Genomic DNA, 71,895 nt, shown 5'->3' with positions numbered 1-71,895 from the left:
CCACAGTGAAAACTCTGAGCGGTAAGCAGTAGTCCTGTACTACTACATACTACATATGAGTATGTCTTTCTCATGTAGCACGCACATAGTTTTTTTTTTTTTATGCAAAAGTAAAATGAAAACACATTAAATAGCTCGATTGCCAACGGCTAATTTCCAATGTTGCAGGTCAATGCAACAAATATTCCAAGGCTTTGTGTGCTGGTGTCTGCTAAATCATTTAGGGTTGTGTTGTGTTGTCATGCTTTCACACGCTCACATGAAAAAGAATTCATTCTCACCGTAACCCCTCTGCAGATGGAAACACTTTCATTAATGCAACCTATGATGTCAAAGCAGCCAGCTCATCAGTATGTTAAAACCAACATCGGTATGGTTCGAGAAGAACTTGCCTCAGCTGTCAGATGTCCTTATTAAGGTTGTCTAATAAGCCCCGGTTACAAGATGGTTCTGAGAAGTAAATGATATCCGTGCAGTGACCCACACATACAATAAGGCAGTGAGCCTTAGTGTGGATTTCATACTTAGGGCTGAGCATACTCTAAGCCTATTTTTGTTGTCCTGATCTCAGGCAACCCTGGACCTCATCCAGGATGGTTCAAGTAATATCCACGGGTAATTCTGCCTGGTCCTGTTGACTCCACAGGGACCTCCAGGCTGAGGGTCCAGGGTTCAAGAGTGACGGGTCAGTACCAGTTATGGATCCCCCCCCGCAAAAAAAAACGTCCCTAAGCTCAATTTATATCAAATTAAAGTGTGAGGGGAATGCGATACATTTTTTTTTTTTACGATGCCCTTCACTTGTCTTTGCAAGTCTTGCTCAACCAGAGGAGGAATGTGTTCTCCTTTTATAGACCCCCAACACCCCCCAACACAAAGATACAAAATACTCCACGCTTCCAAAGTCCTGTGTCAAACTGGATACTCGTTTATGACTGAGGCCGGTTCAACTCTTCAGTCACTGAAGCAGTCATGACAGAGCGCTCTGCACACAAAGGAGGCCACACGTTTGGGACAGCGTCCTGTGAATTTATGACCATCATGGCCTCTTTTTCTCCTTCTCCCATGGAGATAAGAGCTGTTTTTCCTCTGAAAATCTACAGGGGGTTGGGTGTAGTTAAAGGACACACTCAGCTGCTAGATTAACTCATCAACGCCGCATTGCAGGGTGTCAACAGAAATGTTTCACACACAAGACCGACAAGGAATGAATACCATTTGGAGGTCACAAGTGGCAACCCCTCAGTCATTCAGGCCTTTTAAATGTTAGTGTCTGCCTTTCAAGAGCAAGGATGTAACCTCTAAACCTTTGAGAGAAAAAGAGATGTGTGTCGGACATCCCGTCCTCACGTCAGTTACTACTGTAGATCTCGACTTGGAGCGATCCGGCTCATGAGATTTATACCAAATAATCGTTGGGGATAAATTGCTTGTTGTCCTTTTGCTCTGTGGATAAATGTTATATATTTAAACCTTGGACGTCATTCACACAACTGAGTATTTAATAATAATAAATCAATGAGACATTGTAGAGATGGTCAACATGTAAACCCGTGAGGATAAGCTATCACTGGAAAATCGGCTTCACGTTATTTTTTCCTGGAAGAAAAATGGATCACAATATTCACGTCGGAAAATACTCAACACTATGACAAGCTCAATAAACAATCCTGAAATACACTTACAGTTACGTACGTTTCTTGTTTCAGCACCAGAAACATGATTCAAATATCTTTAGGTAGCCGTGCCCTCCTCCTTAACTTCTTTGAAGAGCGTATTCTCAGGGAACCAAAAGAAAACTGACAACCGGAGCCACGGGATCATCTTCAAAAGGAAGACGCATGTCTGTGGCATGCTGTCTTTTAGCTGCTTGAGCAATGCCATTCCTTGTTGTTGGAGTCATCTGAACTTGTTGCGTTACGGCTTTCAAATTTAGATTACGGTGCCAGTTTTGAGAATCTCTGGTTAGAGCAGTTAAAGGTCTCGAAAAGGACGAACAGTCCCCCCCCCTTCTACAAGCACAGTGGATTGTGAGGCCTTTGCACTTGGCGGGCAGCAAAGCTCTGATAGCTGCTCTGGGAAAGTCACTGTTTTCCCTCTAAAGCCGCAGTGTGCTGGTGTGGCATGATTACCATGTTGTGCCTGTTGCTTTAGATTTGAGGAAGATCAAGCTACATGGCCTTCGTTAAGCTGCGACCCAGCGGGCGGCTGCTGCCCTCCAAAACGTGATAGACGATATAAGTAGCATCCAGAGGTGTTTTCATATCTGGGACATTTAAAGAAAGGCTGTTTTAGTAGAGTCCAAGTCATCCTAAGAAAGTATGAACAACTATGTCTATAAGTGTCCCTAACATCTGCTGGTGGCCGCTAACACCTGCTAACATCTAATGTTTAAGTTGGTAACTTTAATTGTGCGGAAGACCTTTAAACGTACAAGGGATATTCACCATCTTGTTCTTAAATTTAGATTTCAATCAGAGCCCCTCAGCTTGTTTGCAAAATCTGAAGAAACAGAAGCTACTACTGTAGATATTGATTCACTGTGTCTACAAGGTTCTCACTCCCACCAACAACAACAACACACCCAAATCTGAAATTCTGATATTTTTCTTATTCCTCCCTGTCGATGGAGGACGCCATGACAGTGTTTTCAGTGTTGGGTTCCATTTGCCGTTTGGCATCAGAAGGGCGTGGGAGGTTAAGGGTCGAATGGCAGCACTGGCCCTGTCAGCCCCCCTAGATCACCAGGTCCCAGGGGCTGGCGCCAGGTTAGCCACGCTAGCAGCCGGGGCAAAAAATAACCCTGCTGCAGTTGTTGGGCAGGGGAGAGTGACGGGGAGAGCATGTCACACCGGGATATCAGGTTTCAGCGGCTGTCATCAGAGAGCAGTCATTACTTCTGGGCTAATTATCTCAGGCCACGCGTAAACAAACAACCTGCCAGCGTGAAGACTACATTGTGTTCGCAGCTCCGGGCTTCGGTTTTGTCCCATTTGCTTGTTTGACGTTGGCAGAAGTCTTTGTGCCTCATAGCCCAGCTCAGTTCAGAGGTCTAGACTGTTACAGTAGTGAGTCGTGATGAGTTGAGAGGATTTCTTATTCTTTTTTTTTTCCACCTCTTCTTGATCAACACAGCGTTTTGTAATTTTGCAACAGACAGATTTGATTGCACTGTTGCAGGTAAAAAAAACAAAACAAAAGCCTCTGAAAGACAGGCTCAAAATGTACGGCGTCATGTGTTTTAACTTAAAGTACTGCAAGTTAGAATATCTGTTAAGACAATTTTGATATAAACTTTTTTTTAAAACTCCTTAGATAAAGAGAAAATATCTTTGTCTTAGATATAGTTTCATTTAATGTTTTTCCTTACATATTGTATGACATGTTGAAATTCTCCTGCTGTATTTTGATCTCTGAGATAAAGGACGTCTACAAAAATAAGACAGATTCTCATTATATTTAAACTGTCCTTGGTCGTGATTTTATTTCATAAGCTGGACCAGGATTCATGAGTGTAGCCTCTGAAAACTCAATCTCAAGCTCAGTCCAGCACTCGGACATTCCCAAGCCTTCATGGCACGTTTACGGTTCAGGCTCGTGTTTCCATCACACGCTTGCCATACCACACCTGTGTACTGCGCCCACAGCCGGAGGGTTGTCTTCATCTCTTCAGGCTCGAGCTGTGCCTGAAAGAGCAGTGTCATAAACACAAGGATTTAAGTCGAGGAATGAAAAGGTAAATAGTAAAGTTCTGCTCCATTCTCCCATTGGATAATTAATTAGAAGAGCGTCTGCTTCTGTCACCAGTCCCCTTAAATTCAACCAACACGCACAAAATTGTAAACTGTTATATTCCAAAGGGATAAATTATTAATCAATTAACTTAGAATGATTAAAAAAAAATGAAATCTCATCCAAAGGATTTTCCAGTAACATTACTACAAACATTACCTTGTGCAGCCAGTTCACTATGACCACTGCCCAACTTTTATCTCTGTCACTTTACATTGTGTGGTCACTGAAACAACTTGTCAAAGTTTTTCACATCATGGATTCAAACTTGGATTAACACGGTTCATGATTTGGCCTCATGCACAACTTATTATCAGTGCTGCACAGATTTGAGGTGTTATTCGATAGAGCAGTGGAGTAATGGAGATGCAAAATGACATTAAGCCACTGCTTGCATGCTGTCACTTACACTCCATCCTCCTGCGGGACGTCTAACTGTACATATTAATTGCCCACTTGTACGCAGGTTTGTTTGTCGGTTGTTCCGCGTGACCAAGAGTTTGCGCTCAAATATTTATGTATGCCCTCTAAACCAAATTAGTCCCTCCCTGAGACGTAGCTAAAGACCTCATTTGCATGCTCGGGCCTTTCTGAAGGGCGCGAGTCAACAGAAAACATTACTGCACTACTCTGTCAAGCGAATGACTGACATTTCTAATGGAACATGAGCGCTTGGCTGAATATGGATTTAGCCGTGCCATTAGCCCCGGGTACTTTGATGACCACGAGAAATGTGATAGGTAATTAATTTTTGAGAACAAGTTCGCTCATCCCCACCAATCCCTATTAAGGGGCTGTGTGATCCCCCATTTGCTAATTGAATTAGCTGCATCAGTCTGGATTCGAACTTGAGAAGTGTCACAAATCAGACTCTGTTTATCTACAATTATGTTGGAGCAAGAGGCTTAGTTTTACGATATAATTATACCTCGCAACACAGTGACCTCAGCCAACCTCATTTTGTAATGCAGACCATTTTGGCAGTGTACTTTATGTACACTGGGCACATTTCACCAAGCTTTTTCTCTTCTTCCCCCCCCCCGCCTGTATCTGCAGAAACCCTGTCTAATTGGAGCATGAAATCTGTGCACAACAAGAATATGGAGAGATGTTCGATCAAAATTCCTCATTTCTCCCAGATGGCATTGTCAGTATGGAGGCACTGAAAATCTGTGAAGTTGTAATTTTATCCAGCTTTCTCTTTCTTTTCGTTTCCTTCTGTCCGTCTACGAAAAAGAACTTAACATTCGACAACAATGACCAAACGAGGAACAAAAGGCAATAGGTCAAAAAAGTGGAAACGCAATCCAGTTTGTTGTGGCCCTGAATGTGACTCGATCGGCACTATCTCCCCCGCGGCACCGGCCTCCCCGTGCCCTCGCCGAAGACATTTGCAACTGGTGTCAAGGCCCTATAAATCATCCTGTATCAAAGAGGCCATGTAACGCTTTCTACATTTCAACATATGTGGAATCAGAACACGTCTGTCATCGACGTGGGCCACTCTCAGAGAAAAAGGCTTTTTGGAGGCCTTTCCCACTGTAATGTGGAACATATGTGCTATTGATTTGGGAGATTTTACCTGCCACAGTGGGATACTCCTGAAATGGGGTGAGGCTGACACTGTCATACCTCATCAATAGTAAAGGATTAGGCCTGTAAACTAAAATCAACAAGGTGGATAACTACCGAGAGGCTGGAATCAATTATTTACCCCAAATAAAACTATTATTTCCTGTTATAATGCACAGTGAGTTCTTTATTTATATGCTACCTTACCTCGCAGAGACGTCACCAAGTGTTTCACAGAGGAGCTAAAAAAAAAAAGAAAAGTGCACCATCAAGTTTCTTTTCTCCTATTTTAAATCAACATGTTGCCTTTAAATAGCCTCTAAACACACAGCGATCTGGTTCATTTGCATCAAACGAGACAAACTCCCGGCCGTGCCAGCTGTTGCCAGGATGAGCCTATTCATCTTAATATTATAAATGGCCCTCACTGTCATCCGAGGTTTTAAGTTCCCAAAGCAACTGATCCTGGTCTTGTACTGGCCATATATCTCCCTTTGAAAGCCAACTCTTCCATCTCCTGCTGCTTTATATTTAAGGTTGGCCCTCTATCTTGGGTTTAACCTGCTTTCTCAATGACTATAATAACTTAGAGAAAGCCAGGAGCCTCTGTTTCTTGAGTATTTTTAAGAATCTCCATTTGTGGTCTCAGAGGTTGGGGGAAAATTAGACTGTAAATCAAATGATAAATGTTTGGTGATTTGGTCCCTGTGCTGTGACCAAGAATTACCAGTTACACAGAAAAATATCTGACGGTGGAACAAGGTGAAAAGAGCTTTAGTGCCCTGATGCTTTGATAGAAACATTTTAAGTGGAATAGCGTGTTTGTTTTCCTGGAGATGAAAGATAAAGTATCCTTGACACGAACAATGAATTTACTTCAACCTGCAGTATTACTGTTGCATTACTGTTCACAGTATTGGCCCAAAGACAATATTCAGGTCAGACTCCGAGCAGCAATACAAGATGGTATTTAGCAACAAGGGTTAGTTACAGTGTTGAGTGTTGAAGGAGAGTGAGTGGGGGTGCAAGAGAGTGAAATTGTTTTTTCGTTTTATTTCTGTACAACGAACCGAGTTTGCAGGATTTACAAAGTTTTGCTGGTAATACTGGATGCTAGGAATATTCTTGTTTTGTGATTTACATCTCTGACCCTGGATGAAAGACAGTTTTTATATTTTTTAATTATTAAAAGAATAATACATTTATTTTAATTAATTGTTAAAATCCATGTGTTCATTCAGTAGACACTGTTCGGCATGATTGTCAGCGACCTGTGTTAAGAGCCATTAGATGATGAAATTGAAATTCAGTCCTCAACCTCAAAAACACATTTTATCAACTCAAAAACAAATCAGAGGATGAAGTTGGAACTCGAGGATGAAGGACCTCTTCATTATACCAGAGGGGGAGTCAGGGAAATAAACACATAGCATTAAAAAACACAAATCAATTAAAAGGCCAATGAAACTACAATATTAAAATCACATAACATGTTTGAAATATCTTAAAAGTCCAATGGTAGCGAGGACAAAAGAGTTCTTGAAAGTTTGTCCTGGATGTTGCGATAGACGGTTTCTATCCATTATAAATATAAGTGTAAATAAATAAATGTGTTTTCTATTAACTGACTCCATGTTAATGACATTATTACTAAGTTTGTTATGTGTGCGGCTGCAACAACAACAACAACAACATATTTCTGACCACACAAGTTTAACTAGTATGTTTGTAACAACAGGAGATACCTACTGGGAGGAGGGATCATCCTCGCCATTAACAAGTCCTCACCGCTCCATGGGGCCGGTGTGCACTGACGACATAAGCTCCACTATTCTGGGACGCCTTATCCTCCCGACCTCCCTCTCCGCCGCACAAATTGGGGCTGAATTAACATTCCTGTGTTGTGACACACGGAGGAACATGTAATCAGGTCATAAAACAGTCTGCGGGCCTCTGCTGGTGATACAGCAATTAACACTCTCAGATTAACTCTGGTGCCTGTTTGAATGTCGATTTAAAACAGGGATGACGTTCAGATCCACACGGTAACAACCCTGCACAGAATGAGGCTTTAGAAAGATGTGCATGTCGCTGTATGCTGCCAAAAACCTCAGCGTACACGTCCGCAGGTTGGGTTTTTGTCACTGCCACAATGATCCATGTTACAAAACGACGTCTGCCAGACCCTGAAGTCTGAGTTGGAGCAGTAACTCAGAGATAAATCCAACAAATGACCTCCTCCTCCGTTCGGTATGGTTCTGATCAAACGCAAGAAGGAAGCCGCCGCTCTCTTTGGTTTCCTGGTAAAGAAATCTCCGGCAGCCACAGCGGTCCGATATCAAGAAGTGGAAAAAGAGGTATTTTGAAACGATCAATGTCATCCTTACAGCTGCTGCGTTGTCTTGAATTACACGGATGCAGCGTTTCCAGAGAGCAGATTGGATGTCCTTCGCCATCGTTTTCGTCCAGATTTTTCCACAAATGCAGGCAAAAGATTTATTTACAATTTGTCTTCCTGATAGCCGATTTATTTCACGGCGAGTCTCACAGAGTTCAGGAGGCAGATTACGGGATGTGAAACACGAAAGCGGTGGTAGTTTGGAGGGGGTTCGTTTTCAAAATAGGTATTGATTTCACATATGGGCATTGGCGCAGGGCCTGGCATGGTTTATGGACAAGTGTTGGAGTTTTTCTTTCTGAAGGGATCACTTCAAAGTACTTGGCAAGAGAGGACGGTGAACTTTTAGCTGGAGGTGAGAGCTGCAGATCTTTGCTGCGGAGGTAGTAATAAAAACTTCAACACTGAGGTCATTTGAATCAAGGTAGGATTTTATATATGTCTTATTGATGGTCCACAGAAGCTTTCAATCGATTTACAGTAACATCCAAAAAAAAAAAAGAAACTGTGTTTGTTTTTGTTTGGCTTGTGTCTCTTAATTGAGGGAAAGCACAAAACCACCATATATATAAAACTGACTATACGACTGCACAGTGGCTGACGTTACACATCTGCGTCCCCTGTCAATCTTATTACATTATTATTTACAACCAAGTGCGTGATATGGTTGTGTGGCTGGAACCAGTCAAGTATCATCGCGGCTATTGCCCTATTTTGTGTCAGTTAAGTAAGTCGAGCCTGTGTCTTAGTGGCATGGTGCAAATTCCTGAGATTAATGTAAATGATAAGGAATCTGCAACTCTCCAGATTCTGAGATCCTCGGGATTAAAGGTTCAAGTTCCCGTCGACGCTGGAAAAGGATGACTCACTGTCCAGCCCGGACGGCTATCGGGTGTCTCGTCTCCTCCCAGTCAAGAAAGTCAGGAAGAGTAAAAGCCTCGCAGCCGAGGCTCGACGGGAAATGGCAGCTTTCCACTCGGACTCCGGGATCGAGTCTGTGAAGACATGAGTGGAAAGACGGTGAGAACAACAGAGACAACCTGGAACTCCATCGCAACTATAAACTCCCACTCGAACATGTCCTCATCTGGAGAAGTGATTAGACCCTTATTGGATTTATTAATTATTTGATTTTGTTTCATAACACGAACAGAAGAGATAAACACAAACCAACGAACAAATGCTGTGGAGTCTGTGACGCTTATGAGTGTGAACGTACAGAAACACATCCAGCGAGAGTTAAACGTAGTCGAGAGTAAGCGGCGACCTCCTTCTTCCTCAAGGTTACTGTCCATTTCATTACAGCACTCCTTCATTGATCCCCGTCCTTGGTGTGAGTCTCCCCTTCGGCCGTGTCTCCATTAACAAAGTTAACTCTCCTCTACTGTGACCTCGTCCCACTCCTGCTGACCCGGGCCGACAGCTGTGCTTACCTTAGCATAAAACGCCACAATAGGTCATCGTTATCAAATTAATCAAAGCTGTCAGAGCGCCGTGGCGAAGGGCTGCGGTCGAGTCTGCGCTGTACTTCAGAACCCACTTAGATCACGTAACACTTGAACGTGCAGCAAAGGAGGCATGTAGACGCACACACACACACACACACACACAAGCACACTTGCATATAAAGCAAATAAAATTATGTTTAAAAACTAAATAGGATCCAGAGAACAAACAAACAAGATGGTTCAAATGTTTCAACAAAGAACAGAACAAACAACCAGAATATTAAGGAATTAACTAATCACAATACAAACTGCTTTTTATTTTTTTAAACTGCACATCAAGCCTTTCTATCTGAAGGTGAACTGTTTTATTTATTTTGTATTTTATCCTCTTGTGAAGCTCTTTGTTACCTTGTTCAGCAAAGTGCTGCACAAATAAAGTTCATTATTATTATTGTGTTAGTTCAGGGGCTTGAGAACTGTATTGATCAGCACCGATAACTAATTTAATTCTCGATCAAGTGTTGTAGTTTCAGTGTAAATACTCGATGGTGAAGGTTTGTTCTAGTCCTACTACAACCCTCACAGCTGTGATGAAAATAAAAGGTTTTGTTTTTTGCCATTTACATTTGTGGTTATTTGAAAATAACCCAGTGGAAAATACCCATTCTTTCAAATATATTTTTTTTTAATGAGCCATTTTTCTCCCACTCACCCAAACATTGTTTTGTTTCCTGTTGCAAGACAATGCTGCAAACTCTATTGTATTTTATCTTTGGTATTTTTCCAATGCACATAAACTCCTCAGGTTATTGACATTGAATATTCAGGAAATACAGGAAAATTCTTAGCAAATTTGTCTTTAAAAACACTAAAATATTTGAGATACCGATTATTCTACAACGTCCACTTTGGAAATCACACACCAAGAAAGTATTGAGCTGTCATTCTTAGGTTGTGGTTTAAAATGTTCACATTGGTTTGAAATATTCCAGCACTCGTGGTTATTGTGTTCCACTTCAGCCGGAGCACAGTCACACTCACAGGAACCCGACTGGAGGAATAATGTTAATCGGTCCAGTGATGGAGTCACGTTTCTCTCACTCTTCATGCAGATGTTCAGGCTGAGATAACGAGAAGAAAACTTCCACCTGCTGTTTAACAACTGAAGCTGAAACATCGCAACACAAACACAAACACACACACACAAACACCCTGCGAGTGTGTGTGTGTTTGTGTGTGTGTGTGTGTGTGTGTGTTTGTGTGAGTAACACCAAATTGCCAGATTGATTAACTTGTCAGACTCTTCACTGTGACAATAAACTCTGTACCTCAGGGAGCTTATTGAGAGATGACATGTCTGAGACCCTCTAGGCGCGTGCACACACACACACACACACACACACACACACACAGCCCTCATATACCCTCCCATTTTAAAACATCTTTCCAGTTGTGTCCCTGCCTGTCCTGAAGGCTACAACCACCCATTTCTTTTCAACCCACCCTCTCTCTCTCTCCCTCTCACACACACACACACACAGACACACCCTGTAATCCCTGGGGGTCCTCTGGCCTCTGCTCTCCACACCGGGCTCCGTTTTATAAACTGATCCACTTCATAATTGAAAAGGAAACTTCAGGGCGTGTTTGGCCAGTTAATCCATTTAAGATCATTATGTGCATTGTCAATCGGCTTGACCCAGCTGCAGAGAGGAGGACGAGACAATGAGGGGGGGCTCCATGTGAAAGCTCTCCCCCCTCCCCAGCGCGGGTCAGAGGGGTTAATGAATGATTATTTCTCACTTTGTAACACAACAGGATGCTGATTTAAAGGGCAAACCTCCCGCTCCCCCCTCCGCCCCCCTAGCGCTTTTACTCCGAGCATCCTCATTGGTGCACGACGGTGCAAGAGGTGCGAACGATACCGCTATATGGAGATTTGAGTTCCAGCCCTCACCTGGGAATGAAAACAGTCACACGGAAACGTTTTAAACAAAGAGTATCGTAAAAAATAACAAGTGTGTTTTGATTTGATAACCTCGTGGCTGTTGTCCACTGGTCAACAAAACCCACTTACATCTGGCTTTCATCTGCAGAGGGAACTGAGACACTCACATTCACTCCCGGGTCAAACGACTCTGCTGCAGACACAGGTTTTAATCAGCTGCAACCTGCTGCGACGGGAAGGTGAATTCTCTAATTTGGCAAGACACCGACGAGAGGGAACACCTCGGTGTGCGACGCCATATGCGTGTGTGTTGCCGAATAAGAAGAGACAACAAACTTTAGGGCGAAAAGATCTGCAGCGGACAATCCTGCCAACTTGTTCACATGTGAAAAACAATCTCTGGGGAAAGTCTTGATTTAGATTTTCAAGGATTTTATGTCTGAAAACAGCTGAAATCATTTATATCATTGCCACATGTTCATAATTAAAGGAATTGACAAAGCTGTTTGTAACCAGCGTGTTTAAAACCGATGAAGAGAGAATAAATACTCGTCTCTGTTCACACTTAACTTTTATTATGTCAAATAATTATTTGCAAGTGAGCCATAACAACTTACAATAGATCAAAATAGACATCACAGAAGTGTAGCCGTTTGTGCCACTGGGCTCAATGACAGAAAAATAGAGACGTGGGAGAAATCCACTTCAGGCTATTGTGTTTTTTCGGAGCTCCTGTTTGAAGTTGGAGGGCACTTCCTGCCCAGAGTCCTGAATGAACCATTTGTTTATGTTCTCTCGGTCTGTAAATCACTTAGCGCATCAAAGAGCTGCGCTCTGCCCCCGTGCAACAATAGAGGGTCATGCCAATGTGCAAACATGACAAGGATACAGAGCAAGAAAATGTTTTTCCTTTCCTGAGGTGATGACAATTGCCCAAAGATTTATGCAACGCTGACATTAGTGAGGGAGAGTCTGGAAATCATAAAAAGATTAATTGCAGCTCGTTTTGAGTAGAAAAAAGGGATAAGTCTGTGATTCATATTCATTTTGTAGGATATATATATATATATATATATATATATATATACATTACTAAATATATATATATATGTATTTGTTTAAAATATGTACATTTCTCATATTGGTCTGAATGAAGATATTTTAAATCTCTCAGTTCTTCCTCTACTGAGTCTTCTCCTGTAATAACTACACATCTCTTCTTTATTTAACACGACTGCTGGTGTTAAGATTCTATGTCCCTAAAAAAACGGATTGATTCACATTTCACTTCTGGCTCAATAAAATATGATATCCCTTTTCTATTGTTGCCATGGCTGCGGCAGGATGGAGCACACACGTTATTTGGCCTTGTAGTAACTGAGAAGGAAGCGAGTGTCTCAGAGTCTCCCTCTGTAAACAAACAGCGCTGAGTCACACTGTCGGCAAAACGGCCAACTCATTTTCACCTACTCCTCGTCACGCGAACCCAACACGCCGCTGACGTCAAGGAGGGGTTTACTCGTCTCCTGCGAATTAGCTTTCACAGAGGCCTGGTCCCCGGTGTCTTGCAGGTCTAAAAGCCATGCGAACAGGAAACCGCAAGAGCAGACTACCAACTACCACCCGCCCCCCGTTTACTCCAAAAGCCCTGGAAGACTGTAGCGTGGTGAGACTCAAGGCCAACAATGTGCCCACGGCCCATGTTCACATCCTCTCTGGAAGCGTTGCCGTTCCCCCTGTCCCTTGCAATATCGGAGACGGAAAAGGTCTCAGTTATACGAGGGCCGCCGGACCATTGTGTGGCTGTGACTCATGTGAAGGTGGAGGAACAGTTAAACAGTTTCGGCTGCAGCCAGGGCCAAGTTATTCCCGCCTGGTTCGGCTGAATGACCAGTAGCTGAATGATACTTGGCTTTAATGTGGGATGGATGCAAGTCAAGTTAAGACCTTGAAAAACAAAACATTTGGACACATGCAAAAACTTCTACCAGACGAGACCAAGTCAACAGGCAGCGTCGTGATCATGGCAGGTTTTTAAATTCACTCAATCACACTCGATGGAGGGAAACAGATATTTGTTTTCAAAGCACTAATCGATAGACAGTTTTTTTTTACCGTTGTGACTTTGTCTTTGATTCCTCACAGAATAACTCATTCATCCATTAAATGTGTTTTCATAAAGGAACCGTCGGCCCAGGGCAGATCCTCCTTTATACTGTAACCACACTAATGACCGTTCAGTGTGTACTTTTGTTCCGCTACATGTTCTTGAGTAATTATATGCACGAATACAAAAATATTGGAAATAACAAACTGCGCCGTAGCATCCCAATGTGCAGATGAAGCTCTAATGAGTCTTGAAGTGCTTGTTATTGATCTGTGATTTATCTGAGATCATTGATTAGCCTCCAATTACACAAAATAATCATTCGCTAGTATTGAGAAGCAGATGTCGATGAATAAAGGTTATTTCAGCTCACTCACATGTACCGATGTCGAATGACAGTTAAATGTTATCCTGCTTCGAGCTCCTACAATATCAAATTGGGAAAAACAGCGCCGGTCAATATTCCGAGTGGGAAATTCCAGCACTGCAGATAATTTCACATCCAACACTTGACAGTTTAATCATCCTTTTAGTTACAACCTCCTCCCACATTTACATACGATGCATGAGCAGATTAGATAATTCCTCACAGAACCTCCTCCATATTAATAGCAGCATTCACAACGTCGTGGCACTTGCATTAATTTGTGTGGGCAATGACATTAGCCCCGATTGCTTTGCATTTCAGGCCAATTCACTCGGGCAGTAGACCGCGTCGGCAGCCACCCCCCCCCCCCCACCGCCACAACCACCATCTCACCCCCTCCCCTCGCCGACTAATGAAAAAGACATCAGCAGGCGTCGAGAAGGTCGCCCGTCCCGTTCGCCGTGACCTCGCCGTGTCTCTGTTCTCCCTCTGACAGGTTTTGATGCGTCAGGGGTGGCTGGTTTCTCGGCCTGGCGGCGAGGATGAGCGGGACGGACCTTTCTTACAGCGTCGCTTCACTCGCAGCCCGAGGCGACAGCCCTCTTTCCCTCCATGCTACCCCCTCCCCATGAGCTCATCATCCTCCCTTCTCTCTCTCCCTACACCGTTACTACACAATAACAGCAAAAATAACCTTTATACGTAATGACAATACCATTTGGAAATCGTAGTCTGACAGATTAAACTGGGAAAAATCCAGCAGGTTTTCAACAAGTTACAATTTGGACCTTTTAATGTAAAAAATAAATGAAATTCTAGTTGAGATGAAACGTTAAAATCCACGTTATCTCACAAACTGCAGTCTGCATTATCTGTCCCACATCAAAGCCAAGTGAACTGAGATCCACTGAGTTTGATTATCAGTTCCATGTTGTTTGTAGTTTTATTACAGTGTAATCATTTCTGTATTATTGGTAAAGAACTAGAACAGACAGAGAAATAACAAATGATGCATACTTCCTTAAAACAACGGCATTTCTAATTTTCAAAGCATGAAGAAAGTGGCATTTAATCAATGTTAACAGAATTGACATATTTAATGCTTTTTGAGGGCTGAGATACAGATTTTTGAATTTTACAGTGAACCTGCTTGAGTTGGTCACAGTTTTACTTTTACTCTAGAATCTCAGAGGCCATAGATCGAATCCCCAATGTCAGTTTGGGATGCAACTGACTGCAGCCACAATATTTGTTAGAGCCACAGCAGCTGCTTCCTCCTAAGGTACTTTCAGACGTTTTCGATTTTGTGGAACGATTTTAAAACTGTGTTATTATTGACAACTTTTCTTTGTGCGTTGAATCATGACTTTGCTGGACATGTAACTCAAGCAATTTTTGAGAGTTGATCAATTTTAACGTGCTTGCTATAACTCACATCAACCCAAATTAGCATTTACTCGATAAGTTGTGCCACAAGTAATTTTGCACAGTTGTCTTTATCGGAGTCCTCGGAAGGACGAGAGATTCCTGGCTCATATGCATCCTAGCATGTGAGGTGTTAAAGGATTTGAGTCGAGCTCAGAGCCAGACATGTCACTGTCACATCCCGTGTCGAAGGCCGTCTCCTTGATTGGAGAGCAAGGTGACGGTGGCTCCCCCGGCCCCCACCAGGTGTTCCCGTGTCCCCTTAATGAAACAGAGAGGCCGGTCGGTTGAGACGAAAGGAGCCAAATTGAATTGGGGCCTCTGCTTTTGTGTGCTGCATTAACAACTCAATTAAATGCCAGCAAGCATCTGCTGCTATGCCAGTCTGGCATGAATACCTCACCGACTCTGTCGTTCTCTCGTTTTTCACACTAAGAGGGGCTGAGACACAATAACACAGAGAGAGAGAGAAGAGGAAGAGGATAATGTGCAGCTACTCCTCAGCGACATACTTATTAATCATCAGGGTGAGATGTGCACAGGGAGTGTCAGAATTCAGGGAGAGCAGCGGAGATACTGATGCTGATATTAGGGAGTAAATAATCTCTCTCTCTATATATATATTTATAACCGTACCTGATATATGTACACACATTCGCATTGAATGTCTATGACAGATACAACTTGTGATATTGACTAAAATAGTGCAGGTAGCTCTATGATGTTAATAATCACTGTTGCTAATAATCTCAATTGATCACTTTAATCCATCCGGATCAATTTATTGCAGGTTCACATGGATTTAACTCACTAAACTCCTCATAAGAACAAAAATCCTGTTATCTGTTGTCACTAACCATCTTTCACATCCTGCTACAGCAGCACTGAAGCTATTAAAGCTGTGTGTGTGTAACATTGCTGGAGGTTGTGGTGACAGAACGAGGGGGAACACAGGGGAGAGGAGGGAGAGACTGCACATCCCAGACAGGGAGTTCATCCATCATTGGAATCAGTGTGTGCTGTAATTACTGTGTCAAATAGATGAGATGATGCCTGGGGGGGAATGCGTGTGTGCGTGTGTGTGTGTGCGTGTGTGTGTGTGTGTGTGTGAGTGAGAGAGAGAGAGACTGTGCATGCATGTCATGTGTGTTTGCATGTGCGTATATTGGTCTGAAAGCAGCGCTACGTCTGCATCTGTTTGGGAGGTTTGCTCGAGCTTATGTCTCGGTTGTGGTGATGTGATGGTTTGTGTGCGTTTGGAGGGGAAGGAGGGGGTGGGGGGGGTTGTTCAGAGATCTCCCATGGACACCTTATCTTCATAATCACCCCCCCCCCAATCCACATGCACCAAACCACTCCTTCCTCCACTGTCATCTGTCATCCATAGCCGGCGCTGTCAACTGGCGCTGTCATGCATTGCCAACATCGGGCCGTCAGGAGAGGAAGCCTTAACTCTTTCAGCGGCGGAGCCCTTTGAGGGTCTCAGGGAGGATGGAGCTATTTCAGGAATGCGCGGCACAAAGGATGGATGAAGCGACTGAAACATGGGAAGCGTTGATAATGTGAGGTATTGGAGGAGCTCACGTCTTTGCCACGGTTGTTTCTGCAGCAGACGTTACGTCACAATAACGAGAACGAGAGGAGTGTGATCGTTAAAAGCTGATTAACGAAACTCATGTAGGCAGAAAACATTTGATTAACGCCTCTGGGTGTGATAACATTTTCAATGCACAAACATGCATCGCACTGTTTGGTGGAGGATTCAAAATTAGCTATCAAGCAGAAAGTGATGGAAAATAGTAGAAATAAACCATAAACCACTTCCCTCAATATACCTGATGATTTAAAATTAAAATCAATGAATTAGAAATCAGCTTAATTGTTCAAAAATGCACAAAAAGTGAAACTAACAGGATCTTCTCCCTGATCCGTGTCCACCTGTGTTTGTTTGATTCCGTTGTTTTTGCTTTCAAACAAACAAACCCACCAACAGGCCTGTGTTCCTGCAACAACACCGCTCAGGGAGCTAATCACCAATATTTATTCAATATCAAAGACATGATAATATCACGGACATAACCTCACCTCCTCGGTGGAGAAAATAAAAGCTCTAAATTTGTTATTTTTACTTTTATTGTTGGAGCCTGTTGTATTTTGAAAATTGCTCGAGTGAAAGTTCTTTATTCCTCCATTTAGTGTGATTAGTCTAATTAAGAACTACATCCTAAAACAACCCTCATCATTTAATGACGACCACTTTATTCTCCAAACCACACACTGTGGTAAGTGTTGCAGGGGGGGAGGGGGTTGGGTGAGAGTCGGTCCTCGTACATCTTCCTCGTGTTTGTGTCCTGTCCTCTCGCTTGAGAAGTTATCTGAAAAATGGGGAGCGTGTCCGTGAGCCATATGGCTCGGCAAGAGCTGCGGCGTGCGGAGCGGCGGAGCACATAAAGAGGTTGAAATGGCGTTAGCCGCTTGGCTGCTCAGTGTTGGCAATCAAAGTCCTGGTGAACCGGTGAAAGATGAAGGCGGCGAGGGGGGATCGCGAGTCTGGTCACTCTATCTGGAAACGTGACAGGTCCGTGCTGATGGTGGAACCGTTTGATCCGTTACACAGGGAGAGTTTTCACACTGATTTTAAATAAAGGGAGTCAGCTGACCGGGCAGGAAATATCCCTCTTAACAAGTCATTTACACTTTCAAGTGTTAATATTGTCAAATATTTAAATATTATTATTGTTAAATATTGTAAAATCTTGAATCAGTGGCAGAAATAATTATGTATTTCAAATGTATGCAAACAAATGTGCTGAATTTGTTGGTTTGTATTAATGAAAAATGTTGAATTAACACAAAATAAACCGTTAACTCAACTTGAATGTGGGTGTTTGGGTTTTTTACACCCAATTTTATAAAAATAATAACCTACATTTATATTGAGCCGCTTCAGAAATGCTAAGAAAATATAATTTGTGTTGTACAGTAAACACACACACAAAGAAATCTCACGACACGTAAACAGTTGAGTTAAGCCAGCAGCAGATGCTATGTCCTTGAGCAAGGCAGTGCTCCAGTGCACCAAGACAGACTCCAGTGCTAGGAGTGAAAAAATATTATAATTAATTACACGGCGTAGCACGAGTTTAGCTCCTCGCTGAACCCCCCCGAGCGCTGCAGAACCCTACGAGCTCATAACGTCGGCACAACGAACTGACAGCTCTCAGCTCGACTGTGATTTCACCGGTGAAACCTTCCCTCTCCCTTCTAACGGCAGCGCTGCTACACTCAGGGGCTATTAGGGAAATGTAACACTCGGTGCCATATGCTTGCAGGTTGTTTGGGAATAGGGATGTGGCCGTATCGTGACACGCTGTAGCTTACGTTTTGCCAGTTAATTACCATCATGACATCAGAAGTGGAAGCAAACTGCAGATGCCGTGTTGGTAAAGGGCTCAAAGGGAGGGGAGGAGAGGGGAGGAGAGGGGAGGGGAGGAGGCTTCAGGGTAAGATAATTAAAAATACTCTGCTATAAATGATGAGTTTCAAGCAAATAGTGGTAAAAAAAAATGGTGAGAAAAATCTGCACATCGTTCCCCTGACAACAAAACAATGTTGTAATGGATCTGCACCAGGTCCCACTCCTCCACCAGGTGTAGTGGATATAGGTTCAGCAGCACTCTGCATAATCCTGCTGACTAACAAAGGACAACAAATAGGTAAACATTTAGTGGACGAGCTCAGAAATGATTCTGGATTCTGCTGGATTTACGTTCCCCAGCATCGTTTTGTCTCAGTGGGGGAAGTATAACTGGCTGGAGGATCAGGGTGTGGAGCTGGAGAGGGATTACTGCACATGAGACACTGGAGTGAATTACATCACATCGTTTAGGCTCCCTGACAGAATCTTTAGTAATTTACACTAATGCAAAACATCACTGGGATTCTGAATCAGGGGGGAAAGTACATGAGTTTCACTATTTACTCTCTACACAAACACACTACAATGATATATCCTTGAGCTCAGCGGCTACACAACAGAGCAGATAATGCTCGAAAAGAGAAACTCACAAACAGAGCACAGAGCTGTGGCTGTTATAAACGGAGCTCAGTGCATGTGTGTGCCCATAGAGACATGCGGCTGCAAATATGTGTGTGTGTGTGTGTGTGCGTGCGTGTGTGTGCGTGCGTGCATCTGCATTTAATGAAGAAAGCCAAGCATGATCCAGAAAGCCCAGGGGCTATTTTTAGTGGGCAGCAGGCTGAGTGGCAGACTTCTCTTAATCAGCATGCTACTACGAGAGGTAATTTAAAGACGCCTCGTCGCTGACAAGTATTAAATTGCGTTTTGATTTTCTCATTAGCCTAATCTCTAGTGAGCCTCGTTATTGTGTAATTTTACTGCCTTGACACGACATCTTGTTTTGGGCGATGACAGCCGTATGCCGCCTTTTGGGGACAGGGGCAAGGGTGGCAGTGGCGGAGGGTGCTTGTGTGTGAGAGAGAGAGAGAGAGAGAGAGAGAGAGAGAGAGAGAGAGAGAGAGAGAGAGAGGAGGGGGGGGTTATTCAGTGGTGACAGCTCGAAGTTATGTGGTTGGCTGTTCCTTCTACTACACCCCACACACCTCCAACCCCACATTAACACAAAATACACAAACTGCCACCACGTCCAGTCACGACCGACAGGAGGATAGTTGACGTTTGATGGCTGCGGGGGGCGTTGAGTGTGTGTGTGTGTGTGTGTGTGAGTTCAGTAAGCATGATCCTAAGCGAGGTCCTGTTTAGGGGATGAGGCTTTTAGTAAGTGTGGTTAGTGGGAGGGGTCAGGGTTAGTGGAAGTCGATGCAGTGTCCATACAAAGATATGACTTGTTCTTATATATTTGCGAGGGCCGTTTTGAGCGTAGACCCTATGGAGTGAGGACACTTCTTCAAACGGCTGTTTTAGGGTTAAGACTTGCTCTGAGTGTCAGGGTTAGACTTGTCTTTGGGTCATGTTAGGGTCCAGCATCTTGAATGAGGCACGCAAAGACCTGGCTGAGTTTGAGGTTGGATATAAAGGAATGTCAAAATTAGAAATAAATAAAAAGGGAGTTGGAATTTTGGGTAAGAGGTGAGAGAGTGCATGATGCCAATGAGTGTCCTCACTAAAATAGAAGAATGTGCGTGTGTGTCACCCCTTTAGGAAACACCTCACATCTTTGGTGTCCACATTTCTACAGTTGACCACTTCCACGGCCTCATTTTTTCTCTGTCCCATTTTAATGCTCTTTCGTCTAAAAGGTTAAAAAATAAAATGTTTGTTGTTGTTTCATGTCACTGAAGGTGTCAGAGAAGTTTAATTCTCATTTCCCCATAATAACAAAGTCCCCGGTTTTTTTCCTGTAAAAATCTATGATGGCATTCTTATATTCTTATATCACCTAAATGGCGAAACTGGATATATTTGGCCTTTGTTGGCATTTCTGAGTTTCTGTGTAATAAAGTATGAAACAGCTCAGTACAGCTCGACACTCTGTGGACACACTGGGATTAAAATACTGACAACAGACTGTGTTTTCTAACCCCGCCGGCCGTTTTTCATGCGGTCTTGGCAGAATCCTGGCAGAGGAGATAAATCACATCCTTTACTATCCTGGATTCTTCTCTTGCTGCAGGTTTCCAGTCGCCAGTCTTTAGCAAGCCAAATGTGAAAGCTGTGACCTCGCTGCTGCTCCCAACACCTGTTGTGGTGAATCTCGCCGCTCGTCAAAGCATTAGGCAAAGAAGACACACACGGACTCACTCACGGTTCACTTGAAGAGGGAAGCACTGATACTTCTGTTGTCTGACTTTTACTCTCTTAACTTTATTTCATTTTCTTATCGTTTCTGGGTTTTTTTTCCCCCAAGTCCAAAACCACAGATTGTATTAAAAGATGGATGAAATGACAGCTTCAAAACAATAACACCAAATTATCTTGATTGGCCCTCGGTGGGTATGGGTCATAAACCTTGCCTCCTCCATGTTAGTGGAGGGGACAGGTGGCCGAAACAAACAAAAACAAACACGTTAAATACCTTTTTCTCAAAATGTCTTCTGTCATTTTAGACCATTCTTATCACACTGGTATTTATTCAAGTGTATTTCCAGCATGTTAAGTTTTATGTACACGTGCTGCATCTTGCACAATAGAAAGAAAAGGTCGCTGTTGCACATATTGTTCCCGATATGTTAAAAAACAAAATCACAAACGTTGTACAAAATGACACTGCAATGGAAAAGATACAGAATCTAGACCGACGAGAAAACAAGATGAAGATACTTTCTTTTGGTCATTTGATCAGGAAGTGAATGCTGATTTTATTAATTCCCATTTCTCAACAATTTGGAGCCAAACACGCTGCAACACATTAATTCTGTTCTTTAACGTTTATACTTAATGTCAACAACTCTCGGCTCTAAACTGAAGATTGATTCATCGATATAATTTGCATCCATGCATTTGTTATATTGTTCGACACTTTTCCTTCTCCGCTGATTCAAATAAAAGTTTCGGCCTCTGACAAGGAAGCCGTCAACAGAAAAACAGCACAATATCCCCGGTTTGGTTTTTCACACTTTCATACATCAAAGTCATCAGAGGAAGCCAAGTCCGAAGAGGTCACAGCCATCGAAACAATTTATCAAAGTGAACAATGGTGTGACTTCATCAAACAAACTGATGCCGCGTCTGCTGTCATCACCGCAGCCTTGGTTCCCACACCTCCGCCAAGAGAGAGAAAAAGAAAAATGAGTCCTTTGACACATTTTACAGAAACAGTGGGCCGGGTTTACAGAAGACCTCATCCTTCTTTAAGCATATCCTCTTTGGGTGAGGGGGGTCAAGCGCACTTTGACCTTTCTGAGCTCTCGGGGTTCCTGTCATGGCTCCTGTCAGGAACTGAATGGCAGTAGAGGACATCCCTCATTTCAAACTCATCCCTGCCTTGAATTACAACATCACTTGTCTTATTTTTAGTTTGTATGGGAAAGGTCATGACTCCAATTAGTCCACACAGGCTGGATAAAACACAGACTTATACCAACTTTCATTCCAGAGAGCTCTACCTGTCCCCTAATGAATCCTCTTGTCGATAAATCATGTGAGAAAAATCAACTCTAGTTTAACCAGAACTTAAAAAAACAAGCATTTCATTTTCAGAACATGCAACGTAAAGAAAATAAACTGCGATAGTGTAAATTACCTGCAAGCTTCTGTGGGCATCCTCTCGTCCATTTCACAGTTTCAAAGTCTCCCTCTCTCGGCTTCAATTTACATAAAAATGAGCCTGCCTCGTGCGAGAGTGATACAACATCTGTGCTGATCAGAATTAATTGAAATCTGTAATGTTGTGCAGCAGTGCTAATTCGCCGCGTTACTCGCAGCATATAAAAAAGCTTTGTGCTATTTAGGGACGTCTATTCACTACCTCTGATGAGACATGAGCTAAACACTTCGCTCTACTGCGGCAGGGGAGGCTGCATCCTTTGTCGAATACAACATGATAATGTTTATTTAAACAAATTATTTTCAGCAGCATTGTCTGCATGTGCACTCATTCAGCAGGAGTGTCAATTCTCTTAATATTAAAATCCAAATTCGACACTGCACTTCCTTGGGTCTCTTAACAATGCAGGTGTGAAGTCCACGAGATGAACGATTCTTGAGATGTTTCAACAACTATGTTGTTTTAATCATCTGTAATAATCCACTGTAACGAACTGTGCCTGGAACCAACACGTCGGGAACCTTGCCGTCTTGCCAATGTTGCATCCTGCACCATGAAGGAAAGAAATCTCAGTTTCACGCTGTTCCCTATGTGTAAAATAACAATGTGGACGTAAACGCCCTGCTTGTTCCCACAAGTTCAATATGCGTCAAACTTTTCCGTGATCTAGCTAAAATCAAGAAGAAGAAGAAGAAATCAGTACATTTCCGTCACTGCTGATCGGAGCCGATAAAAACCTTTGTCTGTTCTTTGATACGGGAGCGGATGCTGCTGATAAAATTAATTACCACAGACTTTATTCCATGGCTCATCATCAGAGCCTAACCTTACCTGCACTCCAAAGATTTATCAAAGAAACATTTTGTCCCACAAACAAATCAAATGTAAAAAAACAAAATAAAAAAAACCTCAGTCATCAAACTCAAAAATCATCATTTGTCAAACCCTAGTTCATTTGACATGAATAAGTAGAAGCTGATCCATGCGCAGCACAGCAGCCGTACCTGCGACACTGTAACACCGCAGGGTCAACGGGACAATTGCAGCCATTTATTCGAGCTTAATCGGGAGAAGGGCATGTGAGAGATGACGGGAGGTTGGGGGGGAGGGGGGGAGGTTCGCTTCCCGCGCAACTAACGGGATTTGACTCTTAACCCACGTGTGCATTAGGCGGGCGATGATCTGTAAAGCCTCGCTCCACTGGGGTACGCTAGCGAGTCTCTTTTACGCCGTGATCTATTGCCCCGCTTTAGCTCCGACGATCTATCACACGGAACTGGCAGTAACGGATGAGAATGATCTGCTGGAAAAACTCTCTCATTTGTCTCTGTCGCAGCCAGTGAACTAGAGGAGATGCTAATACAGGGAGACGGCCCGGGGAGGGGATATAATTATGTCTCGGCACTCTTCTGCTCGCTGGCTGAGTATGGAAGGCATATTAGGATATAATAAAGCCAGGCCTCGCTTCCTTCTCTCCTTCTTTCCCTCCTTGATTTATTTTTTTCACTGTATTTTCTCTTTCACTTGCAGCCTCTCAACCTCTGTCTATTTACGTGTCTCTTGTCATCCACCTCTCACTCTGACGGGTTCTCCTTTTCTCTGATCTCTCTCTCTGCAGCTCCCCACCTCTCCTCCACCAGCATAAATGGTTTTTACTTTTTTTTTTTTTTTTTTTAACATTCTCTGTCAGTAGGAAAGCTCGAGTCTTCCTCGGTTAGGTTATACAGCAAAAACGAAAGCTTCGGGGATTCGGGGTTGTCTCGTTTGGCCTGAACTTTTCTTTCCTTGATACTGTAACAAAGACGAAGCATCACATCTGTGAGCTTGTGCATATGTTTACAATCCCTGTGCCATTCGGCTTTGGTAAATCAGGAGAAACAGTCGTTTTATCGCAGCAGAATAAAAAAAAAACAATCTAATTCGAGTCCGAATGAGAAACAGCACAGAGGCAGGAAGCCTGCAGGAACAGATGCATTTCAAAAAGGGAGTTTCAGTCAATTCTTGGCAGATTGTATTCAAGACCTGGAGCTCCAAGGCAACATAAGGTCACTGTAACACGAAATTGTCAAAACTGTTGTGTGGTCATTAAATCAGATACCAGAGGGACCATAACTTTATGATGTCTGTAATAAATTGCCTATTGACTAACAAGGAGATTCACCGATCGAGACACGTTCACAGCAACAGGAAAATCAGTTCAAGTGAGGAGGAGTGACCCAGCAGCGGGAGGCAGGACCCATCACATGGTTTTGATTACAGCACATCGACACCAGCATCGAACTGTGTCACCACAAGCTGTACGTATGGCTCCTCCGTGTAATCCTAAGTTATTTGTATCCCTGTAGTTTTTTTTGGTTTTTTTTACAGTTTAAGAAACAACATCTCTCACAGCGAGTCCTCCTGATAATCTCCTGCTTGGGAGCTGGCAGGAGAAAACTACGGCAAATGTCCGTCACAACTGACTCAGACATTTGCATTCTCACACAGCCCCTCTGGATTTTTCTCCGGAGTTCAGTGCATATCTGAAAGCATCTTATAAAAGAAAATGGAACATTTGTCCATGATTTACACATTCAGCACCTTCATCATTCAGATTCTACAACCGTCAAGTTTTTTTCCCCCCGCAATTTATCAACAGAGAATAAAAAGAAAAATAAGTTTAGCAACAAAACTTCCACTGACGTTAAGGTAAGCAACATGGCTTAAGATCTGTTATCACTTAAACACAGGATGTAATTTACAATGGAATTTTTTACTTTACAAAATCCAGACATGACAGTTTCAGCTGTGTAATGAATGGATAACAATCATTAGGCTTTTATCTCCAGGTGATCCTGCTGCAGGATGAATGAGATCTGAGTCAACAGGCTTTTTTGGAGAGAGGAACAAACACACAGGACGTGCAGCCAGCTCTCCTCTGAGGCGGCCCATCCGGCATGAATTGCATTTCTCTCTGGGTTCCAGTTTGGATTGGAGTGATAACTGCTGGGGCCAGGCGCGGCACTTGGACACTGATGTTAGAACCACGACTGAGCCAGAACCGTTGCCTCCCATCTGGGTTGGGGTAGACAAGGTTACAGGCATTGCCTCAAACCCATAGATCAGGCTGAGTTGAGTAAGCTCATATAAAATATCTTTACAATTGCGAAAATCGAATAGATGGAAAGAACTCTTACTTTGCTAAGTCAGGAACGCAGTGCGGTGCAACCTCTGCCGAGGCCGAACAGTCCCCTTTACATTCGGCGTTAAAGAAATAAAATCATTATTTTTTGATCTATGTCTCAACCTTCCACCAATGTTACCTCATTGGTTAACAAGGTGGATTGTGGGATTCTTTTCAAGCGTTAAACACCTGATGATAGATTTTGTAATTAAGGGCAAACACCAACACGTGGCTGACGATTCTGGATTTCTGGGTCATTTTCTACATTGTCACCTTAAAAACACATCTTGATGTTCAGCTGAAGATCTACACACGTCTCTCATGGTGAGATCCACGTCCTCACCTTCAAACAGACTACGTGCGTATTGTAAACGTCATGTTGGAGGGAAGACGTCCGCCTGGTGAGTCAGCCGTCGCCTGTTAAAGCTATGGGTATGGTTCCTTCCTGAAGCATGGCACAGAGGCACACAGGAGATCTGCAGGATGTGTGTGTGTGTGTGTGTGTGTGTGTGTGTGTGTGTGTGTGTGTGTGTGTGTGTGTGTGTGTATGTGTGTGTGTGTGTGTGTGTGTGAAAGCCAGAGTTAAGAACCACACATCAAATAAAACTTTTCCTTGGTGTGTCTTCACCTCAGCTCCACACCAGAGAAGAATATAACAACAGATTTGGTGGATTTCTGTTCCCTGTTGCACACGTCTCACACACCCAAACTTCATTTGCAAAACATTTCACAGGAATAATAAAAATGAAAGGAGACTCCGAGAAGTTCCCGCACGGTTGGCTTATAAAAATCTGAGCTCCTGCCTGTTGGTGAACTTGTAAAATGAAACCACAGACACTTGGTAATTCTGCAAGGACATCAGATTACAGATTATTTTTACTAGCGTACTTACTTACATGATCATTTCCATGTGCAGCGGCTAAATAACAACACACACAAGGCAGTGAGAAATAAATTGGGAGGTAAATATTGTCATTGATTGTGTGCGAGACAGAGAGAAAAGAAAAAGTGTGAAGAGAGAGGTGAGGTGATATTTGAGACAAAGGATGTGTTCATAAGGGTTTGTAAATCAGGGAATGGAAAAGTGTTCCAGAAGATAGACGAGGTTAGAGTGTCAGAGCTCGTGTGTGTGTGTGTGCGTGTGGTTGACACATTTAACAGCCGTCTTATGCTGTGTGACAGTTTGTTTGTGGAGCTGTAAACAAGCTGCAGTGGTGTCGGTGGTGACGGTGGTGACGGCGGCAGCGTGCCGTCTGCTTGGAGGGGTGGCTCGACCGCAGAGTGACCGTCCGCCTGGAGGCACATTACCTTGAACGCCCTCCTCTGGAATTACTGACTTATTGTTGAGTGTCACCTCCCATCATTCATGTGCGTGTCGTAATAATGTTTTTCTTTCTTCACACGTAAACAGTTTTCAGCAGCCCCACGTTTGCTGGGCTCTCTGGCTGCTTGACAAATTTTACTTTTTGGAAACGTTAGGTGTGAATCGATCTTGGTGATGTTAAAAAGGTCTTTGAGAGAAAATATATAAAAGCAGTTTTGATGTTATAAGTAATAAAGTCATACATTCAGGAAACTTATATCGTGAAGTTATCACTTTTTTTTTCTTTTACTCCCTCTGGCTCTAATACTCTGTCGTACTCTCAGTTGGAATAAAGACACAGTCGAGCAATTTTTCATTGAATTAGATAAACGAAATCAACTCGAGTTTTAAGAGCACTTTAAAGGACGGATCCACAGACCACACAGAATATTATTTCTCATTAAATGCTCCAAGATCAGAAATTAGCTGAGCTTTAACAATGTCTGCTCTTTCTGTTTGGTGGCTGCCAAACTCTCACTTAACCGATGGCTGCAGGTTACAGGAGGGTTTTCACGTTAAGAGATCAGATTTCTCTGGGTCTACATTTCCTCTGCTGAAGTGGCATCAGCTCAGTCCATCTCCACGCCTTTGCACTTGACCTGAATGTGTCCTCAGAGATCAACAGTCAATTAAGTCCCCCCTCTTTTTTTTTTTACTAGTTTTACCCTGAGAGTAGAGAGGAGCTCAGTTTAGCCTTCTGCACTGCTACTCTGCTAATTGGAACCAGGATCTGTAAAAATGGGAACTTAAGTAAAACATGCCATAAAATTCTGAAGGCTAACCATAAACTAACCAATTTCTTTCATTCTTTTAAAGGCAACTCTAACTGAAACCTCCACATAAACTTTTACGAGGATCCCTGGGGTCACCCGTAAACCCGTTAATAGAGATGAGATATGAGCAGGGTGCTTGGGCCTCCCATTTCGTTTGCATTTCTTTCTCTTTCTTTTTTTTTTTTTTTTAGGTCCCCCTGTTCCATTGCATTCTTGGAAGAGGTCAAATGCTGTTCGGAGGTGAAGACTGCCAAGACTGCATCGCCGCTTTCACCAAAGAGCGACATGAAAATTCAATCCACGTGGACAGATCTGAGTGGATAAGTGTGGGCACGTTCGAGCTGTTGGTCCGGTTTGCTCTGCTTTAGGACGCTCCTCACTCCGAGGGAGGCGAGCTGCAGCCGAGGTGTGAAAAAGGTGAAGTTCACACTGTTTCAGTGGCCGTCGAGCCGTCAGCTATTCTCTTTCATGTCCAGCTTACGATAATTGATAACTTTCAATTACCACGTAATTGACAAACCAACATTTTTAACGACGAAGAAAAAAAACCAAACCACTGCATGTGCACCGGCACCTCACACACAACAATAAACACAACACACTGTCTGCTTCTCAAAGAATCACAACATGGCTTTGAAATGGAGTTTTAGGTTTTTAAGCCAGCTCTAAAATAAAGTAGATCACATCCAGAGAAATGATACGTATCTTGACAGTATTACAGGACCTAAAAGCTCCCCAGACAATAAAAAACTCAGTAGAGTGCATACCTCCGCCAAAGCTCAACAGTCTTCTGAATTTCAATCAAGCCGCAGCAAACTGCACACATTCATATGCCTGGTGTTTTTAAAACAAGATGCACGAATTGTTGCTTTGAAAATGAGTGAAAACAGTTAAGTTAAAGTTAAAGAAATACTGGATCCGCTCCGTTGTCTTGATCCGCCTCAAAACTGAATGGGTTCTCTCTTGACCTCTGTCCCATCCTTCCACCAAGATCCGTGAAAATCTGTTCAGTAGTTTTTGTTTAATCTTGCTGACAAACCTAAAACACAACCTCCTCTTCAGGTTATAATGACACAAAAATCTCTGTTGGAGTTTTCCTGCTACAAACGCTCCTTAGAGAGCTAATCACTATTCATTCCGCAGTATCGAACATATGATAATATTGCGGTTTCCCAGTACTGTTATTAAACACTGCAGCCGTAATCACCCTGCCATTTTACTTCCTGATTAGTGCTTTTATAAAGAAAATAAACTCATTAGCTTGTGGTCGCACCAACATTGCAAAAATCCCTGTCCAAATAAAAGATGTAAGAGGAAATAAAAAAAGAAGGAAAATAAAAGCAGTCCTGAAAGACTCCCAGCGCAGCGTCAGGAATCAGCATCTACTTAAAGCTCCAGCCGTCGACTCTTTGTTGCTTCACTCGAAGCACGAGCTGCGTTTCATATTCCGTTGAGACTAATGAGAACAGTCTTGGGACCCGTTGCGGTTACTTTGACAAATTGAGGCTGTGGCTGTTTTCCTTTTACCTCCTCATACATTGCAATCTAAATCGCTGCTCTTACTGCGATAGAGATGATTTGGATCTTTGCCTTTGTGTTTTTCTTGACCAAATTATGATGCTGAGCTTTGTAACCACATATCCTGGGAGTGAAGTAAGTGGTGGCTGACTCACAGCAAATCTATTAGCGCAGGAATGATGGCGGTGCTGAAAAATCTGACAAAACAATTGGTTAAGTTTACAAATGATAATGATTTTCCTAAAGTCAGATGGCCCCTCCGGGCAACCAAAATATAGGCCCCGGTAAAACGCCATGTCACAAGAGTTCATACGTCTGTGATTCCTTTGGTCGACAGGACAGCCGCCCACATTTTTTAGTGCGACGCTAATGTCTCAAGTTACGCTGTAGCCCGAGCCAAGCTACGGCCTGAGACCACCCTTCAATTAATCTTACCCTTGTAGCGGCTTATAATTTGCCATTACAAAAGCCATTAAACCTGGGGGCCTGATTCTGAGCTCCGGGGACTGCTTTGGGAGGAGGGAACGGGGGATTGGACAGGCCTCCGGTTGGCCCCTTAGACCCTGGACGAGCCCCCTTCTCGAAAAGAGACAGGTACTTAAAAACAGGGTGAAGAGATCACCTTAAAGAAAACAAGGATGATTAATGGGGAAAAATGAGGGCCCTTTAGGTTGCTTTCATCTGGGTCTGATTCAGGTCTTCGGTGAGCCATTAACCCAAAGGACAACTGTCCACCACCGGCGTGAGAAATGAAGTCCCCCTGCGCCGGTTAAGACAAATGTTGAGTCGCAGAGTGGAATGAATGTGGTTGTGCGTCAGTGATTCAATAAGCAGATGCTGATAAACAATGTTAAACTTCACATCCTGTATGAGAACGCTGTTTGGACGTGAATAAATCTGATTAGTAATACATCACGTTTTTTGTACAGTGCATATTCTCAAGGTCCAGAGCAGAGGTCAGTGAAAAATCAATGGAGCAGAAGAAAAGGCCAAGTAGAGGAGGTCACGAGTCGAGATAAATCTGTCTTCGAATGTAAAATGGTTTTAAAAAGAAACTGATCTGGACCAAACCTGGGACCAAAGAAATATGACATCGCTACTAAAAGAAAATATTTATGTCCAAATGTTTGAGACAGTTTTTGGTGAAGTTGCCTCAGATTCGACTGCAGCACACGTCTCAGAGTTTCTGCCGACGCTCTTTCTATTTAGTCAGCGCCAGGTGTGGAGGGTTTACCAGAACAGTCGACCCAGTGAATCTTGACAACTACATGGAAGCATCCAGAAGTCAATTAGCTTTTGTTATCTGTGATTAATCACCCACTGTACCTGACGCTGTAGGAAACACAGAGACGGGTAAGATCTCAACCATCTGCTGCTGCAGCAGGTTTCAACACTCAACAAATTCCTTTTACCCAAATGAAAGTGCCACTCAAGTCACAGTCGTAACACAGAGAGAGTTTCTGTGGAAGTTCAACAATAACGAAACTATAAAGTAATCACTGATCAATTTGTGATGAGCCGTAGGACTTCATTTGCTTCTCACCCACTTCAGAGCTGCTTTCACTTCATTCTATAGCATGTGATGTTCTGTGAGTCTCTGCAGACATGACTGAGAGAAGAACCCGCTGATACATGAACATTCAAGAGCCACGCGAGGAAAACGTAGTTGACTTTTTACAACATGAAGCTACTACAATTACACAATGTGTGAAGAAACTATTTAATTAGCCTGAGACTCGGACGTTCAGAGGCGTCAACAAGCTGCCAAAATAATAATTTAAAGAAAGGCGAATGTAAAGACGGGATCTTTGTTGTGAAATGTGTTGTTACCCTTAAGAAACTCTTACAACTCCGGAACTTCAAAATAAATGTTTTTCATCTAAAATATCACGACTCATAAAAAACTTCGATTCTGTTATTCCGGCGTCACGTTTTCCAGAGAGTGTTACAGTGGACACTTCGACCTGCGCACTTCTGATTTAGGCGTGAGCAGTTTCTTTGTCCCACAGCCTTCCAGAGGTGGGTATAAATAACGCAGTGTTGGATGGGAAGGCCGGAGCGCCTGTACGGTTCGTGGCGAGTACAAAGCCCACACCTGGCCCCGGAATGAAATCAAATCTATCGTGAACTCTGTGTCTCCTCTCACTTTGCTTCGCCAGTTTTCTGCGAGCACGTATCTGGGTCAGGAGTCAGACGGAGTGATTTGAGTTCAGGTCACACACGCAGACAGTTTCACACCATAATGTGTTTCAAAGCTGCTGCGTCACCGGAGTAAAAATTCTTTTTTAAATTTTTATTTCACAACATCTCTCTGTTAATCCACTAGTTTCTGTGAATCATTCACAGCCACACAGGGTGGAGCTTCACTGATAATGTGCAGTAATTACAGCCCATTAAACCACTTTCTATGGATTAACACCCACTGAAGCCTCGGCAGCTCCGTGTGTTTATTTAAGGGGGATCAATAAACCAATTCCTCTTGGTTATGTTTTCCTTGTCCGCAGCAATCAGTTCAGTGCTGATTAAATCACAGCAAATTATCTCCCTGGGATTTATCTTGCCTAAATTGAGTTTCTTTCACCCTCCTGGCCACGGGAGAGCGGGCAGCGCCTGCTGGGAGAGAGAAATAATCATTCATTAACCTCTGACCTGGAAGGAGTGTCAAGTGAGTCACCCGACTGTTTTATTTTCCCCCGTGCCCAGCCGAGGCAAATTGGCGATTTACACGCCGCAACCCAAACTTTATTAACCTGCGCCGCGGTTTGATGCAGTCACTTGATCAGCTGTTAAAGCGAGGAAATTATCTCCGATCTGAATTACGATTGTGAAAGTGGGGGGGAGGTGTCTGTGCCTGTTTTCTCCTTGATTTTTTGGGGGGGGGGGGTGATGTGGAAGCGGACCCGGGTGGAACAGTGGGAGCATGGAGGGGTTGCACGTGAAAACATAACTCGAGCTTAATTTATGGAGTGTGACGAGCTCAAAGGGATGGACGTGTACATCATCTCATCTGTCATCGTGGTTCCTCGCTGTCTTTCTTTCTTTTTGAACATGACCCAGTGTGCAGCGCTCAGCCTCGGTTGGGTTTGATGTCTTCATATGGTCACAGTAGGAGTGATAAATTACAGGAGACCATTCTTTTCTCTCTGTGCTCCACATGGATTTCTTCATGCGTAGGCATGCATCTGATTTTTTGAACCTTTCCTGCTTCTAAAGTGTCCGAGCACAAATCATCCCGAATCGATTTTGTCACAGCAAGTGGCAAAACATTAAGCTAATGCTGTGCAGGACCAAGTTTCTTCTGATTGAAACTCAGCACCTTCTGTCTCTGTCTCTTTACAAAATAAAGAGCAGCAGACCACCAAACACTGGAACACCTGAATACATGCGTTTGTGAATAAAACTGCCAAGTCTTGGTGCATTTATTCCGATTTAAATTCACCGAGCTTCACAGGAAAACGACATATTTCATCAACAGCGCTCCCGTCATCATGCACAGGAGAGAAAAGCTGAACTCTGAGCCATCTGACTTTAAAATCCTGGGTAGGTTATCTCGGGTATTGATCGTGTTGTCAATGGCAGCCTTGTGATATGAGTCAAAACCCTATTTCTGCCCCTGCACGGTAGCAATAAACACAACCAAGCTGCCCGGAGATCTTTCCCTCTGACATTATTAGGAGCTACAACGGTGTGAGACTCAACATGGTGTAAAAACAAACCAAATGTCAGCACCACGGCCCGAGTGCCTCTTGCTATAGCCAACAGCAAATGTAATGAAAGCTGGGAATGGTCTGTTAGTACGCCGCTGACCTTTTGTGCATTTATTGTTCTCCTGACATTTCTCCAAGATGGAGGAGGTGAAAAACGGAATGAGGTGCCGCAGCAGAAATCGGGATTTTCAACTTCCATCTCCGACCCCGTTAGGGAATGACTTTCATCGATCCAAACTCCAGGACTTTGGGGTCGATGCTGTGTGATTGCCAACACTAACTTGCTGCTGCTCTCTGTAGACGTGATGCAGTTTCATTAGCTTTTCTGTCACTCTGATGTTACTGGAAAGCGAAAAGGGAAGAATGTTGTTGCTGCCCGGTGGACTGAAAAGGTGAACAGTAAATTGGTTGGTGGTTTTCTAGATAAACAAGCCAACAAAACTAGTATTTAAGCTTTCAAACCTCCACAGTGCCACGTTTTAGAATTCATCACTATTTCTACGTCCCCGCCTGGTGTCCACAGTACTCCAGACTTCAAGATCGACTCAAACCGAGAAGTTTGGAAACACGGCTGTGTCTTATTTTGGGCCGAAACTGAAACCAAAATGAGGAGGCGGGCATCCGCAGCAAAGTGAAAGTAAAGTGCTGCTGACACTTATTGTCAGTTCCACCTTGACGTCACTCCAAGAAAACCCCTGCTCTTTGTTTCCACCATTGTTGTTCCTTGTCTGAAGAATCTCACGTCACTAAGCAACCAACTGCAGTGTCGACAATCTGCTTCCTGTTTACACCGGCAGGCACAAGCCCAGTGTGCGTTGATGGTGAGGTGCTTTCTCAGGTGTTGACTTGTGATGTGTAGCTAGATTTCTGTAATCTTCAAAGCTTGTTGATGTTGCCCTCTGCAGAAAGTTGCATTTGATTGCAGATGATGGAAAATGTGCGTCTATCCTTCATACAACAGTACGAGCCGATGCTTTGAGTTTAATTAATCCTATTTTAGGTTTATTCTGTTGTTTCAGTCGTAGATGATCAGAAAACAACATCCCTGTCTGTCAGTGCTGGGCAGTCGGACTCTGAGAGGAAGTGATCTACAGAGAGGGAAAGGGGGAAACAGCTGTTTAATAATTCAGGGTGCTGAGATTAAAAAGTGAATTTGCCGGGCGCGTTATTAAAAGGCGGTGTAATTACTTCAGAACTCCGTGTCACTGCTTCAATAAGAGGCGCTTAATTTGGTTACTGCCACCTTACGCGTAATTGCAGAAGATGAACAATGCCTTGCACACAAAAGAGAGTCCGACCACATGAAGGCCTCACGACACCAGAGTCAATAAGAAGTGTTAGAGACAATACCCTGCTTGGGGATATATATGTTTGTGAAATACTTTGTGTATGTGTATAATATATTCCTTAAATCAAAGGGAATATACATGTTTTATACAGATTTTCAATAACGTCTCTCTGTCTGTGTGAGGAATACATATCAAGCAAACTGTTAATTTTATCGGCATGAGAATTGAACGAATTGTAAAAGTAAGTCAGATTTAGTGCTTATTGCTGTGGAGCTTTTATTTTGAAAAGTTTTGAATCTGGGTTCGAAGATTGTTTCTGAAATCACCAACGCGCAATGTGCGAAAATACCCTAGCTAAATAAATCATTCAAACTTCTACATAAGCCACACGTGGAAACTAAAAAAGCAAATTGAGTTTTTTTTTTTTTTTTTTAAATCTATAAAATCTTCATCGCAGATAAACCAGGTAGGATGAACTCTGCACACAAACAATACAAAAACTGACTGTTTACTGTGGAACTGTTTGAGGAGGATTCACTAATGACAAGGAATATTTTTTAAGATGCTTCTGAGCATCAACAGCTGAGGACCGGACAAATGTACGAAATATAAATAAAACATAGTTGACGAAGGGTAAAGTTCAAGGCAGACAGCATTTATTTCAAGGATCCAATTTTTTAGCATAAAGTGATATAGTCTTTTGGAAATGATCTCATCAGAGGAGCATCCATCAGGTCGGCTCCTTCCCTTTAGCTCGACCCTGTCAAATCCTCGGCGTACGTGTGTGTATGTATGAATCCATACTGGGACTGGACTCCTTCCTTCCACAGGCACTCCATCACAAAACAGAGGGAGTTGCTACCAGATGGTAAAACAAACACATCGCCCAACTGCCCATAACTCAAATCCACTTAGCACCCTCTTGTCAACATGTCTCTCACTCGTTCGCTGCCTCTCCCGTCCTCGCCGTACGCGGAGGAGCGGCGGGAGGAAGGAAGGGAGGAGAGAAAGGAAAATAATGCGGAAATAATGGGAATCGGCAAGAAAATTCCTGGAGGGGGTGTGTTTAATTTTAATCACCAAGACGATCCATCCTCGGTAGCTCTCATCCCTCCTCCGCTCTCCCTCCCCTCCGCTCCCCAAGGTGTATTGAAACGAGGCGGAATGGCGAGAACCTGGAGTGACAGCACGCGTAAAAGGTCACGGAGACAAAGTCCAAATGTGATGTTTGACTCAGGCTTTTGTGAGAGCTCTCGGGGAGGCGCCCAGGACTCGGGCCAGGGGTTAAGAGTTTGTAGGTCGTCGGGTCACACGATTTTCCCTTTTCCCTTGGCCTCATCCCTGTGCTTAAAACCTGTGCACTTGAGAGGGTAATTTATTATCCTGAGTGCTGTCCGACTTGGACAAGAAGGTGGGAGCTGGGAATTAAGCTTCCCACCTTCGATGACAAAACGTCCTCTCCTGTTTTTCCATGAGACATAAACATTTTTGTCTTGCCTATGCTCAGAAATTCATTTATTTGTTTTCTCATATCAAACACTGGATTGTAAATGTATTAACCTATACGTCGCCCCTGCTGGTTATCTTGCAAGGATTTATGTTTTCTTGATTACTGTCCTTGATTTCTTTGTTATGTTTCGTTTGACCTCTGTGTCCTGAGGGTTTTTGCCAAAATTACGTTTATATTAACGACATATTTTCAGAGCATATATCAGGCTGAAAGATTAGCAGAATCTCTTTTTTCCCCCTTTTTTTTTAACTAACTTCCAGCACAGTTCTGTTTCCCTGAAGGATTTATCTCATGAAAGTGGTCGGACTAAGTGATGGAAGTATCCTGTTTAGTATCTTCACCATGTTGATACTGCAGCCTCGCAGCCCGAGCTCAGGTGAAAAGGTGAAAAGATAAGCATTATCGTGGACACATAATTGTCAAAGGCACGGATAATTGACATGCATGCCACCGATGTCCAAAAGTCGGCCTGCCGATGACAGCCAAACTGCATTTGGCCCCTGGAATGCGCAGAGGCTGTTCTCAGACATCTGAACATCAAACGGCGCTCAGCTCTGTCAATCTAATAGCTCTGGATATGGGATTTATTGGCTCTCGCAGGCCAAAAGAGAGACAAGGGGCGAAAGCAAAACCAGATTTTCTCTCCCATATCAGTTTCTCCTCTGTCAGTCATGCTCGTAGAAGAGTGCTCAGGAGAAGAGGTGTGTGATGTTATTACTTCAGATTAGCGAGATTAAAATGCTGCAGAGAATCCAGGGAGTGTGAAAAATAAAATAACATAAAAACACGAAACAAGTAAACTACAGACAGAAAAGTCATCACGCAGTTTTACACATGTCTGATGCTACGGCAGGTTTTCACTAAAAACCGAGAGCAACATCTAATGGAATAAAAATAATAAATGTTTTCACTTTCACATCAGCTGATTTGTGTTACGCACACTTCTAAACATGTATGTGAGTTTTTTCTTACTTCCCTGATAGTCAGTTAATGAAGCTTCTATCTGAGCTGTGATGTTCCAGAAGAAGCACGTGTTGACTTGCAAACTTTACAGATCGTCTGAGTTCGTGTTGGACAGAAATCAGAGCAGAGCAACTCAGTTAGCTGATGGTGAAAACTAATGACGAACGGCCATTTATGGAAGAAGAAAAGTGCAGCACGGCGGCCAAAGACTGAGGACACAAGTCAGGCTTGTCGTCCTCCAACCCTTGATGAAGACGAGGTTCTCATGGAGCAGGATGGAATCAGGAGGACTTCTATTTATCTCCGTTAGCCCCACTGAAAAACTCCCTGTCCCTGCTTAGATAGCCCTGCCAATGCGCCATGATGTCATCTCCCTGGCGTGCTGTGATTGATGCATCCAGGCTGCCAGCTCTGCGCTCGTGGGAGGCGGGGGAGTGGGGATATAGGAGGTCGAGGCAAAGAAGGGGTGAATATTTCCACAGATAGAGACGTCCAAATGTGAACGGAGCCCAGCGTGGGGTCACTTCAGAGCTCGGGCCAACACGGCGCATACCTGCAGGTTTTAGTGCGCCGGCTCCCAACAGTTGGTCAGTTTTGATGTTTCAAATGTGTTCACAAGTAGGGAGTCGTGCTGATGGTTTTGCTAGCAGTGGTTTGATGGAGACGCAGCGGGGTGGGGGTCGGGGGGGCTTCCCTCTGCGTTCTGTTACATATCAGGGCTGAGGGAAGAATGGAGGGAGCGGGGAGATGGAAGAGGTTATTGTGAGTGGAAGAGTAAGTGTTTCACAGATAGTCGTGGAGACACGCTGAGACCGACTCAACGGGGAGTCCCCGTCCTCTCGTCAGCCGGCCAAGTTAGTTCTGCCGCTCTAACGTCTCTATCGCTGCTTCGTAGGGTTTTATACGTGTCCGAAGAGACGCAGCCTGGAAATCCTCTGTTTCCATGTGTGTTCAGTTATTTTGAAATATCGAGGCATAGAGTTTCTCATTCTCTATTGCTTTTTAATTTGCCTTTTTTTTTTTTTTAGTGTATAAATAAAAACTCAACAAAGAAACAGCTGGCGACTCAGCCCATTAGGAAACAATAGGATCGAGAAAAATAATGATAATAAGTCCCATTTATCTGAGTCAGGATGAAGGAAATTCAACCAAAATCAAGTGTTATTTCAATTTATAATATGTATTTGTTCATTGTCATAATTTACCGAGACATTCAAGAAGAAAATCAGCTTAACGCGTCGTCAGTGTGTCTTTTTAATGGCAGGTTTCCCAGAGGTGGATCATTATTACCTCCAGATCAATATCATTTAAAAATAAACATCCACGCCGACACAAAGTCAATGATCCTTCACTGAACGTGTAAATGAGTAAACACAAACTCACGCTCTCCCACTCGCTTATCGACACGCTCACAATTAATTAGGGGCCGGTTTTCGTTACTCTACATTAAAGGATTGAAGAAAGCTGCTGTTATTAAATAAGAAGGAAGTCAGGTGTTAATAGTTAACAGTGCAAAATAGTTTCATTCAACTCAAATGTCTTGAGTTAGCCATGTTTATATTTGTCCGTCTGCAGAGACGCTGATTGCCGCACGATGCAAATGTCCGACGAGTAGTTTGGTTTTCATTCCCTCTGCCAAAGGGTTTATGTTTTTCACCTCCGTCCGTCTGTTTGTTTGTTTGTTTGTTTGTTTGTAAGCAAGATTTCACGATTAACAGTTTTCCTTGAAACTTGGTGAAAGGTTGTGATGTGAGAAGAACCCGTACAATTTGGTGCAAATCCAAATCAGGGGGCGTATCCAGGATTTCTTTCTTTAAATAAGCGGGATATTTTTATTTAACGTTTTCACTAGGAAATAAATCATTGATTCATTAATTTAAAAAAACTCAGACACACATTTCGTGAGCTGATTTATCTGAGTGTGTGAAATTTGCTGTAGCAGAATGAATTCGGATTTAAAAAATTTTAATTAAAAAATATTGTATTTGCAATTCAAGTTTTTGGTGCATAGGCTACAGAGAAACTAAATGCTGACTTGTTTTTCTATTTTCTATTTTAATATATGTGTGTTTACTTTAGCTTCGCTGGAATTCAGGTTTGTGAATTTCGACTTCATTCAAGCGGGCTATTTAGATGCCGAGTGCTCGTGTCTCCATGCCTCTGCTGGTATTTAAAACATTTTAAGTGCAGATGTTTGTGTGCACACGTCTTGAGTCGGCCCCGTGTACGTATGGTGTTTGTGTCCAGACATGCAGATCGCTGCACGTGTCGGAGAGAAGGTGTCCAGTGCTACACAATCAGTATCGGCCCCTGCTCCTTTTCACTGTGGTCCTGCAACTGAGACTGAACATGGGGCGCAGGGAATTGAGGTGCATTGATCTGTCCTCTGCGGCGTCTCCCTGGACGACTGAAATCATTAACCTCGCTGGCACAGACACAGGAAGCAACGACAGAGTATCTTTGAGAGGTTAATTAAAAATAAAAGCACAAGGGGGAAGGGCAGGGGTGTATTCACCAGGGAAAAGTGCGCTGACTTCCAAATGAGCTCCCTCCAGTAGCTCAGTGGACGTGTTTGTAGTCAGACTGTGATAAAATATAAAGCACTGAAACAGAGTTCAGGTTGAAGCAGCTGCACGTTGTGGATTATTCCTTTTTATGTCAAACCTGCAGTTTAAATTTGTTTTTACTTTAACTACTCAGGAATCAACTGTGCAAATAAGATGCATCTCATTTCCCATCTGTTGTCTTAAGTGTTGCTTTTATCAAGATGAAGATTAATTTACGATTGATTTCAAACTTAGATCTTATTGTTATTACACTGGATACGACTGACACTGTCAAAGTAATTACCAAGAATTGAAAATGCAATGAGCTACACAACAAATAATGCAACTCAGTAGTTTTCTAAAGAAGCCGGTTTAAGATTTTAAATTGTGTAAAAATTCAGTTTCTGTAAATGGTATAAATTTCTATAAAAACTGACGTTCTACACAAACAATAACTTTAAAACACGAGCGTTAACAGTCAGTGGCCCGGACGTTATCCAGCGAAACGCCTTTCAGCTGAGGGACATGTCCATCAGCTGTGACAGCTTCACACAAACAGCAGCTGATGTTTAAATGTCAATGAGACGTCAGATCGAAGTCGCCGTCAATGAGACATTTTGAACCGTTTCATCTTCTTCGGGACAGTGACGCAAAGTGAACACAACAGTCTGGCAGAGTTCTGCCTGAATTCATACATTCTTTATGAACGTGTTATTGAAAAGTCTCATTATGTTCATCGAAGACATATTGGGACCAATGTTTCTTCACCCAATATCGTCTACAGTACGAGAGACATTATTTAAGAAGGCACCTCATTGGATTACGACCGCACACAGCCATGAGTTGTTTTATTAGTTTGCTGTTGGTGTTTACAGCTTAAGTAAGTTAGCTGTTTGCAATTGTGTGAAAATGTGATGTGGATCAACTTGATGGGCCTGTTGAGCAGAGTTATTGCAGTCTGCGGTGCCCGGGAACACTCGGGAAATGATGCTCCCCCCTGTCAGCGGAGCAGAGCCCCTCTGCCTCTGGATCTGTGGGTAATTACTGAGACTCTGCTGACTCAGGACACAACAGCCCTGCACACACAAGCGAACACGCACACGTGGACGAGCGCGTCCCAGAATTCGCACACATGCAAAAGACATAGAGCTGCCACCAGGACAGGTTGCGGCTCACTGACTTATTGAGGTTCTCAGTGGGAGAGCTGCTCTGGAGACACAAGTCAAGTCGTTGGTTTAGTAAAACCACAAAGAACAAATCATTGTTTATTCATGTATGTAAAGAGGATGACGAGGGAGTGACCACTGCTTTTTGAAGTCATGGTCAAAACCTTATTAAAGAGTCAAAAGAGTCAAACTGGAATAAACCAGACTTTTCTTTTTATTTCTAGTGTTAAATGTTCAACTTTCTCAAACAGAAATGAAATCTCAACATTTCTGCCTTTTGCTTTAGTGTCACTTTTCTTCCATCCAACAAGAACTATCCATCAATCCCATTTCATTTGAGTGGATTCATAAATTACAATTTATATCTATCGAGCCACAGGATCACTCTTCCTGTTATAGATTTTGTCAAAACGTAAAGCAAAAGTAAAAATGAATGTATCCCATCCACGGGATTATTGTGCCCTTTAATATTCTCCTCAGATACAGTCGTTTTCTGGATGCTGACATTTTCTCGATGCAAACATTTCTGCTAAAATCCTTTTGCACATCCCAGAAAAAAAGGACAATTGTGTGAAACCCATTAGATCAATATGTTTTGCGTAAAATGTCCAGAAATAACGACACAACTTAGAGATTTTCAGATAATTGGCTAATTAACTCTTTTAGTTCTCCTGATCACCTCTGCTTGTGAGAATCTTTGAAACACCAGATTCATCGACTTCCCTGGCGACCACCCGCGGGACCTGGTGATGTTTCAGCGACAGAAAGCCCGTCCCCCTTTCTCAGATGAAATAATTCCCAGGTTTATTAGCTCGTGGAAATTGGCTTCACTGGAAGGCAGAGAAACAAATCATTTGAATACGTACCCGCGTGTCCTAATGTTCATTTCAGCGCTGTCACTTAGAGGGGAGGGAGGGAGGGAGGGAGGGAGGAGGGACGGATGGAGCGCATTGTGCCGCTGACAGGATTGGCTTTGTGTGTGATGAATGGGGCTGTCACAGACGGTGACAGGTTTGTGTTCAATACATGTGGATGTACAATACGCTCTGCATCCCGTGACAAGCTGGGAGGCTTTCTGTCCTGATAATCTCCATATCGTTTCATCTCCGGCTGCTTACGGCGGATGTGGTCACCGAGGGGTGGGCCATGGCCGCTGCACACAGACCGTCCGTCCGGTGGAAGCTGAAAAGTAGGACACAAAGTCAAGTGATTTGAGAAACAGAGGAAGATACGGATCTGTTCGACAAACATTTCCGAATGCTCTGTTCGCGCCTGAAGTTAAGAGGTCGGCTGAACGCACACAGATCTTAATATTGAGAGGTTACAGCTGCAAATCTAAAATAAACTACTTTACAGGTTGGTACAAATCTAAACTCTTGCGCTCCCCCACTTTAAGACAATGGGCGAGAGATGTGGGGTTTATCCTGGACACGTCGGCAGGTCAACACAGGGCCGACATACAGAGACACACACACACTCTCACACCTTAACTCAACCCTAATCTGCATGTCTTTGGACGTACCCGGAGAAAACCAAGATATTGCAGCTAGAGGACATTGATATTTGTTCAAATGTTCATTTTTCCAGTAAATTTGGTTGAATTTGTTATTTGATGCAATGAAAACTGGCTGAAACACCACGATTGACAGGATCGATGGATTATTTCGGCCTCGATGCCGTCGCTCCCGCACCAAATGCACGATGGTGGTTTTCGTATAAGGGAAATTTTGGCTTCATTTCTGTACAACGGGCGGAAGAGGAGATGCACCGTCCATGTTTATTTACAGTCTATATGAAACACTAACTACACAGTTTACGTGGCGGAGCTTCGTTTCTCACATATAAAACCCTGGAGGAAAAAAAATCCTGTTCCATATGTTCACTTGAGGCACGTGCGTCCACATCTGGACATAAAAATGCACCACAGGAATAAAAAAAAAAAAAAACTTTAAAGTTTTCTTTTGTTGTTGTAGTGGCTGTTAACACTTAATTAGCACGCTAACACTAAGTAGCAGGAATAGATGTGCTGCTGTACATAAAATACAACAGATGAAGTGGAGAAATGCTTTAAAATGGCTCTGCTGCAGGGAATATAATGGAAAACAGGGACGTAGCAGCGAGGGTGGAAGCGTGCACGTCTCCTTACAGACGGGACTCATGCAGGCCGACGGTGTTGTAAAGGAAAAGAGGGAGGAGTGAAACTCATCCGCTAAGTTACAGTGGAAAAGCTTAAAGCTGAGCAGTTCTTCATACATCACACAAATCCGTTTGAGTTTTATGTATTTTGGTTGGAAGTTGACGAAAAACAATTCATATATTGATGCTTAACTGTAACAAACAAGGGATTAGACCAACCTCTTGTTGACTCTGGAAGCGGTTTCTAGAAGAACAGCCCAGAAACGGTTGGACCATTAGTTTCAGAGTCCAAATCTGTCGTGATACTGATTTGGAAAAGAGAAATAAAACACAGACACAAAGAGTTCGACGGTCAGAGGACGCAGGAGTTTCTCTCCATGGATTCATTGTTCACGGCTGCGATGGAGTGTGAACCTATTCTGAATATTTATGAACACACCGCGACGGAGTAAGTTATGGACACGGATCGGGCCAAGACCTCGCTCAGTGTTTTCATTCCCTCTGTATTTATGCTTCCTGACATTTTTTTTTTTTTTTTTTTTTTTTCCATTTCTATTTTTTCTTCTCCATTAAAATACCTCAATGAAATAAGTCAGAAGAAAGTAAAAGACAGGTTTCTAATAGGAAACGTATGGAGACGATGTCAAAGGATGAAAAACAGTTAAGACAAATATCACGTCTTCGTGTTTATTCATCACTTCCACAAAACATGTCACATGTTCTGTGGAAGCCTCTGACGTCAGCACGGCTCTAAAACTGAGCGTCAGGCTAAAGCTTTTACTTTTGAACTTCCTGCACATTACTATGATTTGAATTCTTAAGGAAGAAAAAAAAAAAAAGAGGAGGGAGCTTCTTCCAAAGAGGAGAAACTTCAATTTAAATCTTGTGTGGAAATATAGATGGCAATAATAATGATTTAACAGCTGGCTAAAAACATCCAAACATGTTCCAGTGAGCGCTGCGCTGCACCTCAGCTGCGATACACGTAGTTTAACAGCTTATATTTCACCTATGTGGACGCATGAATCATCCCATGTAGTGCATCACAATTAGAGCCAAAATAGCAGCGAACGTGCCAATAACTCTTGGTGTTAGTTTTATCCTGCTGAGGTGAGAGCAGGTTTCTCCCCTTTCACATTAAATCTTAATCAGCGAGGTTGTTTCATACAATTACTCTGAAAACTCGGCGGCGAGTCTCTGGCAGTCGACCCGCGAGTGGGAGACATGGAGTCGAGTATGAGGAGAAGAATCTTCAGTCTGGAATGAAAAATAACTGAAGAGTGGGACATCTCCACTCTGTGTCTATTAATAGCATCTGTATATACACTTTCTATACACTGTGCGTACACTGAACATGTACTGAGCATACGCTGAACTGACTTGAGTTCCAAATTAAAAACGAACCAGACCAAGAAGCAGAGCAGGATTAACTCATCTGACTTTCAGAACTTTGGAGGTTTTCCCACCGCAGTCGTATCCTCTGAATATTGATGGAGTTTCGTGTAAATCACCTTTGGCCTCAACTCTAAATAGAAGATAACACAAACTCAAATCAGCCCGGTCGTCCACGGCCATCAACTCTTTCATCTGGGACGAAAACGACGAGACGATGACCTCAACGAAGTTTGGAAATGACCTCACGTCCTGGTTTAAGGTCAAATAAGATGCATCTTAATATCTGGAGACTACGTTTTCCCGATAATGTGCCAACAGTAAACACTGGACAGCGTCATGGAGCAGTGGCTGAGTTTTGTTTTTGTTTCGTACCTTTAAATAAAGATAAAATACTTTTTCTGATAGGCCTCGGATACGTTGGAGAACCTCTGCTCGGGATGACGTCAGGATCCGAATGTGATTTTAAGTAAAAGCACGGTTTGTGTTCCTCGATGACAGAAGTCTTCACTGTGAACGCGTTTGTTCGTTTTTTGTGGAAGTGCCAAACCGTGACGTTCAGGAACACGAGACAGAAACGTTCTGACTCTCGGCCCCGGATACGTACTTATCCTAAATATTGGTTGACCTTCCCAGTGCCCGGCGATTACTCTCCTGTGAGTCCTCATCACCCCTCTCCTCCTCCTCCTCCTCCTCCTCTTCTCCTTCTTTTTCCACAGATGGATTTTTTTTTTTGTTGCATTAATCCCATAGATCAGGTGGGTTTTGTCAAAGTGTTAAACTTTAATACTTTGGGTCATTTATCTTTACGGCCGAACCCGGGGCCTGTCAGCGACCAGACGAGCTATTTCCTCATTTGGTTTGGGAGCAAAGTGGCGCAGGAGAGAGCGAAGGAGGAGAAGGAGGAGGAGGAGGAGGAGGTGGTGATGGAGTAGAGTGAATGTGGGGGTGGGGGTGGTGGTGGTGGTGGTGGTAGGGGTCTCTGCACACCACTTAATGAAATCCTGATGTGAGGAGACTCGGTGGAGGGGTGATCTCCGAGGTCACGGCGCCCACACCATCTCCAGAAAGCGACGGCCCTCCAGAGAGGTGGCTTCACTTACTCATTTCTTTTCCTGGGGCTCGTAAAGAGCAGCCGACGATGTGGCCCTCATTACCCCTCGGAACGCCGCCGCACCGGGGACCCGACCGGGCGCCCAAGTGGACAAGGATAGAATTGCAAGTGATTAATTTGTCCAGAGCTCCCCTGGAACGTGGTCGTGCTCACACAAGCATTTGTCTTCATTTGCCAAGATATGTGCAGTGACATGGGAAGATGGGCCCTCGGAGTCCTGAGGCTGTGGTTGTGTTTTCTTTTCTCAAATCATGGTTAAAAAAAAAAAAACAACAGCAGAAACTTCTGTAAACAAAATACTGCGTGTTGGTTTGAGTCTGTCCGTCAGTGTCTTTCTTAAATAGGTACGACACGCACATCCAGTCAAATATAGTATTTTATACTATTGTGAACTATACTTTATGTATATTTACTATGATATCTACTACAATCTGTATATATTCTGTATTCCTGATACCTCATGTGATTTATTCACAATGGATTGTGGGTGTTTAAGATGGCGACTGACGAAGAGCGTCACTGGTAAATAATTCCTCGATGTGGATTTTCTCTTTTTCCATCATTTCAGATTCAAACTCGTGGAACTAATGAATGAATAATGAATTATTCTCTATACACACATTTTGTTTTGTTGCAGGAGCTGGTGTGATGTCAGGGCTTTATTTCACTGGTGTAATTACAACATGTAAATACGAGTTGAGACAATTAAGCAGAGAGTTTATCAAACGAGCACGAAGAGTGAGTTTGATTGGACAGTTTTGTCAAATTCTTTCTTCACTGAAAGTCACAAAACTTAATAAAATGAGAACATTACATCTGTTGTATTTGAACTGAATGAGATTTGTCTGCATATTATTAACCTCAGTTATAGAAATATGTCTGATATCGACTGTAATGAGCTGATATTCACAGTTTTGTGCAACATGTGATGTAGATACAAACATTCACTCAGGATATCAGAGCGTCAGACTCAGGTTTAATGAGTTTTATAATATGATGAAGTTAAGCTAAAGTCAGAATAGTGTCATTTTCATGCAGACGTGATTCATCCTGATGTGAATCTACAGTTTACACACATGAACATTTTAATGAAAATATAACAAAACAGGTCAGAAAATGTTGCTGCAGTTTTTTTTTGTTTCTGTCTGTTTGTATCTAAGGTCGTGAATGTCTGAGGTCCGCTGGACACAGTGTTCATGTTGTGGTCAGTTCTGATCACAGAGCAACTCAGCAGCAGACTCCCGTCATTAACTAAAAATAGATCTGCCCACGTGCACTGTGTGTGTGTGTGTGTGTGTGTGTGTGTGTAATCATGCACTTGTGAATTTCAATCCCTCTGAAACTTCATGATCATAATTTTGCTCGATAACAACAAAATGATCCCGAGCACCAAAACTCAGCCGCTGATTATTTCTGATGCTGTAAAAAAATAATTGCAATATTTTCTAAAAAGATTTTAAATCCTGTGATTAATTTGCAATTTTTTTTTAATTTATCTTCTTAAATAATGTTTATAGGTAAAAAAAAATCAATGATGGTTGTATTTACCCTTTAATAAACAAGCCTACATAAACACAAAGGACACATGATTTATATTTAGTCTGGTGTCATTGGTCATTTTAGTTGCTCTTTTAGGTGAGTTGGTTTAAGGCCACACACACACACACACACACACACACACACACACACACACAATATAAATGTGTGGTATCAGATTCCACACTGTGCACTAATTACATAGTAATGAGGCTAATCAAGAGTCAAACAAGAGAAACATTCAGCCTTAATGCTGTAATCCTGCTTTAAGCCTCCACATATCCTTCTTTATGATGTTAAATGGCCCCCGATGGACCAATACAGACGAACAAGGACGACCACAGTCCACACATGGGGTGGGGGGGTGGGGGGTGGTGGTAGTGCAGTGTGTGTGTGTGTGATCTTAGCCTATGGAATAAAAAACACAGAAGTCTGCAGTAGGTTTGAGTTCAGAGGTGTTGGGGCTCAAAACATCTGCTGTTATTTATTTGTGAGTCTTTGCAGATCTGAATCTCTGTGGTTTAGTTGATGTCAGAGGAGGTGAGTGTGTGTGTGTGTGTGTGTGTGTGTGTGTGTGTGTGTGTGTGTGTGTGTGTGTGTGTGTGTGTGTGTGTCAATGCAAGGCCACAGAAACTCCGTTAGACAATAGATACCGTGACCTGGATGACTGAGCATCTTCATTTGTTGCTATTTCGTAGGAAACTTGCGACCAGACAACAGAATCCTTCAGATATCAACACTTCATTCGTTTCTTCGATTAACGAGGGAAACTGTTGAGTTCAACCATCATCATAGAATTATATCAACATTACAATTCTGATATCAGTCGATATCGATAATCTTCATATATTGAAATATATGTTTTTATATATCGATACATGGTTCTAACAAAGGTTGTTTCTAATGTTTTATTTTATCTTTATTCTTCTTGTTTTGTTATTATTATTACTTATTATTATTATAAAACTTTTCTTATATATTGCGACTGACTGAGATAATTGGTGATATTTTTTGTTGCCCAGCCTGAACATTGTCGTAGGCCTTCATGATCGTCTTCGTCATATCTCTGTTGATGTTGTTATTTACATGAGTTGCTTTGTGGAAAACAAGTGTCCATCAACACTCAGATGCTCGTGCTAACCATCATTTTGTTAAGTTGTGTGAGTACCTGCATTGTGAGGAGTGTCAGTCGGAGCTGAAAGAAAAAAAAGGGTATGTTTCAAACAAAAGAAAATGGCACATGAACATTTTCTGGCTGCAGGATATTTTTTTTTTAAGATTCTATGAAATAAAACTCTCTTGACCCAGTGAATGGTGAATTGATTCATGAAGAAAAAAAATACAGCAGATTGGTCATTAACAAAATAAATTCTAAAAAACAGCTGCAGCCCTGGTGTCAGATTTTAGCACAAAGACACCAAACACATGTTGATGTTTTCTATAATTTGCAAAACCACAAATATAAAAACAGAAAGGTTAATATCAGGCCACGGATACATGTGACTGACAGATTTAATGTCACTGACTCACACCTCTGTCTCTTCAGAATCCAAACAAAAGCTCCTCTACCTGGCGAAGGCCCACGTGTGACAGCTCCTGACACAGAGGAGGAGGAGGAGGGCGACGTGATGCAGAGCCTCGACCAATGACAACTCGCTGCGTGGACGACGCGTCAAGCTGCTGCGAAGATCAACACCTGCGAGTCTCAGCAGCCGAGGAGCGACGTGCGTTCGAGGACAGTTTGGAGAGAACAAGCGCCACAAGTGAGGCGAGCTGTCAGAGACACCGACGCTTTAGTAAGGTTTGATATCGGCCTGGTATTAGCCCCCCCCCCCCCCCACACACACACACACACATGCACACACGTGGCAGGTGGGTTGAGTTGGATAAAGGCAACTTTACGCACGAGAGAAGACAAAACAAACCACAAATATCAAAATGTGTAAATCCATTCAGATTGAAGTCCTTCCTATTTCCTGTGGCCTCAGAACGAGCAGACATTCTCATCATCGTTTTAATAGACTTCAAGTTTTTTCATATTATTTTATCCAAGCTGTAAAAAAAAATGAACTCCGAGGTTCACAGTGTCCGGCTCGAGGCCCCAGGTCATTGTGGATGAGACGCACCATCATCCAGCGGCTCTCAGTGTGTTCCACCGTGGAAACAGTCGAGTTTGTGAGAATGGAAACAAACACCCACTGCGCCCTGAGCAGCCTCCTCCTGTATCATGTTCTGCTGTGAGGCGTTTACAGCTGTTTTGTGTCATAATACAGGCCGACACGCTGCGCTGCGAGAGCTGCCGCTTTACAACAGAGGCGAGAGGAGACCAAACCTGCGCCACCACGCACGACCTGGACACATAACCCCAAACACAGCTCATGTAGAACCCCAGAATAAAGCCCTTATTTTATAGGGGTAGAAATCATCGTATTATTTATTTTTTTAAATGACCTCAAAATGTTTTTTTTAAACGGAGCTGAAAACAAGTTACAACTGATTTAACGTTGAATTTGTCTTCATCTTTATTCGTTTGAAAATAATAATAATAAAGAGAATTATTTGTGGTTTCCATCACCTGTATTTTCCATTGTGAGATTAATGTGGCCCTGTAGTGAGTACAATTCTTCTGTTGTGTGTTTCCTTATTTTTCAAAGAGCAAATTTGAATTTAGACAAAAAATAACCAAAGAAAGATTGTGCACGTTTTAAATACTTGACGTTTTAACTGCGTTACACGTTTGAAACAATCGAAAAAAATCAAAATCAAATCAAATCGATTACAAACATGTTTTTTTTTTTTACAAACGGGTCTCATCGATGCAGCTGCGTAATGACCGGTGACTCCTCCAAGCACTGTGTCTGATTACATTTATATTTGTATGTATAGTAATAGTAATGTTCTTATTTCAGTTGTGGGATTTGTCAGCAGCCTCTCCTGGTCCCCGGTGCAGGAGGATGAGGCGGACACAGTGATGTGAACACCTCCTGCTCTGAACACGGTGGATTAATGTGGTGATTAATGACGGAGAGGATGACCTTTACCGGGAGGGCGTCTCCACATCACTTTGACTCCATCGAGCTACACGAGACGATTATTTAAAGGTGACCAGTGAAATCTACTGGAGAAGATGTTTGATTAAATCCATCCTGTCAGAGACACATTTGGGCCTTAAAATAAAAATATATATTCCGTAAGAGTAACAAGCTTCTTTGTGGAGAGAGGATCTCTGATGGCGCTGATTGGAGGTTAAACCAAAGCGAATCATCCAATTAAATCCCCCCAGAAGAGGTGATTGATGATGTCAGCTGCTCTGCTTCTAATTAACGTTTAAAATTAAGAAAGAAAAAAACTTTCAGGACCAGATTCACTTCAGACCTTAGAGCCCATTGAAGCGTGTTTTTTTTAGGGTTGGGGGTCTCAGGGTTATTCACGCTCAAACTAAATTTGAGGGTTAATAATCTACAGCAGGTCGGGTCACGGTGCAGCAGGGTTCCTTATCTTTCACAGGATTAAATTACCAATGAAATGAAAAATAATCCTCAGAGCGGTTTCCTCTTTCTCACAACTGTGTGGAGGATACAGGCCTGTTAGGGACATTGGGGTAAACACAATACAAATATCAAAATATTATTTGTACATGTGAGATTTTTTATTTTTTATTTCTCATTAATCAACGAGTGGAAAATATTTCTATCTAAACTAGTTTTCTGGTATTTCTGGAAAGTAAAACCACTTCATAATAATAATGATGATAATAAAATAATTGTATCCTGCATTTTAAAGCTTTTAACTGATCTCATATCCAAGTCCTAAATGTCCAAGTGAATCAGAATCACTGTGATATTAATAAACTGCCTCAGCCTGAATTTTCTGCTACCTGCACTTCTTTAGAAAAGGATGCTTGCCCCTGTCCAAACCCCCAAACTACATTAACTCCCGCAAACTGCTGCTCGTTATGGAGAAATATATATTCAAAGCAGCCACAAAGGGTGGACCTCCAAGGCAGCTAATAGAATTTCCTGCTGTTTTATAACTCTGTCCCTAAACCAATGTCACCATATGCTGCTGCTGCTGCTGGCACAGGAGCCTCCGCAGTGGCTTCGTGGGCGCCAGGTTTCATCCAAATGTGTCGGAATAATCTGATTGTGCTTCGGAAAAAAAAAAAAGAAAAGAAAAATACAAAAAAGAAAGGCTGAATTTTTACAGCGTTTGTTTTATTCAACCTCTGGCACGTGGAAGCAGCTGGCACGCTGATAAGAATTCAGCAGCAAGAATGTAAGAATATCTTTAATTTAGGTAACGTAGGAAGAGAAGCCTTTGTTCCATTTTGCGTAAAATTGCCCATTTGTTGTGGTATTTTTTTTTTAATTCAACCTAATGACATTTAATTCAACCATTAAATATGTTGAAGCTTTCCTCATTATTCATGACTCTTATAAAAGGTCAAATGCATATTTCGTTCTGCCTACAGATCACGCATCACCTCTAAAAATCATTAAAACGAATATAAGCCCATGTGGCACTAACTGTCTACTGCGTTACATTTTTACAAGCTTTAAATAAAACAAGGTGTTTCCTCTGAGCGGACGTACCTGCTGCTCTCCTCGGTGTCCGACTCCTTCCACTTTTGTCTCCCAACATCAATAAACTCCCCCTTCCAGAAAAAAAAAAAAAAAAATTAAAATTCACATCCTCCGTCCTCAGAGTCTGAGCCACAGCTCGGCGTCACCTTTATTAGACGCTCGTTTCACGCTAGCGCATTAAATTACACTGTAACTCTGGGGTTTACCTGCAGGGTCACACATTGTCTCACTGATAAATTACTAAAGGGAAGAAGAAAAAGGACAAACGACAACAAACACTATGAACAAAGGAGATACTATAAATTATATAAAACTATCTCAGTCAAACAAATGAGTTCTTTAATTTAATTTTTGCAAAGACAGAAATCCACCACCTGCCTCGTGAAACGATGGATTAAACCGGACAGTTTCTCTCCATGTGTACCTATCTTTTAATAATCTTTAAAAATCAGTTCCTTAAATGTGCTCATTGTGACTTTAAAGCCAAATTCCCGTGCAGCACGGTGTCTAATGCCCACATTACGCATAACGCCCTATGCGTAATTACGCACCTAAATGATTAAATGGATATCACGGCTGGAGACCATTGTTGGCTCGGTGTCCCTCCAAACTTTACCATAATGCTGGTGGCAGATTTTGAATGGGCATCAACTCTCCCTTTCTAGAGGAACAGACCAGCAGAGGGAAACAGATGCATAAACATTTCAGGGGCATCTTTCTCCTCGGCAGCAACAGACTCCTCCTATTCCCCACGTCCAATTAGTTATTATGGTCCGGCCCTTTAAGACGCAGTAGCGGGTCAGCAAGTAGTGTAGTGTTTCTCTAATTGAACTTCGCCCAATCAACAATAACTCGTTAGCAGTCGCTTTCTTTTTCTTGCTGCTTGAGACAGCTTTTTTCTCCTTGCAGGGATTCACCCCCTCCAGTCCGTTACTTCCTAAAGATCTACATGGAGCTTGGCAGAGGAACTGCGGATCTCTGAGGGGAATAGCTACAGAGCGGTTGCCTTTGCAACTCCGCCAGAAGCATGGTTATTTTGGAGGAAAAGTCTCAGGCGAACTAAGTTGCAGCATTCGGCTTCAAGAGTCAACATTTAGGGGAGTTCTTCGAGCAGCAGAGGACACACGTGTGGACGCGTAAAACGACCATTTGAATGAAATAATCAACTTTGTGAAAGCAGCGATTGTTCGGGGACTGCGATGACCTCTAGTAAAGACATGAAGGCAGGTTCTGTGTTGCAGTCCAGCGGCGAGGAGAGGAGACGGGCTCCCCTGGACCAGCTGCCGCCGCCGGCCAACTCCAACAAGCCGCTGACGCCGTTCAGCATTGAGGATATCCTTAACAAACCGTCGGTAAAAAAGTCGGTGGCCAGTATCTGTCCGCCGAGAGTGCTGGAGAAAGTCGCGGGCTCTAACTCGGTGAGAAACGGGATCACCACTCCCTCCTCGCCGCTGTGCGCGCTGGAGGAGTTGGCCAGCAAAACGTTTAAGGGTCTGGAAGTCAGCGTGATCCAGGCAGCAGAAGGTAAAACCCCGTTTTCATGTCAAATACTTATTTTCAGACGGATACAGAAACTTTTAAAGGGTTTTGGATGAAGGGAAGCTCGCACAGCAGTCACCACGCTCACTGCGAGCTGGGCTTGTGTTGACTTTTAGAGTGGGCACGCAAGGGCAGCTGCATGTGTATGAAATGAAAACGCAACATTTACGCACGGACACATGCGTGTGATCCACAAACGGCTTAAGGTGGCTAATACACCAGTTTGCATTGTGTTAAAAAGTCAATCAGCTATTTTGGCTAACAGCAAGGAGAGCCGTGTTAAACAACAACAACGCACTGACTGACAGATGATTATTGGATATTTTGATCCAGCGTGAAAACAATTCAACCAAAAATCCACGTATTTGGTCAATGTCTTGGTTTTTAGAAGAAAAACAAATAAATGAGATTTTATTAAATCTTCTTGTTGCTGTTATTTATATTCCTGATTTAAGGGGGGAGCCTGTGGAGCGAGGACAGGCCTCTGCTGCTGCTGTGGCTCGGGGGGGTGAATGTGGCCCTGGCGGTTGTTTCATTCCTCATGTGTGTGTTTTCTTCTCCAAGGTCGTGAGCATGTAAACGCCTTCGGGCAGAGGCAGACGTCGAAGAAGAGGAGAAAGTCGCGGACGGCCTTCACGAACCACCAGATCTACGAGCTGGAGAAGAGGTTCCTGTACCAGAAGTACCTCTCCCCGGCAGACCGCGACCAGATCGCGCAGCAGCTGGGGCTCTCCAACGCGCAGGTCATCACCTGGTTCCAGAACCGCAGGGCCAAACTCAAGCGGGACCTGGAGGAGATGAAGGCGGACGTGGAGTCGCTAAAGAAAATCACGCCGCAGACGCTGCAGAAGCTCGTCACCATGGAAAACATTGACGACGCGCAGGGTGGCGGCCCCGAGGCCAGGTCCCCCAGTATCTCCCCGACCTCGCAAGGACACCGGGCCTTCCCACAGTCCCCCTCCTCATCCAGAGACCAAACCACGGATGAATTCTCGGAGGACGACGAAGAGATCGAGGTGGACGATTGACAGTCACGTCTGGTTTTCATAAGCAACAGCAACAAAAAGAATATTAAAAAGGGGGCATTTTTTCTTCCCAAACTTTTGCACGGATACTGACAAAAAGGAGAATATAAACATTTCAGGAACGTTTTTCTCCTCCTCCTCCTCCTCTTCTTCTTTTTTTCCTCCATTTTAATTTATTAATCGGACTTGTAAAACCTTCCAAGTCTGTCGTTTTAAGTTTCACCACAGGAATATCTGCTCACACACTGACTGAACTGTTGTGGCACAGGAAGACTGAAAAGTGTGTAAACATCTGAATATTTCTTTTTTTTTTTTTGGAGGGGTGTGTGGAAAGTTGTGCAATTATTTTTATTTTTTTTTTGTTTGCCATTTACGCGCATTCTTCTGTCTGGATCTGCCAAATATTTAAATGAACCCCCTCCACCCCTTTTTTTGGTTTTTCCCTGCACAGCTCGGGGTCGATGTCTCAGCACATCGCACCTCAAGAGTAAAAAAAAAAAAAAGAAAAAAAAAGGTTTCAGTCCTGAGCAAAACGTGTTTCTGGCCTGTGCCAAGGACGCACCGCCGTCACCACCGACTGCAAACTTTTACGCGCCCCGAGTTCTGTATATAGATCAAACATCCTATGCGATAATTTTATTGTAACATTCTATTTAATCAGCATCTATGTAAATAAAGGTTATATGATATTTCAAAGAAGCTTTTCCTGCGCTCATTACTCATAAAACTGGAGAATCCTAAATTTGAAAATCTGAGGGATTACGCACAGATGAGTCTTTATGATTATTGGGATTATTATGATTCGAATATAATATATATTTTTTTTAAACACATTTTAAAGTAGTTGTCTTTCTTTTAAGGGGATTGAATGTGTTTTCTGTGGGTGTTGTTGTGACCCCAAAGGGATGTTAGACGACACACAGTCACTTGAATATTCGATTTGATTATTATAAGAGTGTAACAGTGGATTTGTCCTCAGGAGTTAACAAAACAGGGGGTTTCAGCCTAAAACTCAGCTCTGCTTGGTTAAAAAAAAAAAAAAAAAGTGGCTCCTGAATAATTGACCTCTGCTTTCAGCCTCTAAGTGCCATGACTTCAATTAGCAGCCGTCCGCTTTCTTTCTTCCTATTCTCTGCGCCGCCTTTCAATACATCTTGTCACAAGAAGGTCCGGGTCTGGCTGCGGTGTTAAGAAAAGCTCTCCTCCACCCCTCACGCCATATGTTTTCTTCCTCCCTCTCTCTCTCTCGCTCTCTCCACGACGACTCGTCCTTTTTAACACAACTAGTCCACATGATTGATTAGGTTAACCCGCCTCTGGCGCACATAAAACAGCCTCCACCGAGCCGTGGGCAATAATGGCACGCATCTGCCACTCTGCACTCTGGGTTTGTTTGGAGAGAAGGAGAAAGAAAACGAGAGGAGTCTCCCATGAATAGCAAATGGCTCCGTGTGATGATCCTAATGAATAAACCTCAATGGGGAGGCAGTGGAAATGCGACGTGCTGCTGCTCATCGCTGACCATTTGTAACAGGGATCAAGAGTTTGGTGTGTGTGTGTGTGTGTGTGTGTGTGTGTGTGTGTGTGTGTGTGTGTGTGTGTAAACGATCAAATGTGACTTACTTCGAAATCAATTAAGACTTTTCACTGGTGTTCAATATAAACCGGATTAATTTATTTATCTCTTTATTTTTTCCCCAAAATAAAAAAATAAAATGTAGCTCACTAAAGTAATAAACACATCATGCAGTATTTTATGAGAATTAAAAAGTTAAAAAGCCATTGAGTGAAGCAGCTGTGGATATAAACTAGCCTAATTAAATAAATTGGGTAATTCACATTTTGAAAATCACAGATTAAAATGTTTTATTAATAATAATAATTTCTATGGGGCAGAGGAAATGTGATTCCTGCTTTTAGAGTAAATGTTGCGTTTCTATGTTAATAGTCTGATGTAAAGCAGACTGTATTATATATGTTCCTAATTAATATTAAACATGTTTAAATAAAAACATTTGATCATATAATAATAATGATGATGATAATAATAATGGGCATTTTTTTTGTTTTCAAAATGTAGTGGAATCCAATTAAATTTCTACTTCAATTAAAATAAAAACTACAATTAAACTAAAATATGAGAATGTGTGAGAATAGTAGTAATGAGCCAAATTGCTTGAGTTGGAGATTCTCCTCCCTGGTGAGACGGAGCAGGCTGGCGCTCACAATAGAAGTAATCGTGTGGAATCGTGGAGGTTGAAAAGTCAAGTAGGCCTTTTACTGTGGAGCCACTCAGGACTGGCAGGAGGAACAACACAGAGGATGGAGCTTTAAATAAAGTCAGAGAACAAATGGGTTTAAGTCCTCAGCCCTAAACCTCCTGATAAAACTGTAGGCACTAATAAAGAAGAGCATCACTCTGTCTGAGACACACATGACCTTCTCCCATGGTGCCACCATCACAGGTTCAACCACAGCCATATTTTTAATGTGAATTTAGGGTTCTTAATTTCAAATGGCACAGCGACCAGTTTAAATATGAAAACACATTATTATTATTATCATCGTTGTAGCAGCCGATCAGTAGAAGCTTTTTTGCATCAACATCTGGATTTGAGAAATGTAGATTAAAAATGTGCTTCTTTAAGAGACATCACACTTTGGTGGTTGTTTGTTCGGGGCCACATTCACGTGCACACTTTTCTATGTATTGTAATGAGGAAAATGAAAGCCCTAAAGGTGCAGAGAGAGAGAGAGAGAGAGAGAGAGAGAGGGGAAACATCATCCAGTCTAAACAAGAGCAGTAAAATCTTCATTTTGGGGATTTCTCTCCCCCCCCCATCATCATCACAGAGCCCTGCGGGGACGTGCTCAGGCTTTATCAGGCTGGATGTAATTTGCATGTGCCTGTGTGTGTGTGTGTGTGTGTGTGTATGCTGCTGCTGCAACTTGTCATGGAGGTTGTATTAATATTCATTCAGAAACATTGGCCACAGGGGCCTGATTAAAAAAAACAAAAAACAAAAAGGTTCATATTAACTTCTAGATATTATCAAGGTCATCAGGAAAATATCAAAACAACAGTTTGGGGAATATACGATTCAGAAGTTCAACAAATGCCCTGGTTTGTGTTTAGTGACTCCACTGCTCCTCCTTCTCCCAGGTTAACGATCTGTATGCACCAAAATCCAAAACTGTTTTTCCCTTGAAGATCTAAATCTAACCTCAGTGTCTAACCTTTGACCTTTCAGTCACCTGAAGGAACTGACGTCTTCATAGAGCAGACAGATAAAACCCAACATGTTGTAAATCCACCTTATTTACTGTGTTTTTGTGTTTTGAAGCTCATTTCTTTACGAGTGAGTAACATGCGGCTGAAATGTTCAAATGGATTCTGCTGCTACTTAGAGAGAGCGGAGACACAGAATAAGATACGAGGCTTGTATACAGTATATTATCAGCTGCTGTCAGGTTACCAGTCTTTCCTTTCACTCACATCAAAGCTCAGCCCTCCTCCCATGTCCTCATGTCTGGAGAGAACCAAGTCTGCCACCTAGTGCTGATCTGGCAGCACTGTCTCTGAGATCACAGCCAAACAGACACATGGAGAGAGAGAGGCCTGCAGAGATAAAGAAGTGGAGGGATGGACACAAAGGTTTGTTTGGTTTGAGTCTGAGGGGGGGGAACAGAAATCCTGGTTAAGCCCCTCACAGCGCTGAACGCAGTTACACACCAGTGTTTTCCATACGCTCTCCTCTGCGAAGCCTCTAAAACGTGCAATAAAATATCACCACAGTTAGTGTGTCACATAAACATTTAAAAGATGAGGCGCTATGCCAGCTGGCTCAGACGCTTTTTTTTTTTTTTTTTTCATTTCGTAATGGCAAGTATGCTGCTCAAAGGGGCAGCGGTTTCACACACGACGCTGTGTTTACACATCGTAAGGAGCCGGAGAACAGACACCGTCTCGTCTCAGCTCTGGACGGAGATTTCTGAAAAGTGAAAAAAGTCTAAAATCCTGACAAGGGTTATCTCCAGCTGAGCTCGCAGTTCATAAATCTACAACAGAGAGCCTCGGGTTATAAACTGGGAGTACGGAGCTCGAGAGATGTGGGCATTTATTTGGCGTGCCGGCTCTGATGAAAGATGCTATTGAGTTGCATTGTTGGAAATGTGGGCTCCAGCATTTTTTGAAGCTTGGTTCATACTGAAAAGTGAAAGTCAGGACTCGGACTGGGCTGCAAGAATTTTTGGAATCTTGCAAGTATCCAGACTTTATGGGAGCGCTACAAGAATTTGCTAAAGGTCCCTTTCATTTGACCTTTTTAGAAGCATTTGCTTTTAAAATGCAGTTGTCGTAATACTTCAGCTACAAAAAAACTACAAGTAGGTCCATGGACAGTACATTACTACTGTCCATACGCTGCTATTTTGATAAGTGGAGAAACATCAGGCCTATTAAAAGTTGAGGTTAAAGTGGTTTGTCACATTTACAATGATTTATCCTCCGTGGATGATTTCATTCATTCACCATATTGAATCACACTGAAATGAACAGGATGTCTGGATGTCAAAGATTGAAACCAAACAGAGTTAAGTGCAGAATATTAAAAACAAATGAAAGGATGGCTTAAATAGTTGATTTGAGATAAAACACAATCATCAGCAGTACAGTTCAATAGTTGTAAGCCATGATAAGTCATCTTAAAACTGCATTTAGAAGAGTTCGGCATTAAAACATTTCTGAAAAGTACGATTCAAGAGAAAGATATCACGCTGGATATCTCAGAATACAAAAAAAAAAAAACACAGCAGGTTGATTTTCTGTCAGAAAAGCAAAGCGCAGGAGGAAGTTCTGAAAAGCTGAGCACGTTTATAAATGTTTGAAATTATGTGGAAGAAGTTTCAAAGATCTGAGGAGAACAAAATCTAAATCTTTTGAACAAAATACTGTTTTTGCTGTCACCGCCACATCACAGAGAAACGCACCACGAGGAGCCGGGTGGTGGCAACAACTTCCGGTGGCAGCGCTTTCCTGCAGCCGACCTCAAGACAAGTAAAACAAAAATCCTGCAGGAAAATCTGCGAAGGCTGCGCAACCAGGGGGGAGAAGATTTATTCCAAGAACAAGCCGAGACATAAAGGCAGAGCTGGACAGAAATGGAGCAAGGACGAGGCAGAATATGTGGCCGCAGTTTAAAATAACCGGACGGAGGCCGAGCGCTTTCAGCACAACAGAGGAAAAATGATGTGTCCAGATGCATGAAGTGGAAACAGAAACGTCCACAGACTCACGACTGTAACTGCAGCCAGAGGTGATTCTACTGCAGATTAACTTTTATACCATCAGGCAACATCGTCTAAGTTATTTATATCTGCGCTTCAGTGACGTCTCTCTCTTTTCTTTGATTTGTAGGAAAATGTTGCATCTGAGATTTAAAAAAAGCAGATAAACATTTCAGCATTTCTATTTGATGATATTCAAATTTTTTATAAACTGTGAAATATCAAGGCGACGTTAAACGTCTGTCATGAGGGTTTGATAGTGAAGTCCTCATCGGCTTAATATTAATAATAACTGACAATAGATCAACTATGTAGAGAAATGTGCTGCATCCAAAGTAGGAAACTACTGAAGTAATAAAACATTAAACTGGAATCAGGAAAACTTATATAGTTATGAGAAACCTGTGCTAATGTCTCACACACACACACACTTAAAAAAATAGATGTTTATATAAAACAAACACTGCATCTTTAAGCACGTGATTCAAACTTCTTTTTCCAATTTTAAATTTATTTTCAAAAATACAAAACAAGGAAAATAAGTATATGTACACAAACACTATTAAAATAGAATATGTATGGTACAAAATATGTACAGCTCTCCTCCCGACTGAAAACAAATCCTATCTGGTCCTTTTGTCCTTGATGGTATAGTGAAGCACTAACGGTTGAGCCTAAGAGAGAGAAAATATTGTTTAATTTAAAAAGTTACTTCACTAAATGCTTGAAAAGAGTGAGAAGTTCTATTTGCCTCCACACATCAGTGAACTCTCTCCAGTGAAACAGAAAATGTGCTCATGTGTGAAGGAATGTACGACATTCATTGGTGCTAGTCGACACTGGCTGTACTGTACCTTGCCAAACCAGTGTGAGAGCCATAATCGTTTCATGGTCATGTGATCGGGCAGAGACTCGTTATTGAACAACATCTGGACCTATGGGGAGACCACACAAACAGATGTAAAGGTGAAAGTGAACATCTGGGATTATTTTTATATGAAGCTGAATTTCTGTTTTTCTTGATGATATTGTTTCCATCATGAACTCATATTTGTTAAATGGATCTTTGGAGCAATTATGAAAACATCAAATGTCCATTTTCACTCATCAAGCAAAAAAAAAAAGCATCTTTCAACAGGAAATCTCTTTGTTAGTTTGTTAGCTGAGAAAATGCAGACGGGGTCTCAGATCTCAGTTTCTTTACTCTTGTCATTGTGTTTAATGAAAAGCATCTCACACGAGAGGGATTAAAAGCTCGTAAACAAGGCAGACAATGGTTTCGTAATTTATTGTTTGGATTGATGTTCTGTAGAAAACACATGTTGTCTCAGAGCGTTTCACTGATCCTTCATCTTCAGCCAATCTCATCATTTTCCGTAAAGGTCAAGTGTGTAAAATGTAGGTGAAAGAAGAAGAAGAGATATAAAATAAATAATCCTAGAGATGTTTTCACGAGTGTTTCATCTGAATTCTACAAATTGTTTTCTTTATATTTAAAATATATTTACATCAGAAGCGGGTCCTCTCTACAGAGGCCCCATGTTTTTTGTTTTTGCAACATGCAACTTCACCACTAGATGGCACTCAATCACACACAATGAACCTTTAAGAGAATTTGTATTATAAGGATATGGTAGTTACGCAGCATGTTGCTACCGTTACTTGCCGGCTAAGTATGATCAATAAAGTTTATCTTGACACTTTCACATGGGAATCATGTTTTATTTTGAAATCTTTGCCAATGGGACACCAGTGAATGTTGAGTTAAATGACCGAGGTTTATAACTTCAGTAAAAAAGATACGATTACATGCAAACTGGAAAGTGTAAAATTCTGCAAGTGTAATTATTATTTGTATAATTTATCTTCCATATCAGATGTGGGTTGTTGTTTTTAACTGTGTTGTGTAATTGGTATTATATCGCCTTCTTTTCCTGAGCTGCTGATAATGACGGACTGACCTGGTGTTTTTCCACGTTTAGCCGATGACAGAGCACTTTCCGTAGGTGTCTCACTTCAGCTCGAACGGAGCAGCGAACAAACTTCTGCTGCAGGGAGAAGGTCAAACAAAAACTATAAATCTGCAGAGAATTCAACGACTCGTTTAAAAACTAAAAAAAGAAGATTCACAAAAGGTATTTTCTGCTTCAACACTTCAACACCAGGAAGCTGATTCTCTTATTTGCACTGCAGGTTAAAATAAAATCACTGTTTACTCCAACAGGGAATCAAACGGTGGAAGAAAAAAAAAACATCTCACGTCATCAACGAGCTCCTCGTCAACAGAATCAACTGCTGCAGAATTTACTCTTTGGTCAGAACGCTGACTCACATTTCTGACGGTCAATAAATAAATCTCTCCGGTTCTGCTTGTAACACTAGCAGGACCGGCTGCTGTCTTAAATCTAAACATTAAGAAAAAAAAGCTTTTAAATGTCGACCCAACACCGAACACGTTTCCAAGCACGTTAGGAAAAACAAACTAATAATGAGGAAACGGTGTATCGACAGGGTGTGGCCCACTCCTGTTACTGTTTAGATTTACGTCTTACAAAACCCCAGGTTGCTGCTGGACGCTCTCCAGTCTCACTTGACTTATTACACACTATTAAGCCTCAGAGCTAAATTTCCTTTCCCCCCGCAGTCAGTACAAGACAGTATTTCTTCTAAAGCCGAGGCAGAAATATCATGTACCAAATTTCGCCCCCCCCCCACCCTCTGTAGAAAGCGTGGAGGATGAATGGACACACAGCGTGTCCAATCAGCATGAGAGAGTAACATGTAACAAAGGTTAAGAGTCAACATTCAGAACCAGAGCGCTGCAGGAACCAGCTTGTCTCAGAAAACTGATCCGACATGAAGCGTCAGCGTGTTTACACTTTGGTTTTAAAAACTCCGAGTGAGGATGGAGCTCGTTTTCAGGTTGAGTGAAAGAAAACCACAAAGCATGAGTCTGGAATGGAACCAATAAAACTGCATGTTCCCATTACTATTATCATAACGTGACATCAGATGCAACAATAAAACACGTTATGTGTTAACGTTGTGGTCGAAGAGGACCCGACGCTCTTAGACGTCACGCGATCAATACGCTAAAGTCATTTTTTTTAATTCACGACCTCGTGAAGTTTGTTCAACTTCAGTAAAACAAGATTCAAATCACAAAACATCCAGAGTCTGAAGAGATAAAACACTGGAATCTTTCTGCAAATGCAGGAAAAGAATTTCAGTCCATTTATTTTTTTTTTTTTTTTAAATCAACCAACAGAGAAAATATTTTATTTGTTGAGACACACACAGGCTGTTTGTTAAACAAGAGCGCCCTCTGCTGGCTGGACAAACTCTTTGCACTCTGATGATTGAGAACAAGCAGAGAGGAATTTAACACAAGTCTTGTGTTTGGATTAAGTTGTTTCCCCCCCGATGATCAACATCCTGGTGTTGATTCAATCCAATCTGACACCACTTTAAATCTGATTTGACAGAAGTTTAAAAATACACGAGAGGAAACAATGAAAATACTGAAACCAGACTCACGCAGCCATTTAGAAAACAAAACACCGTCACTTCATTCATGATTAACTCAAACTTTGCTCTATGCTTATAATATTTTACGCTTTTATATCAAGCTTTACTTCTTGTACGCACCCCCGGTCGAGTTAAGGATCGACTATCAGGTTTTTTTTGTTCGTTTTAAAGAGTCGAAGCCTCGCGGAGCTTCAGATCCTCTGACCAGCCGTCGCCCGGTCGAGTCTGAGAGGCGATCGTGTGTTTGCAGTAGCCTTTTTATTTCCATCTTATTTTATTTTTGGTTTTAGTCATTCACTTCCCCACATTTTTATTCAACAGCACTTCTGTAAACTCTGTGCTTTAGAAACTGACTATGCCAGGATTTGAGAACTTTGTTTCACTGGACAGAAAAAATGTTGTAGATTGTAAAATGTTCAAATTTTCAGAAGCCAGAAAAACATTTTATCAGTTTTAAATCACTGGAAACACCAAGTTCTGTATATTAATGTCTGGCACCACTTATTTCATGTCTGCTTTACACACAGACACATTTCTTTGTAATGTTTGGACTCAAGTCAGGACTAATGAACACAAACATTCACCGACTCTCTCAGTCCAAGACGTAGGTTGGAAACACCACAACACTTTGTAAAACTATTTCAGAACAATTATTGAGAGATTAGTGGTTTAAGTGGGAAACAGAGAAAGATTCTACACTTCACTGGTTCACTTGTTCCACTTATCCATGTTCCAATGAGGCTTCATCTGCAGCTTCACTAACCAGCTCACGGTGCTGATTTCTGCTGAAGCTGCAGATGTCATTGTGTTGTGTATTTGCTGAGCAGATGAGGGTAGAAAATTACTTTCATAGAATGAGCCGCTGCAGACATGTTGGGCAAACCTTTGAGCCAAGTGGCTTTAAAGCATTCATAACCAAATGAACTGTTTCTGTAAAGAGAGACTTACCTGAAGAGTAAGTTTTGTTTTATCTTTTCCAACAAACGACGAACTGCAAAGAGAAGGTACGGAGAAATTATTTTTCTGGGCCGGTTTAACTTGAAACTCATACGAACACAGTCTCGTTCAGATTCACATTTTATCAGATTAAAGTCAAAAGGGATTATATTTAACAAGACAGAAACACCTCACACAGATCAGCTGGAGGTAAATCCAGCAGCGACTCACCTCAGTCTTTCTAAACACAGTGAAACCTGCTCGTCGTATCTGTAGAAGTGAGCTTTAGAATGGTCGAAGCTTGTGTACGGTAAACCTGTAGCATCGGGCACTGAGTCTGGAGGGAGGAGAGAAACAAATCACGTTTTACTTTCCAAACAAAAGATCACACGGTCAAACAAACAAACATCTTCAGCTTCATTCAACAACAGAAATTCAACAATCTCACACAAATTAGATCAAACATTCCCTCAAATCCCCAGTTCAGTATGTTCTTGTTCTGAAACAGCGTTTTAAACCCAAAACCATCTTCATCAAGAAGACAACACTCTAGCTCCAGATCAGAAGTAATCTTAGTTGCAGAAAATACAACGAACGAGAAACGGCAAAGGTGAAAATTAGCAACAGTGATTACAGTGTTAACAACAAGTTCACCAGTTGTTGAGTTCTGACTCAGAAGAACCAGAGAGCGGATGATGACCGACCTAAAACACAGTCAGAGTTTCCAAACTAACACGGGGCAACTGGACGAGTTCTCGGTTTCACCAAATGCGAAACGTCCCAGTAGCGTGGACGCCAGGTGTAAACAAAGCAGCCTGAGACTTACCGTCCCCGGCAGGTTGGATGACTCGTTCTAACCCACGTGACTGATAAAACTCTTTTATTCTTTTGTCTTCACCTGTTAAAAAAAGAAAAAAAAAAAAAAGAGAACAAGGATTCAATGCAACTAATTAACATTTAATTCTGTTAAAAACAATTTGTTTACCTGTGGAGACTATTCACTTACTCTCTTGAAGTCCAGGCACCAGTTTGTAGACGATGTCTTGCATGACTCGATCCAGTTTGAGGTTGAGTAGCGGCTGCGTCTCGTGGATTTTGATGTTGCACATCGGACAGTACTTGCTTGTTTGCAGGTATTTCACAATACAGCTTTTACAGACTGCAGAGTTAAAAAAAAGAAACCAAGACGTTTAGATTGAATCAGCCAGAAAACAAACTTCCTGCTGAGAAGTGATAACGCTTTAAAACTCACAGGTGTGCAAACACTCTGTAATTGTTGTGGCGTCTATGAAATAACCGGCACACAGGTAGCAGACGATGTGTTCGTTCAGGTCCTTGATCTTCAACTTCACCTCCTCCTGTCGAGACACAGAAAAGTGTTTTACAATGTTTACAGGTGTAAAAGTTTGCTGGGTCGAATCTGGTCGTCTGAGATGAAACCACGTGGAGACATTGTGCATCAGACATATTCCCATAAAGCCCTGATACACTTGTGATGCAGCAGCAGGATGAAATACAGAGCTGCGTGAAGACAAATATTCAGAATGTCCACTTCTTCTTACAGGTTCATGACCGAAACACGATAAACACGAGAAACACGAGACACCAAAGAAAACAAGAGTATTATTTCATCTGAAGTCATTTCCCTCTGAAGCTCCTTCAGAACAGGAAGACAACTTCAGAGTGAGAACACAACGTGGCTCAGTTTGTTGTTTAAAGTTTAAACCGTGTTGTTGATTTCCTGCTGACCTTTGACCTCCGTGTGTAACGAAGAAAGCGGACCCCGGAGAAACAGGAGGGTGGGAACACGTTTTCATTTAAGTAAAACAAAAACAAAAAAAGTAGTTTAACATCTTGTTTTCGAGTCGAGTCGAAACCAGAGTGACACCGAATCAAACTCGCGCCGCGAACAACGTGGTGTTGTTGTTCCTGTTCAACTCAAAACAGCGGTGACTTCGCGGCACGCTGAGCCGAGAGAGAAGCCCCGGAGTCGGCGGCTGTTTTGGTCACAGCTCGGTCACACGGTGCGTGGATCGCTGTTCGGCTCCCGGTGGGTCACGGAGGAGTTCAGGATCTTAAAGCGGCGCCACGATGAAGAACAACACGGGTGTGACCTCCTCCTCCTCCTCCGCCGCTCACGCATGCTCACAGCCGGCTCTCTCCAGCATCTCTCTCCCTCTCCCCCTCTCCATCAGCCCCGCGGAGAACACAACGATCTCCCGGTAAACACGCGCCTCTAACCCGCCGCCGCCGGGCTCCAACTCCCCGCACGGTTCCTCCCCGGAGCCGCGGAGCTCCAACGCCGCCGACACTCACCTCGTTCCGCAGCGGGTCCAGCTTGTAGACGGACTGGAGCTGATTTCGTAGCCGCATCGCTATGGCCATCGGACCTTGCTCCGCCATCTTTGGGAATTCTGCTTACTTCCGGGTAAACCGGATGTGTCAATTTCAGCAAACTGGAGATGGCGGGAAACTGCGACGTATTAACGCGGGAGTGAAAAGAAATAATAAATAAATAAAATAAAAAAACTAAATTAACGTATGAATAAACTTCAACACCTCAAAGTAGAGAAATAAGATGTTTAATAAATATAAAGTTCATTTTATGCAAAGCTACATATTTTAACTTTATTTAATTAAAATGAATTAAATGAACCAAAGAATGAGACACAACTTAAATATAAATAAAAATACGATATAAAATAAATCTATCGTTCATTGTGCACAGGTCTACACATTTGTAGCTTTATTTAATTCATTTTTTTTTTATTGAATTTGAAATAAATGAATTAAGGAAGTGATGAATAAGATGCCACATCAACACATTAAAGAAAATAAATAAGTTGTTAAAATAAATATATAATGTCACGCATTGAATATACGCACACCCACAAATTAAAAACTTTATTTACTTCAAAATCAGTATATGAATAAATAAACTAATGAATGAGACGCCTCTTCACCACCACAAGGTATTTAAATAAGATATTAAAATAAAGTGTGTTTTTCACGTGTACATTGTCACTCATTGTCTGCAGAATCTCTTCACTGTCTTTTAAGTAAGAACAATTAAAACACAAATATTTAAAAATATAACATTAAAAATACTTCCACTCTCAGTTAAGAGAAAACTGTCACAGTTAAAGATCCTGAATCCTCCAACCCCACCAAGACGTATCAGTGTTATCTCACAGAATCTTGACTTTACAAGTGTATAAGCTGAGAAATCATCAAGGACACTGGGATTTCACTCTTCTTGGAAATATTTCAGTCAGAAATAGTTAAATTTATTATGAGTGTTAGATTGTTAATCTCCATTCTGGGCAATAGAGGGCACTGCTGGTACATGCTTCAGCCAATTGTGTGCAGCCTTTAGTATCTGCTGATATTTATTTACTCTCACATGGAGAAATGTCGCTCAGCCCCTCATGCACTTCTGAGTTTATCTTTGCATCCTCTTGCTCTGTGACCCAGGCCTTCAAATTATAAACCCGTACACACAAAGCCTTAATGCCTGAAAGCAGTTGGTATTATACATGTGTATGAATCTAATGTTTATTTTAATGATGCTCATGCATGGGCTGTACAGTGTACAGAACTTTACTCTATATTAGAAGCCTCCTGATAAGTCTGACATGTGTATTTGGCACTGGCCCAGACTAACATGGGTTAAAGTGCGCTAAGACAGAGCCAAACACTGAGGTGTTCCAGGATAAAGGTTGAAGTGTGGGAAAAAACCCACAGTTAAACCAACCACAATCCTCAGCGACACAGAGAATGCGGTGGGTCTTGTAACCTGAGCCCTCCGACATCCTGAGACCTACAGTACACAGGTGGGCGGGCTGCCTGCATGCACTCCAATTAGATCTGGTAAATTATGTCAGGCACCATGATGTGGGGCTCATGATATATAGTCAGCAACGTGGCGTCAAAAGGCAAATCAGCAGGAGCTCGGTCAATGCATCAAATAATTAGAAGCATTACACTCATAAAATGTAAGAAAAAGATAAACATACTTTTCAAATTCAAATATGCTACATTCATGTTTATTAAAAATGATGCAAATGTTCATGTGATGTAATTAAACAAAAGCACTCTGAGAAATAATATCAGTTAAAATAGGGTTTAAACTTTATACAGTGACTTTAACTCTTAACGTGTGATTATGGTGTGTCTTTTATAGATATAGACATTATCTACTTTCTATTGTTTGTAATCCTGTAAAGTGTCTTCAGGTATCGTTAAAAGAGAGATATAAATAAAATGTATTTTATTATTATTATTATTACTTTAAAAAAAGAGTTTAATTGGCTTCACAGGTCTGATCTTTGCAGCCATAACCCTTTTCACTCAGAGGAGAGCTTGTGACTGATGTGTTTGAACCCCCAGACTGTTTCTGGAGGGGGTCTGAATGAATACTTCTCTCCCCTCCTTCAACAACAAGCATCAAGGGGCTCTTGAGAGAAGCACTGAACCGTCGGCCCAGTGGCCAGCGGTCGAGGACCGTGCTTGTCCTGGGCAGCTCCCAGACCTACATTTGCTTCAGTGTGAGAATGAAGCGGGGTGTTGAAATGAAAGTGTGTGGGCTCGGGAAACATTTCTGCGGATCATCATGTGGTTTGTGATTATTCAAATCAACAGTTTGCATTGTGTGACTTTAGGCTTTTGCGGCAGTGTTTCTTTCTGCATACAATACATCTGAGGTTCTCCCTCAGACATGGGCAAGAATCTGTTTGTCTTTCCAAAACCTTCCTTACAATCATTTAATTATGGGAAGAATGAAAAGTAATAGGTTTGTGGAAAAATAAATTTCCAAATGGGGGAGAACATGTATTCTTGGTTGTGGCTGAGTTGCAGCAGCAGAATTAGCGTCTGCCCTGTTTCAACAGGTCGTCGTATTGGTATTACATGTGGAGGTCTCCTTGATCCCTCCCAGAGGGCTTCCAACCTGCGGACCACCCAAAAGCTGCCATCCCAAACAAAGACTCGCCCTTCATTCATCCTTTTGTAGTTTCCCAGTGTAACAGAATGACTGGCAAGTTTGTCTTATTCCTACCACCTCAGTGGGTCTGTAGCAGCAGAATGTGCAAGCTATTTATTGAGATTGTTAAATGTGGCATGAATGCTTTGTTTTGGATGTTTATCAGTGACAATGAAGACTCAAAACTGATGTAGTTTTTCTTTAGATTTGGAGAAATATTATTTTGTAAACTACTCTGAACATAAACTGATGACATTGGCTTTCCAAGAGTGTGTTCAATATAAGATTCTACAGAGCATCACTCATACTTTTAAGAGAAAACTTGTAACTCCTTGCACACTGGGTGTGTTTTCTTTTGTTCAGATGAAAAGGTGTAAATCAGACTCAGTCAATTTTGTATTTGATGGAAAAACGCACAAGCAATATATTTCCAATCTTGGCAGCCTTTTTTGAGTTTGAAGAGCCGCTGTGATCAGTCTCGCTTCAGCGAACGCTCATAGTCGGGCCTTGTGTCCCCCGCTGTCTGCCATTTCCTCTCGCCATGTAACGTCTTATCTGCCGGGTCTGCAGGGTCACTGCTTATCTGATTGACAGGGCTTTGACTCCACGCACAATATCCAAATAACCTGAGGGCCTTGAGGCGCAGGAGGACCACAGCATGGCAAAATCCACCAGCTGGGAGAGCAAGAGGCAAAAGAGCCGGTGGGGAGGGAGAGGATCAAGACAGATCCTTTAATTTATTGTCATTACTTCACGTCAAAATCATGGACAATAGATCTCCTATACTCTTGGCATGTCTGTAGACTTGCCAGTGATGTTCCTCCTGTCCTTCACTTTTATTAAAGATAATTAGTTTATCTGACGCATCAAACACCTGCCAGGACTACAAAGACAGGTATCTCATGAAGGGTTTGAGTACTTTTTCTTTTCTTTTTTTTAAAATTGAGTTTAAGTGACAGAAAAATATATAACTGACGTATTCTCTGTTTTTGTCTGCCTGTCCTTGGGTTGGATGTTAACTATTACCCCGCCTAATCAAATCATGCATGAGGAAACTCCTTCAAACTGCAGGGCCATGAATCATCTGGCAACTCACAGGACTGATAGAGAGAGAGAGAGACCCCGTTTACCTCTGTCCTGGACGTCCTGTGCCAAAACAACCAAACAACCACCCTGCTACTAGAATCTGTGTTCCGTCATGCCAAAAAAGAGGCCCCCATTCTCTCCCACCCTCTCTCTCTCGCTCTCTCTCACTCTCTCTACCCCCTACTCTCTCTCTCTCTCTCTCGCTCAGAGCAATCAGAGCATGCAGGGGTGGACTGCAGCCTTTGTCTCCTTTGCTCCAGCAATTGGCCGCCAAGTGGCAAGCTAATGACAAGAGCCCTCTTGGAATGACTCCAAAGCAGTACAGCTTGTGCTATTTGATGGGCAAGGGCATAATGAATGATGTAGGGCAAGCCCTTAGGCCTCCCCCTGGCACAAAACCCAAAACTCCCCCAATATCACAATCTGAATCACTACGAAATGCAGCAAAATAAAAGAAGACAAAAATACATGCATAGGAATTCTGCCTCAGTGGGAAAGTGGTGCCAAGATGAGCTGACAGCCACAGAGTTGCACAGCATGTGATGTAAAGAGTTGAATGAAAAAAGGAGTCAAACACAATGTGAATCAACAGCAGTGCTGTACTCGAGGTTTGTGAGTTTGTTGATCTTATTAGCTGAAAACAAATTTGACTCTTTACTGTTCTTGGGTCAACAATAATAACGAACTACAATCTTGTAGCATAAAATGTATAATTCAAATATAACATGTACAACGTGATGTATTAACATGCACCAGTGGCAGATTGTTTCCACACACACACAAACACATGCACAAAAACTAGAGCACAGAGTGGATTCCAAGAAAAAACGTAGTAAAAGTTTATGTACATTGAGATTTGGCGCTCGCTTTGACATCACTCTTTTATTTTGTTTAAAATTGTTCTATTGAAATCTCTCACAAATCAAATGCACGTCATTGGCAGACAGACGCGTAGAACTGTAAACTCATATCTTCTTACCTGTGGGAGCCAGAGCACCTTAACATCTGAAGTCGTCAGTTAAGATAAGCTAGAGGCCAAATAGTGAATGACACCATTGGAAGATGCTGAGATAAGAACAATTTGCCAATAAGAAATAATATGTCGGCCTGCCAGTGTCAGAGAAGAAGAAATCTGAGTATCAAATCTTATTAATGTGGCACAAAAGAGCTTTGTCTGTCATCCGCTGAATTTTCCCTGCTGACGTGTGTGTGTGTGTGTGTGTGTGCTCAGACCTGCATGGCGTGTGAGTCAAGTGTATATAAATGCTAACATACACAAAACGCAGTGAGCTGTGATAACGCTAAAGCTTCTCAGTAATTTCATGGTTATTAAAGAACTCCGACTTGAGATAGATGGATAGTTGGACTGTAGATTTTCATGACTGTCGATCTCTCGTGTGATGTAACTAAAACGTTACAGGGATCACCTGAGTCCATTCATGCCCATTCGGTCCCACCCGGACCCGCCCACACCCGCCTCGCTTTGAAATTCAAGATGAGGAGAGGAGGCACACTTGCTCCTCTTGCCATCCGCTGTATCTTCTCTGTGCTCTCACTTATCACACGTCCATCTCATCTTCATGGGCATTTAAGAGAATGAGGGCGAAGGCAAAACAAACTCAGCCGAGAGGAAGCATCGCCTGATTCTTAAAGAAGGATGCAGGCGAGGCGAGTGCTGCAGTTACAGGCTGTCTACACCACGGGCAGACCGATATATTGGTCTGTGTCAATACTGGACTCGAACATATAGAACTTATAAAGTATGACAACAATCTTGACAACAGGATAAAGTCCTGAAGTCCTGGATGTGCAGGAAACACAGGAGCATGTTCTCCCTGTGTTTGCGTGAGGTTCCTCCAGGTTCTCCCACAGTCCAAAGACAAGCAGAGTGGGGGTGAGGTTAACTGGAGACTCTAAACTGACCATAGGTGTGAATGTGAGAGTGAACAGTGGTTTGTCCAGGGTGAACGCCGCCTCTCACCAGGTGTCTGCTGGGATTGGCTCCAGCTCCCCCCTGAGACCCTCTGAAGGATAATAGGCTCATTGTCACATGAGCACACACAGAGCAGTCGTGTGAACAACCCACACTGACTGATGTTGGTCATCACTCAATTGATCAATACATTTTTATTTGTATTCCCAAAAATCCCAATTTTCACAAGGTGTGAAATCCTCTTTTTACCAAGGACACAATCAAAGTTATAATATATGACGAGATGTGATTCAACATGTATATACTAATATAAGGTTTTTGAATTAAAGCTGCTTAACCCGCGGTGTTCTGGTTTATGTCTTTGTCAGATCTTGACTTTTCCATTTGAACGTTCTGTTCACAAATATCGGTATCGGCCTCGTTCAGCCGTACTGTAACTCGGTCGACAGCCTGATACATGGTGGCCCAGTGACACCGGCTCTCAGCATCCAGATAAATGCACATCAAAGCGTCACGCT

General features: G+C 42.4%; 2 protein-coding genes and 2 long non-coding RNA genes across 7 annotated transcripts in view; 1 reads left to right on the top strand and 3 right to left on the bottom strand.

Annotated features, from left to right (window-relative positions):
- LOC138411480 (uncharacterized) overlaps positions 1–7,961 on the bottom strand; it is a 10,998-nt gene extending 3,037 nt beyond the window's left edge. The window contains exons 1-3 of the long non-coding RNA XR_011244115.1: positions 7,114–7,961; positions 5,572–5,606; positions 3,629–3,686 (exon numbers count right to left, since the gene is read on the bottom strand). This is a non-coding gene — a long non-coding RNA (uncharacterized lncRNA). The remainder of the gene's footprint in view (positions 1–3,628; positions 3,687–5,571; positions 5,607–7,113) is intronic.
- A 31,713-nt stretch (positions 7,962–39,674) lies between these two features.
- LOC109640435 (uncharacterized) lies at positions 39,675–51,741 on the bottom strand. 2 transcript variants are annotated; one of them, XR_002203501.2, is made up of 5 exons: positions 51,615–51,741; positions 51,073–51,134; positions 48,050–48,253; positions 47,649–47,675; positions 39,675–41,484 (listed from the first exon to the last, which is right to left on the bottom strand). It is a non-coding gene; the product is annotated as an uncharacterized lncRNA (long non-coding RNA). The 2 variants fall into 2 exon arrangements; XR_011244091.1 differs by lacking the exons at positions 51,073–51,134; positions 51,615–51,741 and adding an exon at positions 49,056–51,056 and having other exon boundaries at positions 48,050–48,831.
- Positions 51,742–51,868: 127 nt separating this feature from the next.
- On the top strand, positions 51,869–54,144 carry lbx2 (ladybird homeobox 2). The gene is made up of 2 exons (XM_020104433.2): positions 51,869–52,587; positions 53,167–54,144. Exons 1-2 carry the CDS (start codon positions 52,263–52,265, stop codon positions 53,628–53,630), a joined length of 789 nt encoding a protein of 262 aa, XP_019959992.1. The 5' UTR covers positions 51,869–52,262; the 3' UTR covers positions 53,631–54,144.
- A 5,259-nt stretch (positions 54,145–59,403) lies between these two features.
- On the bottom strand, positions 59,404–65,848 carry pcgf1 (polycomb group ring finger 1). 3 transcript variants are annotated; one of them, XM_020104428.2, is made up of 9 exons: positions 65,694–65,848; positions 64,630–64,735; positions 64,384–64,536; positions 64,204–64,275; positions 63,609–63,714; positions 63,390–63,432; positions 60,875–60,961; positions 59,768–59,848; positions 59,404–59,587 (listed from the first exon to the last, which is right to left on the bottom strand). In XM_020104428.2, the coding sequence occupies exons 1-9, from the start codon at positions 65,778–65,780 to the stop codon at positions 59,537–59,539; spliced, it is 786 nt and encodes a 261-aa protein (XP_019959987.1). In that variant the 5' UTR covers positions 65,781–65,848; the 3' UTR covers positions 59,404–59,536. The 3 variants fall into 3 exon arrangements, with proteins under 3 accessions (XP_019959987.1, XP_019959988.1, XP_019959989.1); XM_020104429.2 differs by having other exon boundaries at positions 60,875–60,958; XM_020104430.2 differs by having other exon boundaries at positions 64,630–64,732; positions 65,694–65,833.
- Between the last annotated feature and the right edge of the window lie 6,047 nt (positions 65,849–71,895).

This window comes from Paralichthys olivaceus, chromosome 9 (assembly GCF_024713975.1).
Source record: "Paralichthys olivaceus isolate ysfri-2021 chromosome 9, ASM2471397v2, whole genome shotgun sequence".
Classification (NCBI taxonomy): Eukaryota; Metazoa; Chordata; class Actinopteri; order Pleuronectiformes; family Paralichthyidae; genus Paralichthys; species Paralichthys olivaceus.
Note: the sequence above shows the minus strand (reverse complement) of the source record. Positions and strands in the feature narration are given on the sequence as shown.

Bases quoted from the DNA above. Each gene is read 5' to 3' on its own strand.
- pcgf1 (XM_020104428.2), bottom strand. From the start codon at position 65,780: ATGGCGGAGCAAGGTCCGATGGCCATAGCGATGCGGCTACGAAATCAG. The intron at 64,276-64,383 runs GTAAGTGAATAG...TTTTTTTAACAG, and splicing joins GGTGCCTGGACTTCAAGAGA to GTGAAGACAAAAGAATAAAA. The intron at 60,962-63,389 runs GTAAGTCTCTCT...TTCTCCCTGCAG, and splicing joins AAACAAAACTTACTCTTCAG to CAGAAGTTTGTTCGCTGCTC.
- lbx2 (XM_020104433.2), top strand. From the start codon at position 52,263: ATGACCTCTAGTAAAGACATGAAGGCAGGTTCTGTGTTGCAGTCCAGC. The intron at 52,588-53,166 runs GTAAAACCCCGT...TTCTTCTCCAAG, and splicing joins CGTGATCCAGGCAGCAGAAG to GTCGTGAGCATGTAAACGCC.